At 43.2% G+C, this 61,789-nt stretch overlaps 1 protein-coding gene across 1 annotated transcript; it reads left to right on the forward strand.

Annotated features, from left to right (window-relative positions):
• Nucleotides 1-10,631: 10,631 nt before the first annotated feature.
• adamts16 (ADAM metallopeptidase with thrombospondin type 1 motif, 16) lies at nucleotides 10,632-60,692 on the forward strand (the record flags this gene model as incomplete). Its single annotated transcript, XM_084557547.1, has 24 exons — nucleotides 10,632-10,706; nucleotides 10,845-10,935; nucleotides 13,455-13,813; nucleotides 23,451-23,859; nucleotides 25,851-26,053; nucleotides 28,445-28,528; nucleotides 29,073-29,232; nucleotides 30,995-31,100; nucleotides 31,442-31,579; nucleotides 34,682-34,835; nucleotides 37,635-37,730; nucleotides 40,338-40,486; nucleotides 43,471-43,643; nucleotides 43,745-43,875; nucleotides 44,120-44,243; nucleotides 44,418-44,662; nucleotides 44,767-44,908; nucleotides 46,193-46,319; nucleotides 56,702-56,906; nucleotides 57,948-58,142; nucleotides 58,251-58,307; nucleotides 58,446-58,655; nucleotides 58,777-58,924; nucleotides 59,014-60,692. 24 exons carry the CDS (start codon nucleotides 10,632-10,634, stop codon nucleotides 59,127-59,129), a joined length of 3,897 nt encoding a protein of 1,298 aa, XP_084413673.1. The 3' UTR covers nucleotides 59,130-60,692.
• Nucleotides 60,693-61,789: the final 1,097 nt, after the last annotated feature.

Raw genomic sequence — 61,789 nt, forward strand, 5'->3', positions numbered from 1 at the left:
ATTAACCTTAATGTGTGATGTGAAATCAAGTAAATTTTAGTTCCACAGCATAGTTCTTATTTGAACTGGCTTCGTATTTATTGCTTTAAGGCTTAAATTTTGAAATATTTCATGAGAGTGTGAAATAATAACATACAAAAGCCAGATAAGAGACTCATGAGGTATGTGTATACTAAAAAATGTTAGAAATTACTAATTTAACTGAAGGTAAGTCGGCTGTAAACTGAAACAATGTACATTTAGAACATTTGAAATTCAATCATGTGCATAGCTGCGCCACAAACTGTACAGTACAATTCAATATTGTGGCTCGAGCAAATTCGTTCGGTGTGTTTCTACCACCAGCATTCATTTCAGATTTCCAGGGCCTGTGTATTTTTCCATGGCGGCTAAAATTGACCAACATGTCTGTTTACTGTCTCCTCCTGTCTCCGGGGGAAAATGTCCACCAAGAGAAGAAGGTCAGTATGTGATGTGCAACTTTCGTAGGCCTTTGCCAAGAGTAAATGTCCTTGTCAGTTTGCCTGGTAAAATATTATTTAATTAGTCAGTTTAAACGCCGATGGCTGCATTCGCAAAAAGGTGCCCTGACTGTGACTGATTAATTATGAGCATTATGTTTAATTCTAAGTGGATAAAGAGCCAACAGTACCATGTTTTTTTTTATGTTAAGTAAACTGTAAAAATGAAGGAAATAGGGCATGCTGGACAATATTAATAATCAGTGGATTATTATAACTGTTATTATAATAAATCAGTGGATTTTTTGATGATTGGTGTCATTTTTTTTTTCTGTCTCGGCAGATCAGCGTCACATTTCTCATGATATTGCCTTCATATCTAAAAGGAATGAAAGCTGTAGCTGTTCAATACAGGCAAGCAATGTACATGTTAAATACACAAGGTTCTTACATTTTGTTGTCATCCACAAGGGCAGATTAGGATTAAGATTTTAGTTGTACAAGAACTAAAGGTTACATAAGAAGGACAAGAATTCAGATATTTATAAGATAATGTCACTTGTAACACTAGCTAGGTGATTGACTGCACTCAACCTAGCTGATTAGCGACAGCAGCAAGATGCCCGGAGCACTTCTGCGCAGCTTCAGAAAGCAAAGGCAGAGCTGCACTCTTTCCATTACAAGTCTGCAATGCATAACCCCGGGTGCCAAAGAGCAACAAGAAACGTTATCAAAGTGTTTCAGTGTCCCCAGACAATACTGTAGATTAGGTGAATGTAGTTCAACAGAAGGATGTGCAACGATGTTTAGAAATTAACAAAAGCCTCCAGCCTTTAGACAAGGTAGAGGAAGCACAGATCCAGAGTTGGGTACAATAAATTACTTGACATCTGTACATGTGTACCTATTTTATTTTTTGTCTCGGTGCTCTAAAACCTTGTCTGACTGTCTGATCTGTCTCGCTGCAGCTCGGCATCAGATCTCTGACATCTTTAATCTTTGGCCCAGATCGAAGGTAGGAATGCGGTTTTCACTAGTGGAGACATGGATATGTAAACTCCCTGCACTTTGAGGTCAGAGGTCACGCCACATTCCAAAGGAGGCCCATTTTTAAAGTCATAATAGTGACAGCAGGAATATATTTGTATGGAATTTATGGTTGGTGGTTTTAATGTCCATCGCTATACTGAGCAAATCAAGTACTTCTCTGCTAAAAGGGGGACTTTATGATGTGTGGATATACCATAGAGAAACGAGTATTTATGGGGTTTGGCGGTTTGGTACTTATCACAAACGAAAAAAGAGCAATACTTTCAATTTCATAATGTGCAAATAAATGAAAAAAAAATGTGATCTGCAGGTACATTTAAACATTTCAGTTCTGCCAATTTTAGAATTTGCTCCCAAAGCGCTGTGAGAAGAGCGACCTTTAACCCAGCAGCTCGCGGAGATGTTTTCAATTGCTTTCATTCGACAGCCACAGTTTCCTGAGCACGAGTCTCTTTCAGTGTTTGATGCTTCCAAACAGATATTTTCAGGTTCACTGACGTAGCTACTCGGGCAGTCATGACAGCTTCTGTCAACTTGCATCTCGGGACCTTTGAACATCACAACCAAAATAGAGCTTTGCTCTTGCTCCGCATGGTCACCTATTGTGTCACTGATGGGGACACATGCTGACGGAGGTGGTGACCTGTAATGATTGTCTGTTGCATGGAGAGTGTTGTTGTTGTCTCTCTTTGTGTGTGCGTGTGTGTGTGAGAGAGATGAGTGGGTCAAAAGAGGCTGTCGTTTCAGACCGGATGAGCCATTGGGAAGAAAGTGTGTCTTGTGCTATTAGAACGTGAACATTTCTCATTATTGATGTTATTACACATACATTTTCACAAACGAGCATTGGAGCCGGGCCTCCGATTTTACTTTCACTGCCATGGTTTATCCTGTTAGTTTGAGGATCAAACTGTATCAGATAACCATAGGAGGCTACTGGTTACTCAAATTTATGATAAATGAGCTTAAACTTAAGACTTTAAACTCCATTTGTAACCAAACACACTTTGTTTAACCTCACCATTAACAAATATGAACATTTCTCCCAGTGACTGTCACATTCTGTCAATGACTCTGCGGAATAGTTTACACCTTTCCTCTTATTTATTCTTTAAAATCACGACCAAGTCATCATTTATCATTTCTTTTAAAAATGTATATCTATTTAGCTCAATCTTAAACACTTAAATATCAGATGTTAATACTTTAAGATATGACTCGACCTGAGGAGACTTAACCATTCTTTGGTGTCAGTGGCTCGACAGTAGAGATCAACTTTGATCATCCTTTTTAAGATGGTCTCAGTTCCAACTTTATAACGTCACAGGTTCAACAATTCATTGCTTTGAGTAAACCTGAGCTTTAGTTCCCATTATTGTAATGCTTATTAGAGTGTCTGCACTTTGAAGCAGGTCTGTTGTGGTGGAAGGTTCCTGCAGCCACACTCGGCATTGTCTTCAGTCACAAATTCAATTTTGTTGCCGCAGTGGGACGGTTCTCAGAAACAAGCTCGTTAGGTGGAGAATCATTTCTTTGTCAGTTATGCCACTGTACCGAAATACTGGGCATGTGTAAAAGTGTGATAAAACTGCCATAACTGCCAGCATTACTCTCGTATATCCCAGTGCTGAGCTTTAACTAACTTCTCTAGACTTTGTGGAAAAACACAACATTGCATTCACTAGAGCGATTACTTCTGGGCCATGCAGTCAACGCACGTGTGTGTGTGTGTGTGTTCCTGGGTGGTCTGTAAACTTTCCATACTTTGATTATCCTGGTGTGGGGTGGGAGTAGTTGGTTTGGTGACTGGTGGCGAAACAGAAGTTTGCGAGCATTATGTGGCAAAGAAGGATCTTTTAATCCATGAGCATGTACACACGGCACAGCTTTGACTGGCTGTGACTCTGTTGTTTTGAATTTACCATGCACAAGTACTGTTGTTAATTGGGTAACAGGTGTACAGGATGGCAGCGCAATGCACTTCTGAAATGTAATTTACTCGTCACTGGCAGGACAAGTAGCAAGAAGGGAACGTCTGAGTTGAGTAGCTGAGCTGAATTAATCATAAGGCTCTGATTTTTCTTTCAATCATTCAACATTCAACATTCTTGCAAAAACTTTAGCCCTTTTCATTCTGCAGTTTGGCTGATCCACACTGGTACCTGGAAACTCCTCAAGGTTCAGTGGAAGTTTCTGTGGAAGCTACTGTATGAGCCCACACACCCTGCAAGATCTCCCCGTTACGGTGCCAAGACATGCAGCACACTGTCTCTGTGAAGTAGATCCACTGTGACGCAGTAATTAAACTGAATGGTATATGCCAATCAAGAATGGACGCCTGAAATAGCTTGAAAACTTTATTAGTCAAAACATGAAGACTTGGGTCATTAAAGCCACAATCAATCTGTTAATCAGCGCATCTATGTAAGGAAGCTAGGGATTAAAGCTATGAAAATAGAAAAAACATCCTTGTGCAGCAGATTTCCCACATTTTATTGCGTTATCTACAGCATAGAAATTGCCATTTTGGTATTGGATACTGAGAAAGAATTTTGCATGCATGGATTAAGAGCTAAATGAGTTGGGTTTGTTTTATTTTCCTCATCTTCCTGCCAACAAGAACAGTTATGGACACTGGTGAGTTGTGCGTCGCAGAGACTCTTGCCCAGACGTCGGTTCCCACAGGGTGAAACCCCGCCACAAGTTTTCAGACATGCAAATGTTTGAGCTCAGACCGAGAGGGAGAGACTTTCCTTTGGGTCTGGCACTGTAAAATAGAGCTACTGTATAGTGCAGTAGGTGAGACTAGGCCAGTGATTCTCAAAGAGCAATCACATTTAATCCTACACTTTCGCAAGCTTTGTGGAGATGATGGGCTTTTTTTTAGTCCGCTTTGTTGCTCACCTTTACACCTTTATGGCTGCTTCCCCTTTTCCTGCCCGAGATGAAGGCAGTTTAATATAACAGGCCTGCTTCCACAATACAGAGGTGGTGAACTTTAGCAGGCTCTCACCCCTGCAGAGTGTCATAAGACTAGCCACTTTGTTTTTAGGTTTCACCCCTCCAGAGATGCTCTTTCTGCCCCAGTGATCACATACAGCTGAACACCAATAATTAGCGCAATTCTTCAGCCCTTCATTTTTATCTTGGGTGCTCAAACCCAGAGAGGAGGATTGAATTTGCAAGTGCATTGTAACACAAAGGCTGTAACAATACACCAAGCGGGTTGTCTGAAACCAAACTATTATTCAGATGTCTTCCTCATGATGATGAAGTGGAATCCGTGACTCAAACCTGATTGCATTAATAGCCCAAAACACTAGTTGATCATCAACATAATGATTGGCGCTTTAAATGAGATTAATCGAGACAACTTCGGCTTCGTCCAGCGTGGTGTCCCTACGTGAACTGTAACAGTACCGCTCACATGATCAAACAAGGTCAAAACCAGACCTCCCATGCTGCAACCCTACTTGGTCAAGCACTGACATCAGCACAATAACTCCACTAATCAGTGGTTGTTATGAAGACTAATACATGAGTCACTCAGCCATGCTCAACACATTATCTAGCCCGGTGGAAGTTTTTTTTAAAAGGGAGGGGTGAGGGAGTACAGTAACGAGTGGATCCAACTTTCCTCTGGACGGCCGGTGAGGAGCACAGAACAGTAACAATCAAGACATTTGTTACCAAATAGACCACCTAATAGACCAGTCTTTACGGACAACATAACAAAATATCTGAATATATAACATAACCTCATCCCTTGACATAGTAGGTCTACGACCAGATGATGTTATTTTTTTTGCAGTTTAGTAAGTAACGCTTGGAAAAGGAGGTACCTCCAGTTGGTTGCAGTCTGCAACCACACTGCTAGATGTCACCAAATTCTATACACTGACCTTTAAGACGAGGCAGAAGAAGTTGCAGTCTTTTTAATCGAGTTTTTTTGTTCTGATGGGAACTTGTTATCGGCATAGTCATAGACTCATAAATCTGCTGCAGTTACACTGCCCAAGAAAAAAGCATATGCAGTGAAGCGTACTGATTTTCTTTGACAGAGCTGATAGCACCACACACAGCACATACACTCACTTGCCAAAACATTGGGTACAGGTGTGAAAACAAATGCATTCTAATGTAACAGTCCTGCACTAAAACACCCTTCATAAGAATGGTAGGAATTCAACTGTGCGATCATTTTGGAGGATGTAGTTTGTGGTGCTGTTAAACTGGATTGAATTAATTATAAAAGGTGCTTGTGTTATTTAGCCCAGACCACTGACGAAAACAAGGTTGCCGCAATAATAGAAACACGTGTCGGCACAACACCATGCAAACCACAGCCTCCAAAATGAAAAATTTAAAAGTTATTTTAAACAAATGCTAAGTACAATAACCTCCATGAAGCTGAGATTTAGTGCAGGACTGTTATATTATAATGCCTTGGTTTTCATTAGTGTACCTAATGAGCTGCCAAGTGAGTGTACTTGCATCTGGTCAACGAAGACATACGTAACTAGTGAGATTCACATGAAATGTTGTCAAGTTGTGTTGGGCTGGTTTTCACTGTTAAAACAAATCAACTTGAAAATAAAGCGTTGTGGGACGATCACATGGAGGGCAATTGCACTTGAACATTGAGAATATATTAAACCATAATATTAGATGTTAATACAACTGCTTGGCACACTCAGCTCTGAAACGAAGAAGACTACATCCCAAAGAATGAGACAAATGTGTAGGAGCTGATTTATTTTGTTTACTTTTAAACACCCTACACAACTCGTTCTAACTGGCATAACCCCTGCTTCTCTTTCCTCTAATTCATGCCCCCCCACTCTCCTCCAGCAGAGCTTACTGTGTCTTCTTACATAAGGTGTAGCTTAAAATAAAATAACCATTTGTCTTTTAAAATATTAAAAGATCTATGAATTACTGGGAATGGGTCCAGCAGTGACTCCATGTCCAAAGCCAGACTTCAGCACCATCTGCAACTGTTTAGGGCAAACAGTGTTTCAGTCTGAGCTGATGCGTCCAAGGTGTATGGGTTACACCAGATAAGGTCAAGACAATAGCAGTAAAAGCATCAGTATTCTTCGACAGCGGTGGAGAGTTTTTGCAAAGCCTCGCTAAACCTTCAATCACGAAGCGAGCTGGCAACCGCCGTCTCCCCTTTGCTCCTCTCTCACCTTCATCTTCCCTTCCCACCTCCCCTCACTCTTAGTCCGTGTCAGCTCCCATCAGCCTCCCCTCTGTGATGCTCGGAGAGGAATTTTACAGCTGCTGTCAGCTTACTGTGCACGCGCTCACACACGCAAAGGCCAAGACACACAAGCGCAGGCACACGCGAGCGAACAGACACATAGTAACAAAAACACATTTGAACATAAATCACGTATGTGAGCATGCACAAGCTCACATATGCTTACCACTAGCTCATGCACTCTCTCACACAGTTTTAGATTGCTATTTAAATTAGACTGCAAACTACCTGCAGAAACTAATGCAGAACGGAACTTCTAGAAGGTCTTGTATCTTTACACTCACTGGCCAACTTATTAGGCACACCTGTTCAACTGCTCGATACAGCAGCCGATCATATGGCAGCAAATCAGTGCATTTAGGCATGTAGGCATGGAAATCCTCAGTTCTCCTTTGTTGAGGGCAAAGGTGAGAAGAGGATTGCCAGACCGGTTCAAGCTGATAGAGAGGCCACATGAACTCAAATTACCACTTGTTACAGCGGAGGTATGCAGAGGAGCAACAACCTTGATGGTCTACAGTAGCAGAAGACCACTTCTGTCAGCTAAGGACAGGAAACCAAGGCTACAATTCGAAAAGACTCACCAAAATTGGACAATAGAAGATCGGATATATGTTGCCTGGTCTGTTACATCTTGATTTTTGCTGAATATTTTATTTGGATGGTCGGGTCACAATTGTGGTCCATGTCCATCCCTTTTTGGCCACTACGTACCCATCTTTTGATGGCCACTTCCAGCACGCCATGTCACACGCTAAAATCACCTCAAACCGATTTCTTGAACGTGACAGTGAGTTCCCTGTACTCAAACGGCCGCCACATTCACTGGATCTCAGGGAATGGGAGAGTCGCATCATAGATCTGCAGCGGGCAAATCTGCTCCAACTGTGCAGTTCTATTATGTCAGTATCAACCAACTCTAATTCTTTTTTTTTTTTTTCTCTCAGAACCTTGTTGAATGTACATGGTCAAGAACTGAGGCAGCTCTAAAGACAACAGCGGGTCCAACCGGAAGAAACAATGTGTACCTAAAAGGTGACCAGTGAGAGTATAAGTAACTAATGTGCAACAGCTTATATGATAAAACGTAATGCCTGGAATATGTTTTTTATAAACATAAAGAAGAAATTTGGTTTATTAACATGTTTGGCAGTTCGCAAAAGTGCTGATTCTGAACCCCTGATTCTATTTGGATGGATCCTAAGATCTGAAAACTGTGGGCCCATTCTTGATTTCTTGGGTGTGACTAATCTGTTTTGTTTTAAACAATGTAAACAATCACAAACACTTGTCCTTTACTTGAGTATGTCACCTTTACCTGTAGTCTCTTTCTCAAAGCAGATCTTGTGCTTGCTTGTTCAGATATGTTGAGAAAGTCTGCTTTTTTTTTCCGTGGGATGTACTTATTTTTTCCACATGACTATGTGTGAGGCTACATGCCTCGGTGTGTCTGAAAATACATGTGTTGGAATGAGCTCCCTTTATGTGTGAGTTGTTCGCCTTTGTGCATCCCCAGATGATCTTGAAGACGGACAGACAGGCAGGCAAATGGCTTGCTCTGCAGAGAGACAGGCAGCCAGAAGTGAGAGCAGTCAGTCGGTCAGACTGAGAGGCACACAGGAGCTCAGCGGTTCAGAGGTCAAAGCACTCACGGCAGCCAGCTTAGTACAGTTCACAGGAGGTGTCTTTGTGTCCAACACCTTCAAAGAATACAGCATCTTCTGGTTTAAGGTACCTGCTCATCTCTCACCACCAATGCAACCTGCTGCACATCCCAGTTAAACTCTTTAAAGTTAAAAGGTTGGTCAACTCTTAAATCACGTGAACGTTCGCTTAACAAACCTGCACGCTGTCCAGATATTCACCTGATAGCGGTCGCAGTCTAGATGCAGAGTGAGTATTGCATTGCAGCAAGCGTGCACACATGTTTCTGAGCGAGGGGTTTGTGTATTAATGCAGGAGAAGGGGGGGGGGGGGGCCTCAGCAGCAGCAGCAGCAGCAGCTGACACTGTAAAGCACAAATTTCCTGAGCCGCCAAACATATGGTAAGAATTGCATTCGTGATGGTATTTTATCACTGATTAAATCCAGGATTGGCAAACTGAGGCAGAAATCTGGAAGTGAGCTTTATGTATGTATCAAGTTTATAGGCTTAGAATATATTTCTCTGAGGATGACAGTGTCGTTGCACTTACTCAGACTACTTCTTATCTGCAGGGAGGGGGGAGGCTGGTCATTTGGCTTTGATACCGACACATCGTCTCATTTTTTCCCACCCTGTCATTCAAAACAAGCGAGTCCTTCGTGCGCGATGCTGTCGCTAATCTAACATGACACAGGCCATCTGTAAGACGCATCAGACAAACCTTCGAGACGGAGTGTCATGGAGAGCTGAAGTACTGTCCCAGTTTTGGGTCAGCTTCTGTTCCTCAAGTATTCATTCGTTCGTTCCTCGAGTATCCAGTGTGATTTGTCAAAGAAGTCTTCTCTCATCACTCTTTCTGAAATGCTGAAACACTACACTTTGTTTCCCCAAGCGAAATGCCTCTCTATTTACAACTGAATACCAAAACATACATTTTTTGGATGTCGCACGCGTCGAATAAGTTGCTGAAATGAATGAAAACGAAGTTATTTTTAATTTGTTCAACAGATACTCAAATTATATGTCATTTATCTTAAGAATACCAAGTAGAAATAACCATGAGAAAAAATATATTACAGGCTTTATTCAGCTATAGGTAATAATGTGGACCATCTCACTTACAGATGCCTCTTTTTCCTTTCACCCTGGTGCAGTTATACTGACTTAGTGCCAAACAGATCACTCCGTAAACCGTCACACATTTATTTCTCCTGCCGCACAGCAGAAATCTCATCTGGTTTTCTTTTGGGGAGGATGAAAAGCTCCAAGAATATGAAACAAGCGCTCCCGATCCTCTGGCTCCCACACTCCTGAGCACTTCTATGAATGATTGTGGGGAGTTAAGAAATGTTGGCACGATGCCTATCAGCGCAGCTGCGGAATACGGGAGAGATGGGAGAATGACGAGCGGATTAAACCGGGTCAAAGGTTACATTTCAGACTTCTAAACCATCGCAGAATCACTGATTACCTGCCGGAGGGCGAATCCACCCGATCGCGTTTGGGTTACACGATCCAGGCCACTGAATTCAAATAAACAGTTTCATTCCTGTAGCCTAAACTTTGTTTTCAAATGGGCTGCAAACAAGCAGGGGAATAGATACAAACCCCATCTCTCCACACAGGTGTCAAATGTGATTGGCCACAGGCTCAATCCTACTTACCGCCAACCCCCCTCCTAAAAACCACTCACAAACACAGTCTTGTGTTCAGTGCTCCCTCAGCAGGCTCCCTAGAGGAACGTATTCGGGCTCAGTGCGACTTTCATAGAAGTCTGCTATTGCCAAGACGAGGCGCAGCCTATTTAAGACAATCACATGATTTCATTGGGAGTCAAAATGGTCCGCGGGGGTCACTGGGTAGAGAGAGAGAGGGAGGCAGAGTGAGAGAGAGAAAACTTGGATTCTAGTCGGGCTGTCTGAGTGTGGGGGGAAAAAAAAGGAAAATGACTTGCCGGGAGAGAGGACTTGAGTTCAAGCAATTTACCGCGTCTGGATACTGCGCTTGGAAATGAATGGAGACCAGGGTGGATAAAATGAAGAAGCCTGCATCCAAAACTTGTTGATGCTTCATTCATCACGAGATTGACTGCTGCAGTTGTTAAATTGTTGTTTTTTTTTCTTCTTTTTTTCTTTTATTTAAAGCGATTGGTTCTGCTGGAAAGGATCATTTGCGCATCAGCTTTTGCGTTAAAAATTGACCCACAGACATGGCTTTTTTGTGGAAAATCTGGACGCGGTCGCTGCTCTTTTTCCACCTCCTTTGCCTTTTCCCTCTGAGCAAAGTAAGTCTGTTGCGCTGTCTGCGCGCATGCATGCAGAGCTCATAAAGTTATCAACAGTTTAAATGACGAAAGGAACATCTTCCGTGGTAATTTGCAGAGTACACAGACCGAGTCACATTTACACTTCCTCCCTTACAGACCGCACATCTGAATAATGGTGCTGAGAGTCCCGAGCATAGCCAAGGCACATCGGTTTTGCTCCGATCTCTGAATTTACCTCAACACACAGGTATGTCAAGTGTTGAACAAAATATTTCCCCAGTGTTTCTGCTGCTGTTGGAACTTTTTCGTGTGGTGGTGCTCATTATGATATGCTTTTTTTGCCCCCCGTTTTGTGGTATTACGCACGCTTTTACGCACAGCAACATTCAAAGATATGTCATCTACTTCATCCCACAAATGCCCTGCAGCATCAAACAGCGCTCACCTGCGCTCCGTGTTCCCTCTCTTCACCGCTGGGGGGCGACCTGCACCCTGACACAGACAGAGTCACCAGTGTCTGCTGCAGCAGCGGCTCTTAAACTGGAATCCACAATTAAGGATTAGTTTGTTTTTGAAAAACTAACTTTACGTTACTATAAAATAATTGTTAATCTGTGAAGCTACTAAACATACGAAAGTTGACAGAAAAGTGTTAACGTCTAAATGCTACACAGCACAACGAAAGTAGCTCCTGAAACATAGTGAACTGCAGAGTGATTAAAATCTGGAGGATGCACTGATGCCTGCTTAGGCAATTATTTCTGCAAGAAGTTAAGTGCAAGACATTCATCTGTTCTTTGTTTCGTGGATCTAACAACCCCATGAGGCGCGCTGACTCAGCAACTTCTTCAGAGTGCGCATTCTCCTCCAGATCTCTGTTGATGTTGTTGTCTTCACCGTGAAAAACCCACATAAACAAACCAAACAAACATCAAAACTCTGCTCTCAGGGCACATGTGGAGATGATCTCAAACGCAAGTGTGGGGGAAGCCCTGACTTCTGTTTCAGATCATCTCATAGCCAGCGCTTCTACAACTGTTCCACTGTGTTAATGTGTTTAACATTCATATGCTACAATGGGTTCTGTTCTTTTGTTAGTCTTAATCCAAGGTTCCCACTGGTTAAAGCCCTTATCAGTACTAATGGCACTCAGGAGCCACTAAACCAACAAACTAACAACTGCAGGATCCTGTCTCAGTCTAGCAGACGAGGTGTGTGTGAGTGTGTGTGTGTGTGTGTCTTCGGTTCCCGCAGACTCTTTGTTTGTATACTGTCAGACATGGGTCATTGCAGCTGTTTTTTGAGTTAGGGTGGGGTAGTTAACTCAGTGTAAGTGTGTGCATGCGTGTGTGTTGGTGGAAGGTGGACAAAGTGGCAAAGACAGAGGAGAAGACCCATTTTCTGCTTTTGCCTAAGTGCTTTGGTGTCTGCTTCAGACTACAAGTGCGCGTGTGAACTCTCAGACAGATCACACTTCAAGGGCTAGAGTTTTGCTTCCCACTGTTACCACCCATGCTAAACCCCATGCAGTCATAGTAGAGCAAGGTGCTTTAAATAAATTGCTAATGAGCGCATGTCACGTTGTCCGTTGGTGCTTTAAGTCAAGACGCACCAAATGACCAAGTTCAACCCTCAGGCATTCACACTGCCAGTGATGACACACTGTCTGCTACCCCGCGTGTTTTTCTCGCTGCCAAAACACGTCTGTCTCTGTTCTATATTTACTCATTATTAAGGCTTGCTAAAGCGGGTCATACTGTACAGTAACCGAGACTGGTTCTTGTTGACTGTATGTCCGTGGCTGCTGTTATTTCGGAGCGCTTTGACCTGAAACCGCGGCGGCATATCACTTTTCTGCGGCCAGACGCGACATATTCGCAATGGCCGTAACAGTACTGTAACGTAATCAGCAGTGATTATGTTTTATTTGTTTGCTCCCTGGTAACTCATGGACCCAGATGTAAATGAAAGAGTGAGGGCATATAGTAAAATCCTGCCACTGTAAGAAAAGTTATTGTCAAATAAAAAAAAAAGGAAATAATCAATTATCGTCAAAAGTCATTTTAGCATGCTGCACTCCTTATATAAGATTCTCTCCTTTAGTAGGTCAGGCCAGTCCTACTCATACGATGAACAGGAGCAGTGTCTACTGTCAAGATTTCCCCTGGAAAAGCTATTGTGGTGCAACTCAAGCAGTCAGCTACTTTTGGTTTGACCTTTTGGGGAAGGCCCATTAGTTTCTGTGACCACAGCGCTATTAGACATTTAACTGGACCAAGATGCCAGGCCTGTGACCTGCCACCAACTCCCTTTATGACCTGCAGTTATCCAGCTGTAGTTAAAACTGTAGTAAAACACTAGGTCAAATGTGATTCTCTCTCCGCTGGAAGGCCTGTTTTGGGATTGTCTAGAACCTTTCCTTTTCTTGTAACTCCTTCTTGACCCTGCCAGCGAAAGTATATGAGGCAGGTCAGGGGGAACCTATAGAAGAAAGGAAAAATGTTGTATTTTTTATTCTGTTTGTGATGCAGCCATGGTAGCAGCTGACCCACTGTGCAGTATGTCACAGTAAATGATGCTGACACGTCAAATTAGTACGGACTGATCACAAGGCCCGTGTGTTTTATTTTTGCCAAGTTGCATCTACGAAATATACTTTCTGATGTTGAGTATTAAAACTTGGTCTGGTTGCATTTCAATACAATGTTTCCAATAATCCTCATACTGTACGTTTCTCCCTCATTTTCCATCCCTGTCATCCTTCAGAATATGAGATTGTATCTCCATATGAGGTCAACCACCAAGGCGATTACATCTCACATGAAATTGCACACCATCAGCGCAGGCGGCGACGCAGGTCCCTGACCCCAGATGCAGGCTCATCAGACAGTGACAGCAGCAGTGAAACAGTCCACTTCCGGCTGAGTGGCTTGGGGCTGGACTTCCACATGGAGCTGAGGGAGGCCTCGGAGAGCCTGATTGCACCTGGCTTCACCATCCAGCTCCTGGGAAAGAACGGCACCAAGAGCCTGAGGGCCTACTACCCGGACGACCTCTGCTTTTACCAGGGGTCGCTGAGGTCGAGGGTCAACTCCTCGGTGGCACTGTCCACATGCATGGGAATGGTGAGTCTGCACATGCAACGGAGTCAGGTTGCAAAGGGGCTTGGATGAGAGGGAGGGAGCAGATATGTCAGATTTTGGGTGGCGTGTTTTTTCAAAATGACTTCAGGGTCAGTTCATTTGAAAGAATGTCCCTTGGACATTTTTATTTTAGTTCTGGCAGCATTTAGATTGATCAGTGAATACTGTAATTGCACTCGCTGACCTATAGAAGAAATAGTGAGCCTGGAAGCCAATGAAATTTGGCTCATCTTGGGACGTCTGATAATATAAACACAGACCTGTCTCTGGTTCTTGATATGCTGAAACCCAGAGAGAGAGAAAGAGAGAAGTCAGTGATTGTTTCTGGATTCCAACTCAGTTTAGAAAACACTGAATTAAGACTAAGTAGAAGTAAATGAGTGAAAGCATAAACATATCGTACTGTAATATGTGAACAGATATTAAATCCCAGATGCCGATCAGAAACAGAGCTAAAGGAAAGATTGTTTGATGAGAGTAGGAAAAGAATTCAGACTAAAGCCAGCTCTCAAATCTAGATAAAACTACAATTGTTCCATTGTGAGGTACTGTCTTCTCCTTTGACACATGCTAACTGTCCTCAGTTAGCTCTTTCAGTATGCTTCTGTGAGGCTGCCTTTCACACAGCTCTTGAGTCACCGCATTGTCCGTCTGTTGTGGTCAGAAAATTGACTCCGTTTGACTTAAGCTGACTTTAAAACCCACTGACTAAGTTGGCACTACTTGCAAAGGGGTTTTCTTCATCCAGTAAGTCATTCCTTATATAATGTAGTTTTGCCTAAATCGGCTAATGGATAACTAACAAATGGAAAAGTCAGGCCACATCATGTTGGGTGTATAAGGCCAGGAAAATCCTGAAGAGACGCAAAAGTAATTAATGCCAAAACGATACTGCGGTGGTTTTACATCTTCTGATTTCACCAACTTGGCTGACACAGATGTCAAAATATGGTATATTTAATATTCCTTAACACTTAGTGGCATCTTTGCATGGATTTTTATTAGGGGTTCAATTTTAGAGAAAAACCCATAGTTCTTGGCAGTGTGAAAAGTAATACGACTGTGGGCAAAGTTCAGAATACAGCACGTTTAATCCTAGAAAATTGTCCTATTAGGATGGGTGGGGTGTTAGTATGTGAATGGATGGCAAGAGGGTAGCGAGCTAACTTGGCTTTGGAAGCCTCATATACGGCGTACTAAAAGCTGCACAATTAGTGAGCTGATATCCACACCCAACCCTGAGGAGATTTATCGTTGTTAAAATAATCAGCAGTGCATGTTAATTTGGTGTTTGGTTATACTGTGAGTGTGTGAACTACAGACTGTTATACATGCATCTGGTCCTGGATGAAAGTCATGATTGTATTGTTCAGTCTGATTTTGCTGAGTGGACAGATTCTAATTATATCCTCAGACAGACATGCTGGCCAAATTTCAATTCATGCCTTGGTGGTCCTCCTCCTCTTCCCATGAACATAAAGGAGGCATTACTGTAAGAATGACGTTAAGTGAGGGAGTTGCTGCCTAAGACCCCAAGCGCTACAGAGGCCCTCTCAGCAGTCTGAACCAGAAAGCATTAAGACGGCACACATAATCCTCTCTGCTTTAAACTCACAAGTTCATTTATAAATCCTCTGTGACTGCAGTGGTCCATAAAGCATCCGAAGAAAACAAAACAAATGCATTAAAAACTAGTACAAGCACATTTCTCTTTGGCACGCACTAAATTCCAGGTCTTTGCGGGTTGCTGTTTATATTTCCATTATAGAGTAGCACTGCTCTGTGTGAGAGAGCTGCCCTTTGAAACTACAAACGCAGAATGGCACATCTCCAGGGATGCTTCTTCTTCTTCTTCTTCTTCTTCTTCCTCCTCTTCTTCTTCTTCTTCTCTGTGTGCGAGTGTGTGTCCGCATTTCAGACCAGATCCCAATAAAAGATTCAGCCAAAGGGTCCGGGGTTGCACAGACCGTAAATGTGGTTCTCACGGCTCAAGCTGCTGAGGACAGACTGGGTCAGTGCATCAATGGGAATTAGAATTCTTTTTTTTTTTCCTGATGTGAATTAGGGAACAGCAAAGCAAAATCGACAGACAAAGGTATGCAGACTCCCGGGAAAGGATAAAAATAGTTACATCATTTATTTTAAGATGCCAAAATGTCTCTGACACATGAACATTTACACATCAAATTAGACTATCTACTTATCTCACCAATCTGGTTTTGTGTTTGAAAATGTTTCTCTTGATTATTTCCCTTGGCTATTGTGCATGTGTGTGTATTATGCTATCACACTGTTGGGACCCCGTATCGCTTTAGTGGACAAAATTCCCATTATTGTCCCATCAAATCGTTGAACATTAATATAAAGTTGATTTGATGGGTTTTCAGGTTAGCATAAAGCTCGGTTTAGATTATACTTTAACGTTTTGTGTGCGTCTTGGGATGTATTTGAATGTTTTCTGCAGTGACGGAAACACGACTCCCTGCGTGTGTCCTCCAGATGTTAAATACTCCTGGTCAAAATTGGGTAACTAGGCCGCCTGGACGCCTCATAGGAGACCTTGCACTTTGGCCAGTGTCCTATTTGGCAGGCAACAGGTAAATATTGACCAGAGGAACGCAGCACATGGCCCCCAGCTGCAGCATGATACAACTCAGATGGAACCGTGTCTTTGCCCTTGTTTGCTCTGTCAGTCTTTTGAGAAATTATCCGTCCGCATTTAAAGTGGCTTACACAGCCTGTACGTTAGGGTTTCCCAGACCGGTGGATTGACGCAAAGAAAAAGAGAAAGAAAGATCAGAGTAAAAGCGTGAGAGAGAGAGAGAGAGAGAGAGAGGGAGAGGGAGAGGGAGATGGAGAGATAAAGACTATAAGGGTTATTGTTCCCTCCCTGGCATCCTGAAAACCCCCTGGTTGGGGGTGAAATGCTGTAAAGCCTACGTATAAGTTGCCTTTTCAACTCTCTTCTTCTGGCAGCCCATATAGTGGTTAGCCCCGCTTTGATGACAGCGTGGAGATCGAGCATAAAAGTCTCTTACTTACAAGGAAGGGATCGGTGGAATAAAAGTAGCAGGCCAATCCCAGTGACTGCACTGTTCACCTGCCAAATGGTGTCATACACTGCACGGTCACACGCATGTGGAAGGGGGAGCTCATAAAACAGGTTTTTCCTCGGTGTCGACTTTATGCTGCAGTCTAATGCGCTTTAGTCTGGCTTTTACAGGGGTGACGGTGTTGAGGGTCGAGCGGAGTGATGTGCAGGCATTGTTTCAGCCCTGTAGCATGAATCATTTTATTTCCCTCCAAATGGCGTTTCTCATGATTTTTAGACGTGCTCACGGCGTAACTTGAGGGATGGCCACCACTGGTCCAAACTAAAATAAGAGGAGACGTTTTACTGACTTTAATGATTCCCTGATCAACAATCCTTAACTCCAGTTTGTTTGCATTGTCGTTGTGAGCATGGTAGCATGGCAACATTAGCATTTATCACTGCAGCTTTAAAGACACGTTTGTCGAACGTTTGTCTTCCTCTTCTGGAGTGTGGTTGCACAGATACTTTTGACTCAGGGATTTGACGTATGGCTACAGTGTTCTGTTCCTCGATCCCTCCTCTTCTTTCATTGCGCCTCAACCAGGAAGAGCCACACCAACGTCAATCTTTGCTCATCCTCGCTGGCGAGCCTTTCTTTTTAAGGCTGTAATCCCTTCTTTTTTATCCGGAGCTTCAGAAACTTTTCTTGGACGCCTCCAAGATTCACTTCCATTCGTCCTGACCGCAAGAGACGGTGGAATCACATTTGTAACTCTGTTTTTTTTCCAGCGTACTCCAGTAGATGTAGGCCACTCCGTCTCCTTCGCTACAATTACTGTTCTCTTCTGCTCCTGCAAACGGTCATTCCTGGTTGATGTAAAACAGTACCACTGTGCTCGGGCGGGAATGTCGCCAACGTCACCAGATTTCTTCCAGTATAAAGTGAAACACAAAGCGATTTACCTGAGGCTGATTTGCCTGATTAGTATTGTGTCAAGTCCTTTGGCAAAGGCTTGAACGTAATGGACGTTCAGTTATATTTCAAAGTGTCACGCTTTAACTTTAAGGGCAGTAAGAATGTAGATTCTTACATCGGCAAGCACAGAGACCTGCACAGAGTTAAGATGGAGAGCAATCTGTTTACAAGCCTACGAATGGAAACAGTCACTTGCTTGTTTCCATGATATGCTCCACATAACATTTCTCTGGTAGCATGGTAGCAAGTTATGGCAAAAGTTGTTCCAAAAGTAGTGCAATGTCAGACTGTTGCATATCCATAGGATTCTATATAGGACATTTGCATCTATCTATCCTATCTAATTTTGCTCAGACTTGTGAAGCACACATTTCTTTTGTATCAAAGGGGAGTGCTAAATGGCCTGCCGTTACAAATCACTTGAAGTGCATGTGTTTTCCTCTTGTAAAAGGACGGGTGTGTTTCTTGCCTCAAGGCTTGTAGTAGTGGTAATAATAGAATGCCGCACTCTCGTCCCACCTCTGGGATTTCCAAGAATATATAAGGGATGGTCTACTGATGTGATGAGGCTTTGAAAAGCAGACAGTGTGGTCTTGGCAGGTTGCTATCATCGATTGATCTGAAAATGTCGTTATCACTCATGTTTTTCCTCCGACATTGCAAAGCAGATTTGGTACACTGAGTCATGCACAGACGGGATGGGCTGAAGTCAGCTTGGAACGCTGTCCCAAACTGAAAGGCCCCCCCCCAGCTTGGGTAATGCCTTTCTGGATGTTCTGGAAATCCCCAATCGATTAAGACAAGGTGACTTGTGCAAAAGTGTGATGTCAGAGCATCATTCCCAATTTCTCACCAAGCTCTGTTGACATGGAGCCCGAGTTTGAGTCTGTGCCTTCAGCTGTTGGAAATGCAGCCGTTATGGGATCCGTTTTCATGCACTAAACACAATAAATCATTACAGCATGAATCATTGCTGCACTTTGTCCTGTCAGACGAAGGACTGTTTGGAAATTTGAAGCGTTTTGGTTCTAATGCTATTCAAGAACAGTTTGAGATGGATAAGTTTTAAATTCTTTAATTTCCATTTCTTATTATAACAATTGAACACCTTAAACTCAAACACTAAAGTTTAACTCAATGTTTGGTCTCTATGCCATTTGGGGAGGAAGCCAAAGAGCGGTAGAGAGAGAGAGAAAAAAAAAAAAAAAACACGACAGAACCATATACTGCGCACGGTCAGGTGCACCTAGTAATGCAGTGAATGCTTCCCCCCTCATTTCCGTTTTCCTACCATTTTTTTTAACTCGCCCGCCACCCCCCTATTCCTGTTACTGCTTGTCTGGATGAGTCTGACTCCAGAGAGTCCAGCTGTTTGCGCCCTCCCAAGTAGTATTTCAGCATTTTATGACTGCTATTTGCACCTCGTAGAGCACAGTGTGTAATCTGATGACTTTGGCTATTTAGGAAAGGCTCTACTGTGACCTAATCTCCTAACATAGTAGCCTGCTTAAACACACACACACACACACACACACACACTACCAGAAACTGCAGATGCATGTTGTTTTGTGTAAGGCAAAGTTTTTATTTTAATTACAAGGCAGAAACATTTTGAATTCATTTTACATGAACTATGATCTATTGTAGTCTAGTCTGGTCTTGGTCTAAAAGAACAACTGTTTTTTGAAATTTGAAATTTGATTATTTTTTTTTATTTTTTTTTAAATATTAAATATTACAAGATCCTCATCTGGATTGAATCGCATAAGCACCAGGCAAAATACATAAAGGCAGCATTCATTAAACAATTAGAAACACTGATCTATCTTGAGGAGAAACAGTCCTTTCAATCAGCGTGACTTGCTGACGTAGATGAGAGGAAGCAGGAGGATGAGTGGAAAGTGACTCATGGTCCTTGTTATGATGGAGGTGCAGACACATGCACACCAGTAGTTCATCCCTCACTTTGCAGGGCTTTTTGAGAGAAGAGTTTCGCGTGGCGGCTTAGCGGAAAAATACGAATGCTGCTGTGAAAACCCTCAATTTGGCAAGTGTAAAGATACAGGTCAGAGCTTTAGCATATATCAATGAGGGTTCTGCGCATTCAGTCCCTTGCCAAACAACTTAAACCTTGCTGTATTTCAGACTATACCCGAGCTTTAAACCTGGGATCAGTAATGGTTTAAATGACAATGAACATGCTTTACGTTCAAGCTCTTGTCAGATTTCTCTGTATTTTGCTGTATACCAAAATTTTAAATCTGCTGTTGGCGTACCAGCAGCAGTACATTTGATGTCAACCATCAAAGATTGGTTCCCAGAGCTGAAAAGTGGGGTAGATGCAAGAAGAGTAGGCCACAACAATCAGGTGTTTGGTGAATCCAGTGGCCTATGGGGAAACGAGAAAACCAATGTAACAAAGGTTTTGTGATCTGTCTATTGGAGGTGTTTGGAAAAAATGAAATAGGAATAGGAACGGTCCAAGAAAAGCTGGTGATGGAGCATAGTTATACAAACCATAAAACTGAACACATATGCGTGGCGTTGAAGGTGGAAGAGACTGAAGTGGCAGACAAACATTGAAGTGTAGCCATATGTACAGTATGACGTCCATGCTTGATATGCCTCAAGTGGAACTGTGGAAAAAAGAAGGCTTTGGCTTTAGTTGTAATCTTTGACATTGCAACCTGTGCATGGTTCCTGAATTGTGGCGCTCTCTACATATGTGGATGTCGTTCTAGTGTCGCATGCAGATGTAAACAGCTGTGATAATTCCAAAATGTTTGCAAATGTATAGCCACGCTGGTTGGAGGCAGCTGGCAGCTGGTAATGAAATACCTTCATTTCAAATATATACTGTAATTCTCTTTATGACTGAATCAAAGCCAGACTGCCATGTGCACTGCAGACTACTGTTCAGTCTGTATCAGAACGTGACAGTTTCCATAATAACATCTAACTAAACACTGCAAGTGTGAGCCCCATCATTGCCTCTTTCCATCATGGATTTCCTCTGCTCTATCTCTTCCATCTCATCCCACTGCTGTTGGAATGAGCTGACCAAAAGTGACGCCTCATGACAAAAACAAAATCAGAGGGGAAATTTTCTTTGATTACGTTCGTCCGAAAGCGTCAGCACGTGCCGCACGTTTTCCCTCGTCAGCTGCTTTGGCGGTGTATCCAAGCTAATGGCCCAGCGTTCAACCACCCACCCAGACAGAGTAAATACTTAGCATGTGAAGTTTTGAAGGCTGACAGCAGCCCGGCTCAGGTCAGAGGCCTCACCGTGACTTGGAACCAAATATTGACAATTGTCTGTGATTACACAGCGTCGAGGCCCGGTGCCATGTGGAATCACGCAGCAGTTGTCACATGTGATTGTAAGCTACAACCTGGCTGGGGTGTTTCTTGACTGCTTGGCAGGCGAGTGACAGAGGAAGGTGGTGATGCAGTCTATTTCTCGTTTCTCCATTTTCCCCAATAATTGATCTCCCACCCTCTCCGTTCCTATTCCCCAAAGCTAACTGCAGTCAATCATCCATAGTCAGGGCCGTATCATTGTACTTGGTGCTGTAAACACTGTCTTGGATTGTCAGCAAAACCACAGCTGGAGCTTTTCTAGGGATCGTAACACAGAATAGACATGACAGTGCGGGTAAGTCGCTGACGTAGCAAAACATCCTCTCTGTCCGAGGACTTCAACACGAGGGGTCTATTGTCTTTTTCTTTTTTTTTAAAAGGTCTAAAAGGATTGTAATCATCTCAGTAAGTACTGGTCTGAGTGTTTGTTCCGGCTGTAAATATGTCTCCAAATATGTCTCTGTGTCACTGTTCGCGTTTATCTTTTGTCTGAGAAACACCAGTTAGCGTACGTTGGGAAATGATCATTATCCGAAGCGGAAACACCTGTAAACAACAACTGCAAGAAACTTAGCTGTGGAATTTCAACAAGTTACCCCCCACTTTTGACCATGAACTTTAGTGAGTGTTATAGAATCTTAAGTATGTTCTTCCTAATCCTATATAATCCGTATTTGTGTGGCCAGTTTGGCTGCGGTGATACACAAATGGCGCATAAATGCACGAGACTGCAACTTTCTTTGCTTTTTATGGAAGCTGTAAACTGTACGGCCACTGCGGTCATAGCTGACACATCTGTATTGGCTTGTATTTATACGTCTTGAGTTCATCGTTTTCGCATTAAATTTTCCGAAGACTTCGTTCCACTAGTTTTGTGATCTGTGGATGAGGCAGAGGCCCAAGATTGTGAGTGATGGTTGAAAGGCTGAAATAACTACCGAGGACCATAACAGCAACATCAAACACATCACCTATGTTTATTGACTTTGAATGGTTTGATTTTTTAAACTAAAGACTCTACCTAATGCACACATGTGTATACATGCATTCAGTTGCACATTTATTTACTGTCTCTTGCAATTTTTGGCCTCACGTGATGATACAGGGATACAGTCACTCTGGGTCGGTGAGAAACTTCACCACTGCCACTGTGTCGGCCTGTTTCTATCTGGCTGTGGTGACGAAGGACCTCACACTCCACTCGCAGTGAAAAAAAAAAAAAAAAAAAAAACAAGACTGTAGTCAATTAACCGTATTTTGGGGAAATCACACTTACTGCCAAGTGCAGTTAAAGTCCAAACACTGCGTGCCAGCTGACTGTCAGCGCAGATGTGGTGCGTGTTTAGAGAGACTGAGAGAGACAAAGAGAGAGGCGCAGAGCGAGAGAAAGTGCGAGAGAAAGTATCTCCATGTGTCTGAATCTGCTGTGCTGATAGAAGTCTACTGAAAATGGAATATGAACGCTATAAAAAATTCAGAGACGGGGTTAGACTGAAATACAGAGGCAGGTTGGCTGAAGGTATATTTTTGTTGACTGATTTTAAAATAGTCTTTCCCGTAGCTTATGCCCCAAAATGGAAGCATATACCTAAAGAGTTGCCCTACGTGGCCCAGCAGTTTGAAATGATTCATAACAACTATAACATTATTTTTAATTGGTTTGCTACAAATCCATTTAGATAATATTTAAAAGTATTTTTATTGTCCAGATGTCCCATTTGTGCAAACACTACTCTGTCTGTCCAAGTCTTATTTAGATTTCGCTGAGATAACGGTTGACCCCGAACAGCAAAACAGATGTTAAACATGAAGGAACATGGCCAGTAATTGGGCTGCACAGAGGTTTAGAGGGGTCAGGTTTCAGTGATCAAGAGTCGCATCTTGACTAATTGCTGACAGAGACAGAGTGGGCAGCTAAACACATAGCTGGAGAAAGTTTTCATTGTAATACGTGGCTGCAGCCCTTCAGGCTACTTTCAGTAGAAGGGATTGTGCAGCAGTATTTACTCTCTGGGTGGGGAAAGGTTTCCTGTAAGAGAAGGTGCTGTAAATATAAAACCCAGTTTTTTTCTTCAAAGTATAGTATCAGTGTTTCAAGATAGATCAGTGTTTCTTGATCTAAGTATGTTTATTTTGGATCTATGTGGCTTGAGTTCTTATACCATGACATGTCTAGTTTTGGGTGAATAAAGAACCAGAACCAAGAGCCGGTGCTGGAAAACTAATTTGACTTTTTGTTTTGCCTCTAGTCAGGTTTGATCCGAACACAGGATGGAGACTTTTTCCTGAGACCCGTGTCACGCAACCTCGCGCAGACGGAGAACTTCACAGCACCTTTAAGTCACCAGCCCCACATCCTCTACAAGAGCGAAAGGTACTCCCGGACAGGGCAGAAGGGTGATGAGCCTCGGGCGCTTTGGAAGAGATCCACGGATTCAGCTCATCGCAAATCACAGGAACACTTTGTCACAATGACGGACTCCCCCTACAACATAGTTAATGAAGATCAGTACACAGGCCTGCAAAACCAGCAAAGTGGCAGCAATCATAGAGACCAGACGAAGCATCATGAAAACGGACACAACCACCGCCACTATGACAGTGACTACAGACACGGGGAGAAGCAGAGGCAGCACTTCTGTGGGAGAAGGAAGAAATGTATGTAAGGGCAATTTCTCATTCTAATCCCCATCTAACCTGCACACTCACATTTCTCCTCATGCTTAAATGCATTAAACAGTTCTGCAGCTAATTTTATCATGCAATTAACCCTTAATTATTTTTGAGGAATTATAACTACAATTACAGTTTCTCATAGAATAGAAAAAGTCATTGTGCACTAGTGTAATAATCTGTTCGTTGACATTTTTTGTTAGCAGTTAAATTCACAGGGTGGTTTCTGGCGGGGGTAATGAACGCACCACTGATAGGATATGTCCTCGTGTTCCTATTATTGCTATGCACAAATGCTATTGTTATTGTACGCATACGGGTGCAATTAAGGCAACAGTTGCGCCTCACTTTACAGTGTAACACCACATTAAAGGTAGCAGAGTCTGCGCTGGCTGGAAGTTGTTAACACATTATTAGCCCCCTTTTGTGTTAAAGAGAAAAACAGCAGCGTGTGCTGTTGCTGACTTCACGAAAAGGTGGATTACAAGTCCTGGAGTGCAGCTTTTCTAAATAAGAAATGTATTATTTTAGTAATTTAGATTTGATTTATGGCGAAACCTAACTTGAGAACATTGTTAATATTTGGATGTATTTTCCTGATGAATAAACACTGGGGAAGAATGCTTTCCTAGAAAGGTTTCCATTTCTCATGATGGCAAAGGTTTTCTCTAAAGACTGTTGTCTCACTTTACATTGACATTTTTTGGTTGACTTCATTAGTGACTTAACCTGTGAGAGGTCAAGGGGGGATTGGTTTATGTTCACGTTGCGCTGTGACAAATGTTTGTTCTTAAGAAATTACCGCAGGATCAGTTAACATTGCTCGTGTCACAGGGGTCATTCGAAAGAGAGCGGCTAGGGATCGGACTGGTACCGCCACCGCCATTACCCCGCAGAACCCCAGCTGCCTGCTGTCCCCTGTGAAAACACGCTGCTATTTACATTCCCAAGAGATGACATCACTGAACACCTGTGCTGTGTTTTAGTTTAAAAGGCACTTTGGTCACTCACCTGCTTTCCGCCTATATAAGCAAACTTTCAAGCCTTTATAGTTTATCTCAGCCAGGCAGCGATAGGTGAAAGTTTTGATAACCTGAAAACACAGATAGTAAAGGTGCTTTTGTTCCCATTCTTCTGAAGTCAGAGGAGAACTGAGCATTTAATGTTAAGGTTAAGGTTGCGCGTGTGTGTGTGTGGGTCACATGTTCACCGCAAAATATGCTTGTTTTGTGAAGTCCCTGCAACGCACGCCATCATTTTTTAGATGCAGCATCTTATCTCTGAGACACTGACATCATTTCCAAAACTATTTACAATAGCAAAGTTTGCAGAGGTGATTAAATCATAGATAGGTTGGTCCACATCACGGTCAATCATTATCTAATATTGTGCTTTGTCCACAGAGTATGAAACTGCGCATGCATGTCCTTGGTGACTACACTGACAGAAAAATGGATGCCCTTTTAGCATGCAAGCTGAATTTGTGACGAGCACACCACATACTGTGGTTTCACACTAGGCATATTGGTGGGATAACACTCAGATTGCCAGAGTCAACACCAGAAAAAAAGCTCAGCCCGCACTTTATCCATGACATCAGGTCACAAAAGTAAGAGGATAGTTAATCATCTGGAGTGTTTGTCAGCTACTTGCCAGGATCGCTGGTTAACACTCACAGGCAAAGTTAGCCATTTGTCTAGTGGCTATAAGTCAATTTCAAATCTTGTGCAACATAATCAGCTGTGGGAAGGAAGGGCTGTATTTGTAACAGACATTATAGCTACAATTAAGTTGTCATTACATGAGCTATTGTTTGCTCTTTCATCAGTTACTCACAGGCGTCTACATGGCAGTCTGTTCCTAATCATATTGACTCTGTAACTGCACAAAGCTTCTTTCAGGTCACCGCATACGTTTACCTCAAAATCCATAACTACTTAATGAATTCTTTTATCTCCTTTCGTCTGGTTTCACAGATATGCCCAAACCTCCAGAAGAGGATATTTATATCCTACCAGATGAGTACAAGTTTATCCCCAGGAGCAAAAGGGCGGCGCTGATGACGAATCAGGCCAATCAGAAGCTCAATGTGGAGACACTGGTGGTGGTGGACAGAAAGATGATGGACAACCACGGCCATGAGAACATCACCACATATGTTCTTACTGTGCTGAACATGGTGAGAGACACTTGATTACGGTGTTAGACATAAGAGAGGTTCAAAGAAAAAATCAGCCATGTATGAGAAGTACGGCGAGAAGTGGTGGGCATGTGGTGTCTGATGGTGTCAGATAATGTTGAAATTTGAGTTGAAGGTCATCATGAAACTGCTGAAAATGTAATTATTCTCACAAATTAGGGCTAATGTTACCAACTGAAAGCCAAGCACTTTGAGGATACCACTTCTTATGTCGTACGCTGCCTTCAAATGGAACTCGTGAGCTCTGGGTTACTACATGCAACAGCCTGCTAGCTTGAAGTAGGAACACAAAGGTATGATGAAAGGATGAGGCCATTGAGAACATCAACATAGTAGATTTATATTTAAGCAAAAAACCTTTCTTCGACTAAATGATAAGTTATCCACATCCAACATTTCTGAAATCGTGAGCAAACACGTCACAACACGCGATCTCTGACCTCTCCCTAAACATTGATGAGGTTGTGATTACCACAAGAGGGCGCTGGTCGTATGGAATTTACTCTTGATCGCGGTAAACATGAACAAGAGATCACAAGATGTGACGTGTTTACAGATGTTTTCAGAAATGGCGTAGGTGGATGGGAAGTTAGAACACTGTCATCTAGTCGTTCAGAGGTGTAATGTTGTAATATGTCGAAGGAAAGTGTTGATATCCCCAGAGGCCTCGTCCTTTCATTATGTGTTTGCATCTCCTACATTAAATCATTACCTTTTGCTAAACTGTTTGCCCCCTGGGGGTTCTAGACACCAACAGTTGCCTAGCAGTGGTGTACTTGCAACTTGATTGAAGGAAGACCTGCACACAACTTTTTGCGTGCATGACTTCCTGTGTCCTAGTTATAAAATATGATGCAGAATATCTACTTTCTACACCGTGTCTTTCATATAAAAAGGAGGATTCTGCATAGCCTACAAACCGACGACAAAAACAAGACACGTTGCAAGTTTGCGGTGGCCAAGTCACAGTGGCTTACTCCCTCACATACTTTTGGCATGTTGTGCCATGTAAAATCCTTTCTTATAGGTTTCGCTCTTCAAAGTTTTTTTCATTACATAGCATGTAATGTCAGCTGACACAGAGTGGAAGGCTTATAATTTATTTGAGGTCTGTAGCCCTGGCGTAGGGTTTAGTGGCTCGACACCCATGTCCTTTAGACCAGAACTTATCAGATAGAGCGCGTCTAAAAACATGAAACTGATACGTAGGTGAGATCATCGCCTCTCAGCTGATCTGCAAGAAAGTTCCGTCATGCTCATTTTGCTACTTAATGACTGACTGACAAATCCAAAGATAATCCATCTATTTTGAAAACATAGTTCCCTCTCGTAGAAACTAAGATGGGACAGTCACAGCCCGCCACAGAGCAGTCACCTAAATACGGTATGGGGTTTCACTGAAAACACCCGGGCCCTCTACCCCACCTGCAAGCTTCTATTGGTTTTAAAGCTTATCTAATGTTAAAACTATAAGATATGTCTGGATTTACATATGCAACATATGAAAATATTTAGTACTTTTTTTTTAAAAAGCATTGTGTACAACAAAACACTGAAGCTCTATGGAAACTGGTTGTTTCTTTTACACGCCAATAAAAACACAGTGATTCACTGTTTTGATCAGAACTGATTGTGCAAATCTGACACTTTGTCAAACACTGGTGTTCCAAGATGTCTTAGTTTAAATAAGTGGCTTTGATTGCCTCTTTGACCTCAGCTCTTTCCCGTTGAGCTCGGTAACAAACCACAGCCGCTGTGTCTGTTCGTGAGTCAGTGCGAAGGAAGACCAAACATGAGGAGCATAAGGAATGAATGAGAGTCTTCCTGAAGGGAGAGAAAAAAGAAAAAAAAAAGCTTTGGGAGTGCCACCTGATGTTTTCACAAGACAGACAGGGAACGTGAGCAACAGATTAGGAGTCCACCTTCAAAGAGCAAACTGTTGTGACTGATCAAATGTCCGAACAAGAAGGTGAATTGGAAACAGCAGTTGTGGTTGTCAGACCTCAGCTGTACCTTTTGAGTGTCATATCAAGGTGTCTCATCTCATACATTTGAAACAACCCTCTCTTTTTTATTTGTAACAGTGCTATTAAAGAAAATATCTGTATTTTTTGGCATTGTCAGTTACATTTACGTTGTTCTTTACAATGACGTGTGTAAAAGTACTTTATTCTCCAGATCTCCAGTACTTTGTTATCCACATCCGGCCGAACTGGATAACAGCATCTGCATGGGCTGCAGTTGCTCTCCAGAGTGTATTACACTGATAACAAGTTGCAATCATTCTTTGATAAGGCAGTTGCAGACAAAGAAAGTTTTCAAGTCTTCATAATGATATGTGATAACGTTGTGTGTTTGTGTGGCTCCTAGGTCTCCAGTCTGTTCAAAGATGGCACGATAGGGGGAAACATCAACATAGTGATTGTGGGCCTCGTCCTTCTGGATGAAGAGCAGGTGAGCGTCTCAAAGCAGCATCAGGTGAAATCCCTGCATCTGCAGAGAACCGCCTCGTGTACCAATATGTCAGTCTTTGCCGGCTGTCATGGAGCCTCAGATATACACAGAATTGTTTATTTGTTTTGATGCCTGAAGGTTTGGGCGTCTTGGGTTTCACAGAGATTTTTCCCGGGGTCGTCCTAACTACTGAGGACTTTTACGGTGCTTAATTATAGAGCTCACATTTCCTTGGATCTTTGCCAGATTTAAGAGGGAAATTCTCGCCGAGTGCAGGAGTTGGAAAGAGAGAATGAGCGCAAAAGACAGACAGAGAGAGAAAACATAAAAATGTCCCAGACCTTTGTCTTCCAGGAGCAGCAGTTGTATCCTGTTCACATCTATATGATGCTTTTAACATGCACATGTCCAAACCTACTGGAAATTCATTTAAAAAACAAAACAAGCAAGGATCCAAAAATGAGCATTAAATACAATAGCAGTGGCTTCCTTTCATAAAGACAATAATGTATTTCCTTCTGGCTTTCATTTTTGTCTCTCACAGGAGGGTTTGGTGATCAACCACCACGCAGATCACACGCTGAACAGCTTCTGCCACTGGCAGTCCACCATGGGAGGCAGAGAGGGTCGACACCACGACCACGCCATCCTCCTCACGGGACTCGACATCTGCTCCTGGAAGAATGAACCCTGTGATACTCTTGGTATGTCTGTATGTTGTCCTGCTTTTGGCTTTGGTGCTCAAAAAAAAATCCCAAAACGGGGTAAAAAAGGGATAGATTCTGTAGCAATCAAACCCTGCAAATACTGGATCAAATGCAATGCAGATGTTGAAATAATGAGACGGTAAAGGTGTTTCAAAAGTGGCATCTGGTTTTTTTTGTGTGTATTAGTTGCTCCTGATAGAAATACGGCAGCTCTGCAGTTAAATGGCAGCAGTATCACACGACTTTTTAGTTTATCATACTAATCTATAGCTTAATGGAGGGCAGCACGGTGGCATGTTCTCCCTGTGTCTGCGTGGGTTCTCTCCGGGTGCTCCGGCTTCCTCCAACCGTCCAAAGACATGCCTGTTAGGTTCATTGGTGACTCTAAATTGTGAGTGTGGTTGTCTGTCTCTCTGTGTTAGCCCTGCGATAGACTGGCTACCTATCCAGGGTGTACCCCGCTTCTCGTCCAATGACCGCTGGGATAGGCTCCAGCAACCCTCCAGAGGACAAGCAGTTACAGAAAGTGAATGAATGGCAGATAAAATGCATCAAAACCAATTATCAACGTATTGGAAACACAATTATTGCACTTGTGAGTTCAAAACAATTCACATTATTGCAAAACCAATAGAATATATAGATGGATAAGCTGTACAATCAGAATCTTCCTCTCATTCTCGGTCTTCGTTGTGTCATTGTGAGTACACACTATCTAACAAACTAACAACAGGTTGTTTGTGGTAATGACCATGCTAACACATTGTTGTTTTCCACGCTGTGAGAAAAAGCTTCCATTTTGTGTCCCACAGAAACTCGGAGTGATGCACATTCAAAAACACACACACACACACAAGCGCTCGCAGCCTTCAAACCCCAGACGTAAGTTTGGACTTCAAAGTGTCGAGGCTAGCATTAGCTCTAATCATTGCTATGAAAGCCTAGTTCAAAGGTGTGTGTCTGTGCTTTCAAATACAGAGGTCGCTCTGATGGTTTCCCAAGGTAAAATGGCCATCAGCGCAACCAGCCACTATATAACACAGTTTATTTGCATTTCTGTTACAACCCTATCCCTTAATGTTTTCATCCATATTTCAAAAGGGGTATATAATATCATGACCTACCTCTCTCCCGACCAAAAAAAAGACCTAAATGGTAGTTCTCATAGTCAATCTGCCTCGTTATGTTTTATATCATTACACACATTAGTTATGTACATGAGAACATTACTTTAGGGGGTTTGCAGTCCGTGGCGAGTGACTTAAGTTAAACAAAACACAAGGCCAAATTCTCCATGAGACCCTCATGCGTGTTATCCTTTTTGATTCATATCCAGGGGGGGCTGCATGTGTGTGTGTTTCGGGAGTAGAGACAGAAGGACAGTGGACAAATAGAGGAATACGGGGAGCTGAATAGTAAAAGGGGAGTTTAATAGAGAATGGGAGAAATGAGAAAGATATGAGGACGGAGAAAGAATGTATTTAAGCGAAGTAAAAGGTAGCAGGGGATCTGGGAACGTCCCCGCAGAGTCCTGTGTTTTAACATATGGAGGGATTTGAACTGAGTTATGCTGCGTTTGATACAACACATGCAGTCAGCTGCTAGCTCAGACTAGCGTGAGTTTTCTGCTTATCAGAATTCTCTAAAGCTTGCATTGTAGAGTTAGTTGCAACCGGTGTGCATGTTGGGCCTGTCTAATAGTGTCATGCACAATTTGACAAATCGCATCCCCGTTCTTTTTTCTTTCTTTTTTTTGCAGGGTTCGCTCCAATTAGCGGGATGTGCAGCAAGTACAGGAGCTGTACCATTAATGAAGACACCGGTCTCGGTCTGGCATTCACTATCGCCCATGAATCTGGACACAAGTAAGCCTTTCTATCAAGTATGAGTTGAAAAATGAAGCAAAATATGTCATGAGCAATGTAAAAATAAACAACACAGTAGAATAACTTAGAATTATTTGCAATGTGTATCAACAAATGGTTTAAACGGGGACAGCAAGATATGCAATACATTTTTCTCCATGTGCAAACACTTACCAGCTGACAATAAATTTTCTGCTCGCTCACGGCTGCAACAAACACACTCACATAATAACAGGCTACTTGTCTTCTGCTGTTGGATCCAATAATACAAAGCTGCCATGGAGCGCTGCCGCCATAACTTGCACATTGAAAATCTCCCCCGTCTCTTATCCTTTCTCCAGTTTTGGAATGGTGCATGATGGCGAAGGCAACGTTTGTAAGAAGTCAGAGGGCAACATCATGTCTCCCACGTTAGCGGGTCACAACGGGATCTTCTCCTGGTCTGACTGCAGCCGCCAGTACCTCAGCCGCTTCCTCAAGTAAGTTCTGTTACTGTGCTTTTGTTGTGGCGAAAAAATGCTAAAAGAACTGATTTAAGAAGCACTTATTTTTTGTTTTATGCTGACATTTACGAGCGACTTTCCTTGAAGAGTCTTATTAAGTACTCAGAACAGAAGAGCGCACCAAGTTCATTTGGTATGTTGACGAGTAATGAGTAATAATCCCCATGCCAGCCTTTGTCCCAATTCAACAAAAAAATATAAAGCACTGCTTCGGTTTATGAAGCAAAATTATTTAAACTGGCAATAAGCACTTTTAATGTGCATTGTGTTTATATTATTCAACATGTGTTACTGATAGATGGCCATGTGTTGCAGCAGAACATGTCAGCAGCAGATATATCAGTCACTAATGCTGCTGTGATCTAAAGAGTGTCAAATGAAAAACTGCACTCGTGCTGTAACAGTTCCACACTTTATTTTTGTACAGCAAGAACAAACAGGGCTATTGTGTCTATGTATATGCATGTGTGTGTGTGTGTGTGTGTGTGTGTGTGTGTGTGTGAGAGAGAGAGAGAGGTTGATATACACAGTATAGCCTGCGTAGAAAACTAGGTTAAGTGATATGTGGTGCTGCTTTCCTCCTCTAAGTGCCGTTTTGCAGACGGCATATTTATTATGTGTCAAGGTACACGCTGGTGAATGTTTTCAAGGGAGGAAGTGTGTGTTTGTGCTATAACTGCATTTTCATGCGTGCAGCCTGCTCACCCAAGCGAAAAAGCAACCACACGGACATAGCGTCCATGTGTCTGGCCGTGTTTCTAGGTGTCTGTGCATGTGCTTGTGTGCGCCTGAAACTAGATAGCCCAGAGTCGGTGCCCTCCACTAAATTTACCAGTGTGTTAACTGAACTGTCAGGTCTCCCCTCTCAGAGTGGTGGAGACAGACAGTGTATTTCCTCGCTGAGTTATTAGAGTCGGGATGACCTCAACCTTGTTAGGCCTGTCAGCCTTATATTAAACTCCCGTCACCCCTTGAGGCCACGTGGAGGGGATCTCTGCACCGCTGAGCCAACCAGGGGTCGCCTTCCCGTATGGATGATAAAATTGCCGAAATGCTGTATGTTTTCCTAATTGCAATCAACAGAATGTTATGATACATAAATGCTCTTGGTTAAATGTGTCTCTTTGAGTTAACCGACTCCTGCAGGAAACACTCCTTCATGGAGAGGAGCGTTGTGTCAGCCAGCAGAGTTTACATCACGCTCACTCTAAATCTGCCTCTCCTCAGTCAGCTGTGACAGAGAGGTCTGTACCAGTGCCCTACGTACAGTATATTCAGATGCTTTGGTCGAACTTTTGTCACGCCTAAAGCATGTGGACAACTTTCCAAGCAAGGGAAGTTCCTTAAAAGCTTCTTGGAGTTGTTTTTGTTTGTATGAGCACTGGTGAAACCCATCAAAAAGTCAGTGGTACATGAACAAGATTCCTTTATGATCTAGTTTGTTTTTTCACCTCTTTTCACTTCTTTTCCACAAGCTCTTGTCTTGTGACATTTTCTGAAATACTGTTTATTTGGTTTGTTGCCTGTAGTTACACGAGGAAGGATAAAAGATCAGCACCATGTAGCTGGTGCAAGCAGCCTGTTTGCCTAGCTTATCTGAGCCCCGGGTTGGAGGTCAGCTGGCACGATGGCTGAGGAAAGAGAGAAGGGCGAGAAAAATATCGTAATCATAATATTGAAAAATGCTTTTCACAGAATTTCCTCTTATTGTCTAGTCCTAAGTAGGCCTGTCTTTGTAAATAATGTATAGCTTTCTTCTGCACAAATATGTACCAAAACTTAGATGGCACACCAGATAATTGTCATTTTTGGATCTGGCATTCGTGTGGATGTTACTTAGACATGTACCACCCGTCTAGACCAGACCAGGCACCTCCACCCCATAGCAATGACGCTCCTTGATGGCAGCAGCCATCCCCAGCAGGATGCGGCCTGACACAGGCACACACACAATAATGCTTCAGGAACAACTCAGAAAAAACATGAAGAACAGCACAAAGTGTTGACTTGGCCTCCAAATTCCCTAGATTCCAAACTGATCAAGTATCTGTGGGATGCACTGGAACAAGCCTATTATTATATATAACAAGTTATTCTTTTTGTCTTTTTGTTTGATGTACCAACAAACTACATAAAAGCCCAGCAATTTATGTCTGGAACAGATGAGCCAGGAGATCTGCAGAAAGTCCTGGAATAGATTCATTCCTTTGTTGTTTTTTGGTCTGATGAGAATCTTGTGTACAGGACTTAAAGGTCACATTTTGGGGAAAAACGTTTTGCCCCGTTGCCGTGCCGTCAGTGAATATGAAAAGCTGATACAAAGAGAATTGGTCCTGAAATCCTGCATTATTTGTTCTGAGAGTGACTGCGTGTGTGCATGAACATTTGCCTCAGTATCCCTCTGTGTGAATAATGTAGAACCTCAGTACACTCCACATGCAGAACAGCCATTGTTCTCCGTAGACACATATGACCCATAAAGCGATGGAAGATCTCAAATACACACACAGGCACACACGCGCTCTGCTAAAGCAATCAGGACCACTCACTAACACAATGAACCGGTCCAACATATTTTGCCTTTTCATGCTCTTTCCACCACATTTTTGTATTATATTCCCCTGACTGCAGTGTTTAAGCTGTAAAACAACTCTGTATAGTTACCAGTGATATCAGTTAACACTGGAAACCCCCCGCTGGTGTTAGGATACGAGTGATATGGGCAAGGAGGCAGTCATAATTGAGTGTGCGAGGCATTAAAACCATTACTCTCAGGTCTTGAGTTTGGCAACTTGTTATGTTACTGTGGCAACACGTTTACGGTTGTCACAGTGTTGGGAACAATGGAGCATGTGGGGTGAAGCTCGCCGGTGTGGAATTTCTGTAGCGGGCTGCACACACCAGCTACTTTACATGCTGGCTCCAGCTTCAAACACACGTCCGTTTGACTGTTTATAAGAATGTACGGTTTTGTTCTCTTCCTCAATCGTCCACGTCTTGGGTCTGCTCTTTTTTCCCCTCCTCCCTCTTCTTATCTCCTCTTTTCATGACTGTCACCCCTCTTCTCTCGTCCTGCAGTTCTGCCCAGGCTCTGTGCCTATCAGATGAACCCAGGGCAGTCAAGGAGTATCGCTACCCCGAGAAGCTTCCTGGCGAGCTGTACGACGCTGACACACAGTGCAAATGGCAGTTTGGGGAGAAGGCCAAACTCTGCACCCTCGATTTTAAGAAGGTAAAGTTAATTTTGTTTTAATTATGCTATTATATTCACATTAAAAAAAATTAAACACTTTAAAAATTCTGCTTCTTTTTTTCCCCCCCGTTTCTTTTTAAGTCAGATTTATTGTGTCTGAGGAAAAACAGCGAAAGAACTTGAGAGTGGGATGAGATGAATGAGGTAGAGGAAAAAAAGGGAAGGAAAAAAGAAAGAGAGAAACTGATTAGGTTTACATGCCATACACACATGCTCTCTGTCTCTGACGGACACAATACACACACACAGAGAGAACAAACCGTGAGAGTCATAATGCTTTCCATGATATACTAACTGGGACCAATGACTAAATATACACTGGAGCACTGCCAATGGGAATCTCTCCTTGTTGCGCTCCCATTGTCTGATTACTGCTGATGTTGCACTTTCAGATACCCTGCCAGATAGATTTTAGTTAGATTTCAATGTTTAATGACACCGTGATGGCGTTTTAAATGATTGTGTATTTGAAACGTGATGAGAGATGTCTTATGCGTCCAAATGCGGTTCTCCACCTGAACTTCACCTGGGCGACAGATGCAAAGAAAACAAATTCTATATCAAAACGGGAACCCAAATACAGGACACTCAGAAAGTGAGACGAGATAAGAAGACAAAAGTTACTGCTGGTGGATAACAAAATACAAAAGCCTAAATTTAAGTTTAAGGAGAAATCAAGGCGACACAACAGACGCACAATGCAGGCAGGTAAACAGGTGCAACAACATTTAGAGTACATAGGAAAACAGACAAACTACATCTATCCATCTATCCATCTATCTATCTCATGAACTTGAACCTCATCAAAATTTCCAATTACGAGGCTGCGAATACCACCGTTCGCGCGTCGTCCTCATGTGAACACGGTAAACGCAACTCCACTTGAAGGCCGCGTGACTACACGAAGGGGCTGATGGGATAACGAGACACACTTGAGACTAATGAGGGACACACAGAGGCAAGGGCGAAACAAAAGACAAAGACAGGAAGTAAAGTAAACGACGAAACGCCGGAGAAGAACCTTTCAAAATAAAACGGAAAACGACGCCAATGATCAAATGCACAAATAACTCAATACTATAAAAGAATCAATTAATATATATTTGCTTTCCTTGGGGCCGTGTGCATTTAGTTTATGTTAGCTCTTACATGTGAGAAGAAAAGAATATGAAGTGTACCGAACTAAATCAAATACCAAACAAAGTGTGTCTACTTCAATTACCCAGATGCGGTACATTTTTGTTCCAGTCCCCGTAGGAGGTGAATCTGGCTTTACAGACAGTGTGCATATGTTAACTAATGACCCAACATACAATATCTAAGTCCAATCAGAAGAAGACATCCACATTACAGCACACAAATTACAATTAATTAATTAATAAAACGCAATATCACCCCTTAAGATAACCAGTCTTGTATAATCCCATCATGCATAAAATCTGTTATGTCTCCCCTCTAACTGTGCTGAAGTGTTGGACTTCAAGCAGGCTTTCCTTTTTCTTGTTCTGCAAGATTACTTTTGAGGTTTTTGGTTTTATTTAAGAGGATATAATAAACCACAAACTTGGGGGGAAAAGGCTTTGCAATGCCAATGCCAGAGTTAGCTAGATTTGAATATGATATTAACATATGGTATCCTCCTTAGCCGGATTTTCTAAACATCCAAACACCCATGGCTTATAAGCTCGTGCACCTGGTAGCAGCAAGGTGCAGAGGACCCAAAAATCCCTGAGCAGTCATCAAGCTCACCGTCTTTCCAGACACTTGTTCCTCATAAAGAATCAGCCTCAGCGGTGCTGTTCATTGTGTAAGGAATTCATATTTCATGAAACCTTTGACAGGTGTTGTCAAGACGAGGTGTCACCGGAGGAGTCAAATGATACTCTCCAAGGCGTGTGCGGTTAGGAAGAGATGAGTTACCCCGGGAAAAGGTGAAATAATCCGTATAGGTGTTTTCTTTCTTTCTTTCTCCCTCTCTGTCACACTCTGTCCATCATCTCTCCCCGTCTGTCTGTCTGCAGACTCTTTCCATCACGAACCCTCTCTCTGCCATTTTCACTTCTACAAAATGCTTGAGCAAGCAAAACAGCTGGACAAATAGGCCTTGGGATGAATTCCATGGTGGCTCTTGGCAGCAACAAGCTGAGGCTGAGGTGCCTGTCAGCATCTTCACCGGGTTGTCAAAATCTGATATAGTCATTCAGATAGTAACAGAGTGGACATGTTAAAAAGTAGCAGGCTGTGTTTCTCAGGCAATGCAAGCAGGGAAACCACCCGGTGCTCCCTTCTGAATGTTTTGAGACCTCTGCAGAGAAGCACAGCCATGACATCATGTGCATTTGGTAAATGCTTTGTCTTAATCTTTATTTTCTGTGAGCAGCAAATTGTTGAAGGGTAAAAAATGACGTATGGTCTCCGCGACAGAAACAATGTATGCAGACCAGCTGGACCAGATCTTTGTATATTTCCCTTGTCTTTGTTGTTATCCTAGCTACTGAAGCGTAAATATTTTGGAGATACACGACTGCTGCACACTGATAGCACGCCAGAAGATCATTATTCAGACGATCTCGGTTTCAATTTCCATCCCCATGCTTTAATAGCCCTCAGGAGGCAAAATAACAAAGTTATCATAATTTATCGCTCTTCCCCTCGCTAGTTTTGTTTACAGCTGTTGTGAGGAGGATCCCGATCATCCAGTTGCTGAAATTTGGAGCTAGAAAACGCGTTGAGCTTGTGATGTAAACGATCCTTTGCCTTTCTCCATTTTTGTTACAGGACATCTGCAAGGCTCTGTGGTGCCACCGCGTTGGGAGGAAGTGCGAGACCAAATTCATGCCAGCAGCTGAAGGCTCTGCCTGCGGCCCAGATATGGTGACTTGACATGTGTTTGTTTTTTTGTGTGTGTGTGTGCATGTGTGTGAGGCAAAGAGAGGCCGGTGATACGCTCACAAGCTTTGTCACCTCGGGAAAGGCATCACATGAGTGCCACGGGAACCACCGAGGTTTTTTTATCCTTCGCCTTAGAGGAAATTGGTAGTCATACCGAGATACCTCCCTCTTCAAAGTGTCACTGATCATGCTTTTTGAGAATAGCATACCCTTTAAGCATATCATCATTAAGATAAACGTTCCATTTCAGCCACAAGAGCCAAAACGATTTACGCCTTTGAGAAAACTCTGTTGTGTTAGTGCACTGCTCCATGGCAACGGCTTACCAAATAAATCCACAAATAAAAGTCACTTAACACGAGCCTCTGACAGACATTTCTTTGCAGTTTTAATGGAGAAAAAACAAAAGCCCCTCGGATGGAGAACTCGAACAAGAAAAGAAGAAATTCAGAAATTCAGTTTCAGAATAAATTTTCATTTTCACCGTTCTATTTCGTTCTGACAGCACGGCGTAACATTTAATATAGTAAAGGAAGCGCTTGTGAAAACAGACGTCTCGTGCACAGACAAACACATTCCTACGCCAAGGGACACCACAGACGTCTGAGTCAGTAAATCTCTTGAGAGAAAGAACCATTGTATTTTATCCAGAGAACAGGCTGAATTGATGTAGATACTCTTATAAAAGTAGCATTTATTGAGCGTTTTAGTGTCATAAAGTGCCAAAACCTTATTGCAAGACAAAAGGCTTGAAAGGAGTGACGATCTACTGCTTTTGACAACTTAATTCTACACACTGGAGTCCTTGTGTCGCAGTGCAAACCATAAAACTCCCTTGTAAGCTAAATAAAGAAATTTAGATGTGCTTTAGTTCATTTGTGTGAGTAAAATCTCTTCTTTTGATAGAGGTGCCACACTCTCCTTACATTATTTCAGCTCAGGGAGCAGCTGCAATCGGTTTGTTGCTGATGTGGCAGAAATATGCCACCGGGGTCGGGGCCAAAAAGCAATCTGTGCTCTTTATTTATTCTTTGTTTCTTCCTTTTCTTCCTTCGAGAGGATTCTCCCTCCCCGAAGGCCCGCTCTCGTTCTTACCCCGGCTCCCCTGACAGCCCCTCATCGACATTTGCTTCTCAATATATTGAACTTGATGGTTTAATCTCGCCCCTCTGCCTCTGCGGGGCAATTAGCCGAACGCAAACAATGACAGGCTCGCGCAGGAATCCGTGGCACTCAGCCGCAGGGGAAAACTGAGGGGGAAATCAGCTGTTCTAGTTCTTAGTCAAGGACCATGAGATTATTTGGAGCGGTGTGTGTGTGTGCGCGTCTGGTGAGTGCCGGTTGTGCGTGTCGGTGGGCTCGAGTGCAGGCATGAACGCACAGCGAGAAGAAGAACAGCTGAACATATAACCCCCTCCTCCTCCTATCGGTGCCCGTGCAGACCGTGTTGCATGTGTGTGTTAGCAAAGGTTCCTGAGATCACAGTGTGACTGATGTCATCTTGACATGTACAAAATCAGTTCAATACTGCACCAGGAAACAGCTTGTGACATAATGTTGCTCTAACGGAGTGAAAATGTATAAAGTCTTCTCACATTACAAGAGCCTGTCATTGATTGGTTAATGACTCAGTCTTTTTGAGGCATACTTCCTAAATATACTTGATACTGGAGTGTGAGGCATATTCACCCCGTAGGATGTTCCATCATCTCATGATCGCAGTGTAGTCTAAAAAACAATATTCACATCATTTAGTTTAATATTCCTCTTCTGTCTTTCCTGGTTGCGTCATGGAACATGTTTGGCAGCGGCGATTGTTGGAAAGCTGCTTGGTTAGTGGAGGGGTGTGGATCCTGAGGAGGTAATTGTGCACCCCAGTGAAGCTAACTTCTCTGCAGGGCAAAATGAAGCAACTCTCCACACACTCGTCAGGCCATCAGCAACAATAACTTGACCTTTTTCTTTAAAAATTAAATTGGGAGAACATGTGGAAAACAAATGTGTAGTAAAAAAGTAGAATTTGGATATAAATAAAAATAAGTAAGTCACAAAAAGCCTGATACTCCATGCTTACAGTTGTTTTTCACTGGAAGCAAGTCAAATTATCTCAGTCCCTTGGCAGAGATTTATTCTTTGGTTTAATGTTTTTTATGTTTTCATCAGGGAAGAAATAATACAATGTTAATTTATTTGGTAATTGTTGGCAACAGAATTATAACCTGTTTTCTGTTAAGCTCCCCCCCACCCACACACATCTTTTCTAAAGTAAAAAATTGGAATAAAGCAAATGTGGTATACAAATTGAAATGCAGAGATTAAGGCGCAAAACAGTAGTACATGTGCAGTGTTATTTTACTCTTGGAGATTATCTTTGTCAGGGCACGACGCTGTTTTTCCACATTTCTGTTGTGTTTGGCTTCGCTCTGTTAATTCCAGCTGATGACAGTTCAAGGCCGAAACTGTCCGAAACTGGAGTTTGACTGCAGTTGGCGCCGCCATTTTGGCTCTGGATCATTGAGAAGATAAAAGCCTCTGTGTTGTGGTAGTCCTTCTGTCTCACATTCGTTGTTCCTCTCTCCTTCCTGTCAGTGGTGTCGTCGGGGCCAGTGTGTGAAGCAAGGAGACGAGGGCCCGAGGCCTCAGCACGGCCACTGGTCGGAGTGGTCGTCCTGGTCTGCCTGCTCTCGGAGCTGCGAGAGCGGAGTCACCTATCGGGAGAGACAGTGCAACAACCCCAGGTAGAGAAATGCACAATGACAGGAACTGAAGGGTACGTTAGGAAAGACAGGAACATCATAAACGTGTAAAATCTGCAACTAAGTAGTAAACTGATACCAAGACTGGCATGGGTAGCTATTTACTGTATCCTTGTGTTCAGTCACAATGCAGATGCGTGAAATGTGCAAAACTTACCCTTTTTATGCTTGGTCAGAAAGAAAATGTTTTAATTTTAAGCTGCATTTCCACCATGGGAATATGAATCTTTGGAGGTAATCAGTGTGATTCCATGGTAGGAACCAGAGTCTAAATTAAGTTGCAGAGGAGTTATTTTACCTCTCAAAAAGTCCCGTACTTTCAAAAGTACATGGAATTTGAGGCAGGGTTTTCAGTGCTGACAATTTCTGATTGGTTGAGTACTCTCAGCATTTCGTGCCTGATGGTGTGAGAACTTCTCCGTCTGTCTCCTGAGTAGCTGACAAAAACTGGTTTGCTTGTTTTACGTCAAGGATTTCTGGGGTTTCAAATCCGCTATTTTACTACTGCTTGTTTCTTTTCCAGCGTTGACTCAATCGCCCATTTTCCAAAGCAGTAAATCACCATCAGCAGCAGCAGCGCGGCTTGAATCACATCCATGCTTGCTGCTGTTTCAGCGTCGCCACTTCACAGTATATTGTTCTAGAAACTTCTGCATTACTGCCACTTTCTGAACTGGAGTGGGGCAGGATGCTGTGTTGCTATAAAATTTTATGCGTAAAAAGATCTTTTCATATGTCAGCAGACTCATTTGCACACTGGCAGGTAGCTTTGTTGTTCCTTACCTAGTATAATTATAAAACATATTCTTCTTGCCATTTCTTGTAACTTGCAGGTCGCACAGAAGATTTGTCAAGTCATTGTGTTTTGGTATGGAGATAATCTATGGTGTCTTTTATTGCTTGGAAGCCAAGAGTATATTAAGGCAAGAAGAAGTTATGTCGCCTCATCACTTATCTGCTCACTTAGTCCCTTACTCATCAGTCACTCGGGGTTATTTGCACTGTCAGGGGCCCTATCGCAAATGTCCGGGACCTCCTCTTTGTCATGTCATGCCAAGATCCTGACAAGTGGCGAGCTAAATTAGACGGGGAGTGACGAGGAGAAAGAGACAGAGAAAGAAAGAGACGGAGGGGAAGTAAGGTGGTGGTGGTGGTGGTGGAGGAGGGTTGGAAAGACAAAGACAGGCAAAGGGAGTGAAGCAGGAAAGAGAGAGAAGACAGAATGAGGCGAGATGACAGAGAGGGGATTAAGAAAGCAAGAAGATGAAATGCGGAGATACACTATATTACCAAAAGTATTCGCTCACCTGCCTTTACTCATTCTATGAACTGAAGTGCCATCCCATTCCTAACTCATAGAATTCAATATGATGTCGGTCCACCTTTTGCAGCTATTACAGCTTCAACTCTTCTGGGAAGACTGTCCACAAGGTTGAGGAGAGTGTTTATAGGAATTTTTGACCATTCTTCCAAAAGCGCATTGGTGAGGTCACACACTGATGTTGGTCGAGAAGGCCTGGCTCTCAGTCTCCGCTCTAATTCATCCCAAAGGTGTTCTATCGGGTTCAGGTCAGGACTCTGTGCAGGCCAGTCAAGTTCATCCACACCAGACTCTGTCATCCACGTCTTTATGGACCTTGCTTTGTGCACTGGTGCACAGTCATGTTGGAAGAGGAAGGGGCCCGCTCCAAACTGTTCCCACAAGGTTGGGAGCATGGAATTGTCCAAAATGTTTTGGTATCCTGAAGCATTCAATGTTCCTTTCACTGGAACTAAGGGGCCAAGCCCAGCTCCTGAAAAACAACCCCATACCATAATTCCTCCTCCACCAAATTTCACAGTTGGCACAATGCAATCTGAAATGTACCGTTCTCCTGGCAACCTCCAAACCCAGACTCGTCCATCAGATTGCCAGATGGTAAAGCGTGATTCATCACTCCAGAGAACGCGTCTCCACTGCTCTAGAGGCCAGTGGCGGCGTGCTTTACACCATTGCATCCGACGCCTTGCATTGCACTTGGTGATGTGTGGCTTGGCTGCAGCTGCTCGGCCATGGAAACCCATTCCATGAAGCTCTCTGCGTACTGTACTTGGGCTAATCTGAAGGTCACATGAAGTTTGTAGCTCTGTAGCAATTGACTGTGCAGAAAGTCGGCGACCTCTTTGCACTATGCGCTTCAGCATCCGCTGACCCCTCTCCGTCACTTTACGTGGCCTACCACTTCGTGGCTGAGTTGCTGTTTTTCCCAAACGCTTCCATTTTGTTATAATAGAGCTGACAGTTGACTGTGGAATATTTAGGAGCGAGGAAATTTCACGACTGGATTTGTTGCACAAGTGGCATCCTATGACAGTTCCACGCTGGAATTCACTGAGCTCCTGAGAGCGGCCCATTCTTTCACAAATGTCTTGTTTCACAGTCTGCATGCCTGAGTGCTTGAATTTATACACCTGGGGCCAGGCCAAGTGATTAGAACACCTGATTCTGATCATTTGAATGGGTGAGCGAATACTTTTGGTAATATAGTGTATGAGGGGAAAGACCCTGAGAGTGAGGAAGAGATAAGTGACAATGTGATTGGAGAGCTTATAGAAGGTGTAATTGTCCCGCGGAAGGGATTTTTAGGAACGTAGCCCCAGGATAAACACCTGCGATTGGAGAAGCCTTCACAGAGACGCGCTCACGCACGGCCACGTATAGAGGGGAGGTATAGTCGTGTATTAGTCAGGGGTGGACAATGAAATAGCACGGTTTGATTTTTGCTTCCCCTGCCGAACAAAGGCTGTGTTTAATTCCACTTTTAGGCAAAACCTAGCACTCTAATATTACCTCTTTGTTGTGTTGAAACACACATAGCAAGCACATAAAGAAATCAGGAAAGAGCAAATGAATAAATAAATACTCAATCTTGGATATGTGAGTATTAAACTACATGTTTGCTGTATGTTTGCGTCAATCCATACAGGCCCACATACGGAGGGAAGTTCTGCGAGGGCTCCTCCAGGTCATACAAACTTTGTAACACCGAGGACTGTCCCCCCAACACCGTTGACTACAGAGCGCAGCAGTGCGCTGAATTCAACAGCAAACAGTTCAGGGGATGGCACTACACCTGGAGACCGTACACTAGAGTGGACGGTGAGACAGTTTTCCCCTTTCATTTGTCAAATTTACTAAAAGGATAAGGACGATTTTTACGCTTGTTGTCCCTGACCTCTGATCGTCTTCTTGTCTTCCAGATCAAGATGTATGCAAGCTCTACTGCTTTGCCGAAGGCTATGATTTCTTCTTTGCGCTGGCCAGCAAAGTAAAAGACGGGACACTGTGCTCGCAGGACAGCTCTAATGTCTGTATTGACGGGCTGTGTGAGGTAATACCCGATGATATCATGTGTGAAGTCTTTGAATTTGAGAATGGATTTAGCAGGAGGGGGACATCAATAGACACCCTTGTCTTGCTGCCTTGCCTCACTGCCACTTGTTGACCTGTCACCAGATGCAGAATAAATGTCGGTAGTCTTCTACTGTTGCAGTTTATTGGTGTGATGTAATGATGCGCGTGTTATGTGCATAATCTACTGTGTCATCAAAAGCAGTGATGTTTTCCTTCCACAGAGAGTGGGCTGTGACCGTGTTTTGGGCTCCACAGCTGTGCCGGATGCTTGCGGGGTGTGTAAAGGAGACAACTCCACCTGCAAGATCTACAAAGGACAGTACACGAAGCAGCATTTCACCAACCGTAGGTCATCGTAAATGTTCAATTTATTAGTTTTGGTGATTTCATTTGAAATGTTTTAAAAGCTTTGGAACTGTTTCTTCGTCCAAGACACTGAAGCAGATTTTTTTTTATAGCATTATTGGCGGTTTTGCGGCTTTTAATGCTTGTCTGACGTTTTATTTTCTGGTTTGTCAGAGTACTACGGGGTGGTGACCATCCCTGCAGGAGCTCGGAGTATTCGCGTGATGGAATTGAATACGTCCAGCTCCTACCTGGCTGTGAGGGACAGCCAGAGACGCTACTACCTTAACGGCCACTGGACGGTTGACTGGCCAGGCCGACACCCCATCGCTGGGACCATTTTTGAGTACAAGAGACCATATAACAGACCAGAGAGCCTCGTATCAGCCGGCCCCATCAATGAGACACTTGTCATAGAGGTGGGCAATCAGCGGACACAGAAATTGTCATTTGACTGCTTTATTGCTTTATGTTTTCTTCCACATTTAGCTGGTTGCTTATCAACACATTATTTGTCCTGTAGGTATTGTTGCAGGGCTGGAATCCAGGTGTGCGCTGGGAATATACTCTAAAGAAAGGTGATGAGAAGCTGTTGAAGAATCACATCAAACACAACTACACATGGGCCTTAATACGCTCCCAGTGCTCTGCGACTTGTGCCGGAGGTAAGAACAAACATGAATGGAATTAAATGAAAATATCTTCTTTTCTTTGTTAAGAAAAGCCACTTGTTGAGTTTTTGTTTTGAATACAAATAGATCCAAAAAGTTGGTTGCATTGATGAAAAGGGTCAGATCCCCTCTCTGGGCTGGGCCGTAGATTAAGAGGACAGTTTGTACATCAATAGACAGGCATCTAAAGTTCAGTGTGGCCACTCTGACCTATAATAAGGCTGCAGGTTAAGTGGAGATGAGAACGTTCCCATCATTACTGAACGGACATTAGAGGCTCTTGTTTAGGTGGGACCTCTTCTTGTTCTCCTGGAGACCTGCTATTACACACACACACACAGCAAGCAAGCAAGCATGCACATGCATGTGTGCGACCATGGCCTTTTGTCCCACCAGAGGCCTGGTATTAAACTAGGATACGCACACATGCACAGACTTCTGCAACGTCCTGAGCAGATAATTTGTGGCCAGAGGTGAAGGGACAAAGGTGTGTGTGTGCGCGTGTGTGTGCTTACACAGACACACTTCTCTTTGTCAGTGCTTGATGTATTTGCACACGTGCGCTTTCTTGGCTTCATATGTGTGAACAAAGCCCCCAGTGTTGAATTCCTATTGATTGACCCTGCGGGTTAAAGTTCCCCACCCTGGGCTGTTGCTGTCCACCCTAACCACGTCCACTTCTTTGTGCCCTGATTGTAGGCCGCGATGGGCTGGGGGTCGCTTGCTTTATTAAAGAGTGTGACTGAGTGAGTGACCTGTATGAGTGGGGATGTGCAGATTGACCTTGCCTAAGGTTAAATAGCAACCAAAGGGATTTGCTCTCCTAGGATTCAAGAAGATTAACTACATAAAAACTGAGAAAGTTTCAATAAAATAAAAAAAAATGTTGTGTACATCTGTTCCACAAATAGTTCTTTGCATGACACATGTGCACAGGCAGGTGCGGTGAAAAATCTGCTTAAATATCTGTCTACCATCTTTTCTCCGCCTCAAGGGTGTTTAAGTGTCAGTATGAGACATATTGCTTTCTAATTATTAAGAAGTGGCACATGTTCTCACACATTCATGTGCATGCATGTTATGTGCAAACATTTCACAGCATCCCGACTCAAATTGCTTTTTGTCAAGCAGCTGTTTCTGAGAAGGAAGAACTGTATGATCCTGCAGTTTTATTTTATTCTTTTTTCACAATAGTCAAATGGGAGAGAGTAGACTCAAAATGAAAATGATATTCGCCTTAAAAGATGACGTTTCTAATCTTATTGATCACCCACACAGGTCAAATGAACACCAAGTCGGCGTGCTACAAGGACTTGAGAGTGCAGGTGAACATGTCTTTCTGCAATCCCAGATCAAGACCAGCTACTGGACTGATACCCTGCAACACCCAACCATGTCCTGCCAGGTGAGACCCTCCATATTTTCATATGTCAGTGCTGTGATCACTGTTGTTTGTCATGGAATCTGAGATGTCTTCTTCATGAACGTTTTTTTTTTTTAGCAATGCTAGCAGTATAGCTATATGGTATGTATCTCGGCAGCTATTGAATGGATGGCATACACAGAAACCTTGGAGTTTTATCATCAAAAAAGACACAGTGCCGACTAGTGTTTGGGTGGCGTTTTCACAGGGCGAGCCAGACTGACGAGGAACAAGTCTAAATGGCCTGCACCGCTGCATGCTACATGTGAAAGTTTCACCGTCTATGTCCCGCAGTACTCTAAAAGAGCCTTAAGGGAGCTGGGGAATTATCCCGATCATTTGAAGGTCTTTGTTTTGGGGCTGTTTTTTACGCAGTTTGCATGTATGGGAGCAATGAGTGGACAAAAATTCTTTGACAGAAGTGGTCAAATGCAGACAATTAAACCCGTTCCAAAAGCTTTAATGATGGACAGATGGTTTGAATTCCCATTCAGCCCTGAATGAATTTTAATCACTTTGAATATCTTTTTCATGTAGCGCCACTTTCATATCAAAATAAAATAATAAACAATTGGAGTTTGGGGTACAACTAAATACCTGCAAACCTACTGATATCACTTCCCTTCGCTGTACTTTCTGCATCGTTCTTTTTAATGAAAATTTGCTTGCTCACATTGCCACTTAGCTCACAGCACCACTCTGCAACTTCAAAGAGCTGCTAGCATGTCTGTAGGATCATGTCAGGACGGATTTATTTGATTAAAATATCACCACTCCTTCAACTCAAAAACAAAAAGCAGAGTCGGTGATAATTTGTGGTTTCTAAAGTTTCTGAATGACCTCAGTGATTTATCTCTGCTCCGGTTTGAACTGGCTCTCAGTCTGGACATCATTAAAAACGCTATTTGAACTGTGCAGACATTTCCTCAAATTTTCCTGATACATACTTTGGATGGGAAAAGGCACGATGTTTGGACTCCTAGACTTCATGGTATGTCAATTATTCAATTGTTCAATTGGCGTTTCCTGGAATGGCGGTGTAGTCAACTCAAGGCTATGTGACATTCAAAGACGTTTATTAGCTGTAACAGCGCACATTTTTGTACTTGCATGGTCAGCGCTTGAGGAGTCAGATGATCCGCTGCCAAATAGTTTGACATCCAGGTATTTAAGCTCATCGTGCAATCGCAAAGATTTATTTGTGGACAGTTTAGTACGCTCTCTATTTTGTCTATTTTCATGTCTCTTTTCCTTCTGCCTCCCTCATCTGATTTTAACATCTACCATTCTACGTTCTGTCCTTTTCACCTTCCTCACGAGTGCCTGACTGCCATCTGTTATTGGTCTTCTGCACCTACACATCTGCTCTGTAATTTCTTGACATGCAGTGTCAGAAGCGCTGTTTATTGGTTGAGTCAACTCTTCCAAACTTCCCACACTATCTCCTCATAATAAAACGAATGGAGGGTGTCAAGCAGGACTGACAGTATTCTCCACCCTTTTCCAGACCATTAAAGCACCTGTTCTGCAATGACAACATTTCCCCCGTCCTAGTAATGAAAAATAACCCGCAAGTGTGTTAGACGCAGGGAAGAAGGGGAAGTTCCAGTGGACATTTGGTCTGTGTCTTCATCCCGTTTCAGCATGATGCCTCACTAACTGTCATGATCAGTTAGCTTCTGTGTTTGCTTAACACAGCAGGCCAAGGACTTGTGAAGCTATTCAGTCAGAGCATCACTATGGGACCCAAGCTCTCAACAAAACACAAGTTCTCTGGTCGTATTAGGACCCACCTAGAGCTTTTTTGTTTTAGATGTGTTGTACAATCGTGCAAACTAAAACTGCACTGCGAGTTTATTAATTGGAACGTGTTGGTTCACATCCAAAGTTTGTGGATCAGAACTTCTTTTTTTTTTCTCTATAGCTGAACTAGACAGAGATCCAAACCTAAATTTGCTTCAGGGAAGTCAGAAGCGTCATCACATACCGATGCTCACCTCCATATTGCTGTAGGCAAGCAGGCATTCCACTGGTGTTACCTTGAGTGCCTCGAACATTTCTCTATGGTATATGGCGATGGCAGACAGAGCGGGAGAAAGGATCCATTAAGGGTTGTGTGGTTTTCGGGTGCGGTTCTGTAGGATCTTGGCGAAGCTCGGTTGGTTTGGTCACTGTCATTCAGGGCCAAGGCAGAGGATCAAAGTTCAGTCGATGTGATCGGATGCCGTGGACATCACTGGGAGCGGCTCGCTTGATGACAGGCAGGACATGTATGAAAACACACAGGGGAAAGGTCCCTCCCTTGTCTGCGCTGCTCTGGACAGTGTCATGCAGGGTAAAGTCCAGGCCAGAGCACATATCAGTGAAAGACGCTCTTGGGATAACAGTCCTTTTAATGAGAGGGGGAACTAGAGGCCTTGTTAATAACGATAAGGTTTCATAAAAACAAGATTTACTCTTTCAAGCTGGATATTCGCATGTGGGGCACTGAAAAATATGTACTGATAAAAGAGACAAATAACTGCAAGAGTTTGAGGTTACACATGCGTGCGGCGCTTACAACAGGTTATTGGCCACGGAATTTCTAAATACCAGTCAAATCTGTAACCAACCGAGATACAGCATGTCATTCCTGCAACAGCTGTTGCTGAGGTATTATTTCCCCAGTGCACATTTGTAGTTAGGGCAGTGTTTTCTAAGATATCAAGCAGACCTGATCTCTCGGGCATACAGTATTCCTGTAAGAGAAGAAGGTTACCAGTGCAACATATGGAAAAAATGAATGATATCAGGTTCCTTCTCTCCTATCTACCATTTTTGTACTAACGGAGAGAGTAGGTCTGGTGTTGTAAGAAGCCTTCCCACCGTGTGGTATTGTCCAACGTGTTCAATACATGTATGATGATAATACACTGTTATAAAAAAGAAATCAAAGTTTAATATGTTCTGGTTTTAATAAAATGGTGAGAGGTTTGAATTATATAAAGATGTGGAAATGCCAAACTCTCTCACTCTATGACTTTCATACCTGACAACGGCCACTCTAACGCGTCTAAGCTTATAAAATGAAAAGAACATTTACAAATGGGAGCCTCTACCTACTTAGTGCTACCACTGCTGCACAGACCCGGTAGGACAGTTGCAGAGATATGCAGATGCCTCGCTTTCAAGGAACAAGAGAATTCATCTAGAGGCCTCTGACAGCTGCCGTCGAGGCGTCAGTTCCTGTGTGACTCTATTCTGAGTACACCCACGTACGCTCTTAGCAATGGTCTGAAATATCAGCCAAATTCTTGCAAATGAAGGGGACACTGCTGACAAGTTGTTCCTTGATTTATGAGCAGAAAGGGCTTTAGCTGAGGCACGCTGACCTCATCTCGGTCAGTGTTGCGTGTGCGCGTCCAAAAAAATTCCGTTGTTGCGCGTCCAACTGTGACTTTGTCCCTTGCGTTTTAAAGTCCTTTGTTATGTCGGGGCCAAACCAAGCCATTAAAAAATGCTTTAAGAAGTCTCGTTATTACTAAACATCCGAAGGCCTTGCCAGAGGGAGACATAATGAGGCCTTGTTGCCTCCGTGTTTGTGTAAATTAGTACCTGTGATGCAATCATTCGCTTTCTGCTTTTTATGATGGCGTCTGCTAATTGCGTGAAATGTAATATATATTTAACATTTAAGAATTAATGGAAAAGAAAGCAAAAGAGCAAGGACTCTAAAAAGTCCTTGAATATTCTGTGGTGCAGCTGAATATGTGTTTATTCTTTCCCCATGCTGGTATACATAAAATGTAATGTGTAACACATATATACAACATACACAAAGTCACAGGCCTTGTTTAGACTCTGAACTGAAATCAGTTTTTTGGCATGAAACACAGCTTTTGCAAACTGGATCCAAATCACATTTGCAGGTGTTTTGAGAATAGATTCCTCGTTAATTGCGATTTTAAATTCATTTTAAAGTTTCTTTCACAACACTTGGATCTCAACATATAATGACGTCACATGAGTACTACTACCAGAGTGCTTTGGAGGACAACATGGAGAACAACGATCTGTGGACAAAACTAATCGTCTGCTGGTACTTTTAAGGCAGGCTTCCTTGCAGGCAAAGTCATACCTCCATTTGTCACGATTCTGAATTTAAAACCCATGTCCATTGAGTGTGTGCCCCATAATATAAGGATATAGTTCTTGCTACAGCGGCGCAGGTTGCATTCCTGGCTGCACCATTCACTGCATGTTGGCCCCCATCTCTCACCCTATTACTTCCTGAGTCTCTCCACTACTACCTATCAAAAAAACACAGACACACCAACCAAACAAAATAAAAGTCACTTCACCTGCATAACTGTATGTATGTTGCAGCAGCAATGCCTGCAGATAGGTTGGTGATGGCTGCACTGATCACTTGTAAATAACTCTACAGGTAGTCTGTCCTAAAGATTTATAATTTTAAAAAAATAATCAGATTTTCCTCCAGATGCTATTGCTGCTAAAAGCAGAATGACTGGCCATCAGCTGCTGTCTGGCACACACCCAGGCACGTACAGGGAGAAGACAGGGCAGGGCAGCAGATGAACAGTGGTGGTGGTGGTGGTGTCCAGTTACTAGAAAGTTTCACTTCAATCCAAACTTTCTCACACTCTCATTAACAGTTGTAGGTATCCCTTTTGGACCCCCACCCTAAAATCAGTGCAGGCACTAGATTAAAGACCAAAACGGTCTTATTAATGCCGATGCAGTCATATTCAGTCTACTCGCTCCATTTTTCTTTTTCTTATTACATTTCTTTGGAATCCCCCTTCTTTTCTATGAAGTCATTTCTCCCTTAATCTGCACTGGTGCCGTCCCAACACCTGCTCAAGTCAAAAACTACTGTTTCAAAAAGATTTTTCTCAGGGTTACAGTGTTATACGGGGTACCAACATTATGTAATCCGCTCTGAAATCACACAATCCCAATTACATTGGCATCTAGCTCATATTTTATAGTAACCAACAGCTGTTCAGAAGGGGATTTTTCCTCTGCATAACAGTGTCATTGCCTGAACGTTTCCCTCTTGCTCAGTTTGTGTATGTCTCCGTTGTGGAGCAGGTATCCTAGGAAAATACTGCAGTACTGATATCAAGTAGCAATCGTGTTGACAGGAAATGTACTGTATATCTTAAATCCTGAGAAAAGAGGCCATGTCTTTCAGAGCTTTCTTAGGTCAGACATTTTAAGTAATATGGCATATTTGTGGTTCATTGTGTCATCATGTGTTGTAATGCATTGTGTAGTGTGTAGTCATTCACACTTTTATATTCAAAAAAAGCTGTAGGACACAAACGGTAGGTATGCACTGCATAGACCCTAAGTAGGTTGCCTGTTTTGAACCGGACACAGGCAACGTGAGGTGATAGTCGGCCTTCGTTGCCGGTAGTTCCTTGATGTTGGTTTGATGGGTCCGTACCTTCAGACGTCTTTAACGCAACACTGTAAAGCAGCCTTGCAAGTCATCACCCAAAAATATCAAGCGGAAATACAGAAGGTAAAACACAATGTCAAATAATACACACTAGTACATACACTGATCAGGCTTAACATTATGACCACCCTCCTAATATTGCGTAGGTCTCCCTAGTGCCTCCAAAACAGTTGTGACTCATCAGAGAATGGACATGGGTCTTCTGAGGGTGTCCTGTGGTGTCTGGCAACAGAATGTTGTTAGTGGGGGCCTTTGGGTCCTATGGGTTGAGGGGAGGGGCCTCTGTGGATCATCCCACAGATACTTGACAGATACAGTGAATTTGGAGGCCAGGTCAACACTTTGTGCTGTTCTTCATGTATATTTGAGTTGTTCCTAAACCGTTTGTGTGTGTCTGTGTCCGGCTGGGGATGGCTGCTGCCATCAAGGAGTGTCATTGCTATGGGGTGGGGGTGCCTGGTCTGGTCTAGGTGGGTGCTACATGTCTAAGTAACATCCACATGAATGCCAGGTCCAAAAGTTACCCAGCAGAACATTGTATTGTCACATTTTGGTCAGTGTTATTTACTTCTCCTGTCAGTGGTTTTAATGTTGCGGCTGATCGGTGTGCAACTACATACCAGTAGTTGTAGATACCAGTCATCTGCTAATGTGAGACCTTCTGCACCTCGGGGTCCTGTACCTGTGCCTAGAGGGCAGCACAGTGAAGTGGCAATTAAGCGGGTGTGTTACATCCTGTGCTCTTGTGATTGCAATGTGTGTAATGTCCTTATAATTGAGCTCTGATTGGGTCTGGGGAGGACTGTTGGTTATATGCCTGAGTTTGGCCTGGTGTGTGAGCATGTTGAAGAAACCAGTGGAGCAGTAGAGCAAGATGGTTTGAACAATACTACGGTGGAAGAGAAGGAGGAGATGGGAGAGGGAAATATACAGATGGCTCTATGCTGACCTGTCAAACAGGTGGAACCAATGACATTTTTTATGCTGCACAGAGAAACCGATGAAACGAATCGCGTATGTTACTGATACTATGATTTCAATAAAACGGAACTTTCCTCTATTTGTTACTAGTTTCCCCAATATTGCCATGAGTTGATAAATCTGCGATCAATTTACTCGCCAGAGGGGGAGCGTTAAATCCTTTGGGCCTTCAAAATGGACATGGCAGAAGAGGCCTGGGATCCACAAGGTAAATTACATTAAGCTCAGTTAAAGTAAAAGGAATCGATGACTGCAAAGGTAAAAAGAAAATGGGAATATTTTATAGAAAACCTCATCCCTAGCTTCAATAGTGCATTTAATGCACTCTAAAATGTTGCATACTGAAACAAGACACACTGATCTAAACTAAGTTTATCAATTATATACACTTGTTGAACACAAATTGACATTATGTTTTTTATGCAATGTTCATGGTGGAAAATGTCATTATGGTCTTATTGGTAAATGGATCGTCGTGGAATCAGGGGGTCTGAATGTTTGGGGGGGAGGGTTCGGTCTGTGTCTGCTTCCCTCTGTCGCCCTCTCACACACAGAGGCATAGGTGAAACCTTTGAGGTCAGTGGTGAGACCTCCTTGTCCCTCCTTTCACACACTGTTGTAAGACCCCCACTGCAGTGTCGGTGGCTTCAGACCCGGCTGTAAACATATGTCTCATGGTCAGGACGCTTTGATGTGGCGTCTTGCTTTTGCCTCCTTGACCTGTCCTACCCCATCGAACCACACACACACACACACACTGGTACCAGCCAAGGGTAGCTGTCACTCAGTCTAAGTTGTGCACAGGTCGCAGCTCTTCCAGTCTCTCATCAGGGATTTGTGGGAGTGGGACTGTGTGACACACTCTCTCCGTCTGCGTCTCTGTCTGTCCCGCTGTCTCCATCTTTTAAAAGTCATTTATAAATACGTTCAGATCCTCATTCTCGCACTCTCTCTCATGCACGACAACCCGGCCACTCCTCTGCCCACTCGTGGTTATCTCAAATGGATGTTCCCCTTCTGATGTCTTTGTTTTCCTTTCTCCCTCTTACCTTTTCTCTCACACACTCCACCCGCCACTTACAAAGTTACACACGGCACTCCTATCAGCATTTACCCGCTAATGGATTTGTGTGTTTACACTGTGCTGAGGAAGCAGTGATAATGGTGGCTGTAAAGTAATCTCACAACTGTTTGCACTCATCTCTCAGGCCTATCGCCGTCATTAGCTACAGCTGGAGCGGCTTAGGTTCGCATGCACGTGCACGCGTGTTTACGTGTGTGCGTGTAAACATTAGAGGAGCCATGTGTTGGCGCGACACCTCGGTAATATGCAACAGATTTCAGAGTGTTTTGATAGATCATTTCGATAATTGAGGAATATGGACGAAGCGGTGCTCTGCTGCATAGATTAACAGGCTTGATATTCAAATTTGAACGCTAAAAGCTGCTGTTCTCGTGTGATTAACATAAGATTAGATCATCTATATATTTCCTATTGATTACAGTGTAAACGTCAGGTGTTTTTTTTTAACATGCATTTGCGTGTTTGTCACACCACTATAGCCCATGCAGAGCTCAGATTTCCCATTAATTGTTTATAACATGTATAGACACCTGTAACTCATACATCATGCATATTGTATAGACAGATTTTCTCCATTTATCACATTAATTTCTCCTTCTTTATTAAACAAAATGGAATAATACTTCCATATCATATAAATTGCATATGCTTCTTGTTTGCATCAATTATCTCGACAGGTTTCACGGCCCTCTTCGTGCGTAAACTGTGAGCTGAGACAAAGCATATGCTGTCCTGAGTATGCATGCATGCTAGACTAGACTAGCTGTCTGTGGTCATCAGTCCATCTCTGCATGTCATACTATTCTGAGGCCACGTAGTTATTTCATTTTGCTGTGTCTGCACCCAGCGAGTTGGCCCGAGCACGCACTACATCATGGAAAAAGGTCTCCGATCGCCCGCTCACATTTAGAGCGTGATATCATTCTGCCTCATGGCGTGAGCGAACACTTGATATAAGCATATACACGCACGTGGAAGCGCACGCGCGCACAGTAGCGACGCCGTAAACACTGGTCAAAGGTTATTTAATGCTCCTGGGGTGCATGCAGACAGAGTCATTTAAACCACAAAGGGTACCTTACACGCTATCCACAGGACACCGGATCTCTGTGATGGTCACTCCCCCTACAGCCACACTTACTGAAAGATCACAAAGTGGCTCGGCATTAATGAGTATATTATGCCAGCGGCCATTCCAGTGAAGTCATTACAGTGATAAACCTTTGGCGAAAGTATCAGTGTAAATTAAAGCTCTGTTTGACATCCACCACATTAAAATATTTTAGCCACTGCAGATCAGATGGCTATATTTACTCTTCTGTGCAGACAGCGACGTCTGAGATGTAATGGAGTACTTTAAAAGAGCCGAAACAATGTGTCATTAAGTGTGCAAATATATCGTCACACGTAGCAAGTTGGTAAATTTTCATATGCAATCAATCCATGATATCAGCTAATCATCACCAACTTGTATGCTAGGTCATAGAAATCCTTCACATTTGCAGGAACACACATGCACGGTAATATATCTGAGTTATTGAAAGACACAATGTGGCCTCTAAAAATGGCTGCAACTCCTCTTCCTGCATTCACGTTATGACACCACGTAGTATCAGCTCCTATTTCTTCGCCCAATAAATATCACGTCAGCGCGATGCGTGCGCGCGTTGATCGCTAAGTTAGCCGCCTAAAATAAACAGCCTAATGGAAACTTTCATCTCTGCGTTCCCCGCCGTCCTCCCTCAAAGCGTCCTTTGATGATACTACAGTTTGTATCTTCTTCCCGACAAGCCGCGCCGCGTATGAGACCAGATGGATTTTCTCCCTCGATATTTATTTAGATTCTGCAGTGCGAGTTTAATGCCCTTTAAAGCTTTACTCTTCTCGTCCGCCCCGCGCGGCATTCCGAGCGAGCGTTGCACCATATTGCTGCAAATAAAGTTTAGATTGTTAATATAAACAACTCAATGTGCTGACAGCAATTTTTTGGAGCTGTTTGGGGTAGATGTTAGGAGGTCGGGTGGCTACATCGGGGTGAGGTTAGAGAGAAGATGACAGAGTGCGTGATGAGGGATTGAGCTCCAGGCACCTCGAGTTTGGGGTCACTTGGAATAGATGCAACGAGGCTTTAAGGAAGAGAGAAGGCTGGAGATTAGGCGACATTCTACTGAGGCACGGTGTTGGAAGAAAGAAAAAAGAAATAGGCGCTAAAAAAAAATCTAATATAAACTGTACCAAAGTGAGGCTCATTAATATAAAGGGTGTTTATTATATATCTTGAGCCTGCCAATTATTATTTGTGTTTGGAGTGTGCAGTACAAATGGAGGTAATTATAAAAGAAATATGTGGTGATGTTTAGTTTTAGTGGTGATGAGGGCCGGGTTTGGGCAAGCAGGGGGTTTAAAATTTAGCAGTGAGGCTTGAGTTACAGTTTAAAAGCCGGGTGTTTTGGCTGTTCGGACTTGCTCCGAAGCCAGTCGTCCGTGAACGAGCGTCCAACACCCTGTAGAGTCAGCCGTGCAGCTCTCCAGTGTGCCTGATGTCAGCAGCATATGGGGACTGTAACAGAATAATGCTTCTATTAATCTATTAATAAGCTACAATGAGCAGAGTAAGCTACACGCACTGTGCTTTAAGTTCATGGGTTCAAAGGCACTTGAAATATCGGCAGTGGGAGAAGAGAAGTGGCTCGGATTTAACGAGGGATGTCCTTCTCAATTGCTGTCCTTGCGTTATCTTGTAGTCGTTCGTGAGTTCCCGCAGACTTGTCCGAGTAAGTGATTGAGGAGCTGTGCGTGTTGACTCAGCGGGCTTGTGTTGTGTTGTCCCAGCTGGTCTGTAGGGGAGTGGGGGGCGTGCAGCCGGAGCTGTGGAGGAGGGGAGCAGACGCGGCAGGTCCAGTGTGTCCAGAGAACCAGCCAGACCAGCGTAGACGCCCTGGCTGACTCTCACTGTTCCCAACCCACCCCAGCCAGGAGGCAGGCCTGCAACGCACACAGCTGTCCGCCGGTATGGACCACTGGGCCGTGGTCACAGGTAAGCATTTACTGATGATAGATATACCATGGCCTGGATGACTGAAACCCTTCCAAGACATGTGATGATAATAATTTTCAGTGGGTTCAAACTGATGTAAGTGAGTAAACGCATACTCATATAGTACAAAGCTTTAATTCACAGGAAGAAGCAACACTTCACACTCGCCATCCACTTAAAGAGCCCTGCACATTGTGTTGCTAAGTGGTCCCCGGCTTTGATGGCTTCACCACATTTTATGACAGTGATCTCAGTGGCTTTAAAGTATGAATGTGCCCACTGAGACCTCTTGTGTTTTCGTCTCTCTCCAGCTCCTTTACATTGTGTGTGGTGACTCGTCTCACTGTTAAACTTCTTTAGCTGCCATTTCAACCCAAATATCCCGTCCTACATGGCACAAATGGTGTCCGGTTTACTTCCTCTCAGGCGATCTGTGGCACAATGTGGTGCGTCACAGCTCAGACTTTATTGGACATAGTGAAATGCTTTAAAGACTGTGCCATAAGATGTGTGCCTAGTGTTAAAATTAAACTTTGGGGAACTTGTCGGACTACCTCAAAGGAATTATTAAGGGAGTAAAGCACAGTAAGCCATTGTGTGAAGAGTGTGGATATGGAAGCTTTCTGTGCATAGTTGGCTTGTTAAGACCTTTAACCTGTGACAATGTTCACGTCATGTAATAAATGTTTAAATTAATTTTGATAAATCCTTTCTTCCAGTGGAAGGAAGTCTAAAAGACTACGGAAAATATACTTAAACGATGGAGATCATTGAGCCAATACTGACTCCAAAAATTGAGGCCTTGACTAGATGTAGGAAAATCCTGGATAACATGTGGGTTCATAGTGACCCCAGACACATTTCATTTAGCGGACGGCCATTTTCGCTCATGTGAAAAGAGAATACTTCAGGGGACACTCTCGCCTTCCTACTCCAACTACTTTTTGTCCCAACATGTCCCTGCTCCCTCCGTTTGAGCTAGATAATCTACCATTGATGAAGAAAAAGTTTTATTCAATCATCTTTCTTTCTATCCGGCAGTGCTCACGTAAGTGCGGCAATGGTTTGAAGAAGAGGACCATCCTGTGTACGAGCACCAACCCTGGTGCCCAGACACACACGCTGCCAGACAGCGCTTGTGCGGGTCTGCCGAAACCTGCCGGTCAGGAGTCCTGCTTCCTCAAGCGCTGCCAGAAACAACGCAAGGTCCAGTGGTTTGTCTCCACGTGGCAGGAGGTAACTCAACAGCAGTTGTAAAGACTGGCATAAATGCTGAATGAATAAGGCGGCAATTGTGCAGTACGTTAATAAGCTCTTTCTTTCTCTTCTCTGTTCCATGTTCAGTGTTCCGTAACTTGTGGCCGTGGCCATCAGGCGCGCTTCATCAAGTGTGCAGAGAAGGTGAGTATTCTGAGCGTAATTCTCTTAGTTTGTCCATGTTTAAGTTTTCTGCTACTGCATATCTTGCATTAAACTGCAAAAGATTCTTGAAGGTGTCATGATATCTTAGAGCTTTCATGTTTTGTTTTCCTAATAAAGGACACTGCGGGGAAGTATAGAGAGCTCGCAGCCAAAAAGTGCCACCATGTCCCCAAGCCCACAGTGGAGCTCCAAAGGCCCTGCATCCTGGCGGAGTGTCCGGTCCGCACGACCCCACCAGTCCACCGGTGGAGGACGCATCACCACACATATCCGCCTCAGCCCCTCCCTTCATCTCGACCGGAATGGCACTTGTCCCCTTGGTCTCAGGTAAGTTAACGTAGCAGACGGGGTTGCACGGCTGAAACGTGCTGTTGCAGGTGCATTACATTTTGAATGTATTTACAGCTTCAGATAAATCATCAAGGCTTTGTTTCTTTGTACTCTACAGTGCACAGTGACATGTGGAGGAGGGGTGCAGGCCCGGGCGGTACAGTGTCTGGTCCAGGGGAAGCCTTCTTCAGGTTGCGCCCTTCATCTTAAACCGGCAATGTCCCAGGCCTGCAACACCAACTTCTGTCCACAACCTGAGAAAAAAGGTACATAATCTCTTACTCAGTGCAGCCTGAAAAAAGGTTCTCCTAAGGTGCTCATTTCCTAAACCATTTATCTTCCATGTTTTCCGCAGATGTTGCGTGCAGAGATTACTTCAACTGGTGTTACCTGGTGCCCCAGCATGGAGTCTGCAACCACAAGTTCTATGGCAAGCAGTGCTGCCAGTCCTGTTCCAATTCAAACCTATAATCTCACAAAGTGACTCAGTCTGTGATGCATACAGACAGGTAGTTAGATAGTCAAGAGACTATATTTGGTGTCCATGCTTGAAAAGACGTGTTTTTGTTTAAAGCGCGGCGAGCACTGAGAAACAAAGCACATTTCAGTGGAAGCGCAAGAGAGCTGCAGTTAGCCCTTTCTCCTCCCCGCGATGCCGGACATCTGGATATAAGAACTTGATGCTGACAGCACTACGCAAGAATGCGATCAGGAAAGAACAAATAAAGAGAGAGAGAGAGAGAAAGGGAGGGGAGAATTACGAGTAGGAATGAGCAAAATTGGAATCGTGATTAGAGCGAATGGGCTGACATCTCTATAAGAAACTGAAAACCGGAAAATTCCCAGCTTTGTTTTAATACTGTAACCGAACAGATCCGTACCCGGGACACCCGTATCTCTTAAGTCAACCGGAGACCAATGATGGCGACCCAACAGAGAGAAACTGCTGACGAGGTTTCAAGCACAGCCACACAAAAACACGTGATACGCCCCGGTCCGCACTGCAGTTCTTGATCAGTTGGAAACCCGGGGTCTAATAATGAAAAGGGATGTTTCAAAGAAGCAATTTTACCCCGAGCTTGATAAATAAAAAATAAAAAACTGGTTGATTTCCTCAATAGCTGGATAATAACAGACCACTCTGTGTTGTCATGTAGACACAAAAAAAACCTAAAGGAAACTCATCAAGAGCACCACACGTGAGACAACTATTCTGAGAAGGGACAAAGCTGTGTGAACTGGCTTCCACACTCAACGGTGCTACAAAGACGTCGCGTCGGTTTCAACGAATCAATGCTGGCGTCCTCAAGTTTCAGGAAAGAACAAACGTTTGACCCGTGTACAGTATTGTTTGTTTTATTTATTGGCTTTTCAATACAGCATTGCTGGAAGACTGTATTAATGAGCAGTATAAATGTGTCCTTTTTATTACTCTACCCCGTTACCTTACGCTTTTGTATTACGTTTCATTACACGCTGATGAACCACACCTTTTTATGCAGAATGTGTCTTTTTAGTCTGAGGAAGAAAAAAAGAAAAAGAAGAAAGAAAAGTATGAGCATGTCGTTTGAAAAGTCACCGGCCCATATTTTACTGTCATTCATTATTATACAAAGCGGTTGTGTATTGCATGCATTGATATGGAAAGAAAAATGCATTACATTTTATGGTTTAAAAGCACTGACAGATTTTTTTTTTTTTTTTTTAACAACTGTGTGTCATGACAGCTCCTCAAGCCGTAGCATGAGTCTTGATTTTATTCCTTTTAGCTTAATTCTGACTGAATTTCATCTTCCAGGGGTGGACAGGGGGCTGAAGCTTTAAACGCTAAATGGATTCTTGCAAAGTGGAAAAAGGCTCAGGAAGGAAACTTGATCTCTATTTTTGGCATACATCTTCAAAATGGTGCCGCCATCGTGCCCTGACAGAGGATTTACCTTTCAGCATATTATTAACATCGCTATCATTATTGTTAACATGTTTTTTTTTTTTTTACCTCCTCAAGAAAAAGGGGCTGGACTGTTGTTTTGCATATCTGTGACAGCTGTAATGTCCATTTGTAAATTTAAACATATCTTAACTCCAGTCATTGCCTCCATCCACTGTCTTTCTTTTCAACATACTGTACACGCATTGACATGCTCTTCCTCGTCGCCTCACGGATGGATTAAAACCAAATTCTCACGCAATGCTCCCTCAAGATATTGCTAGGGAATCTATAGATGAGACTAAATTAAAACAGTTGAGTCGTAAAACCAGACAGTTTTAGTGTCTTTCATCTTATTATTTTGGCGTCAACTAGCCATATTAAAATACTGCTTAGAGCTGCTTTAAAGTGGTGCAGGACAGTCTCCCCCTTCTGGCAGAGAAGCCTGCAGTTTACAGTTCCTTACTTCCTCCTCTTATTAAAGGCTCTCCAACGAAGAAAAGCCCCATCAGTGGCGATCAGTGTTCGTCCTCAGTTTCTTTTTTAGACTGTAATTTGTTGTATTTTTACTGTTATCTGGAGCATCACCACCAGAGATGGTAAATTACTGAGCCCTAGTTGCTCTTGTTTGTCCCTGATGAAGGGGATTAACCCAAAGGCATCTACCACAAATGCTGAACACTTCCTACTGTCATCACTGCTGGCTGACGTAAATCACATAAGTGCTGAGGCGTGGGAACGTGACCACAGACAACTGATTTAAAACTCGTATATTGTGGAACACAGAGAGGAGCCATGGACTAGTGGACTAGGCACTGTAGGGTCACTGGTTTGAATCCCCTCTCAAGGGCCCCCCATCTCAAACGGCTCTCCAGGCGCCTTGTATGGCTGCCCGCTTCTCCAAGTGTGCTCACTACTGTCTGTGTACAATGGGTTAAACCCATCAGGACATATCCTCAGCATGTGTGCATATACAACATTTACTTGTGAACATTACACTTTACATTTACAACAAGATGTCGTTGGCACAAATGAGCTTAATCAGCATTTTTGCTTTGTGGATTTAGCATGTGTCTAGCAGGTATAGTTCTAATATTCTTCACTTCACTGGATTGCTTCTCACATGCGTCAGGACTGTACAGTTAATGCTGACAATATTGACGTGCTCTCCCTGTGCGACTGAACCACCGGCACCACATTACAC

This window comes from Chelon labrosus (genome assembly GCF_963514085.1).
Source record: "Chelon labrosus genome assembly, chromosome: 12".
NCBI classification, from domain to species: Eukaryota; Metazoa; Chordata; class Actinopteri; order Mugiliformes; family Mugilidae; genus Chelon; species Chelon labrosus.